The sequence below is a fragment of the Lemur catta genome, chromosome 26 (genome assembly GCF_020740605.2).
Source record: "Lemur catta isolate mLemCat1 chromosome 26, mLemCat1.pri, whole genome shotgun sequence".
Taxonomy (NCBI): domain Eukaryota; kingdom Metazoa; phylum Chordata; class Mammalia; order Primates; family Lemuridae; genus Lemur; species Lemur catta.
Window position 1 is genome coordinate 8554466 of NC_059153.1, and position 55236 is coordinate 8609701.

At 42.6% G+C, this 55236-nt stretch overlaps 1 long non-coding RNA gene and 1 pseudogene across 12 annotated transcripts; one reads left to right on the plus strand and one right to left on the minus strand.

Annotated features, from left to right (window-relative positions):
- Positions 1–2445: 2445 nt before the first annotated feature.
- On the minus strand, positions 2446–20361 carry LOC123627707. 12 transcript variants are annotated; one of them, XR_006731450.1, is made up of 8 exons: positions 17115–20360; positions 16848–17017; positions 14423–14489; positions 12978–13068; positions 11591–11970; positions 10262–10415; positions 8429–8670; positions 2446–2611 (listed from the first exon to the last, which is right to left on the minus strand). It is a non-coding gene; the product is annotated as an uncharacterized LOC123627707 (long non-coding RNA). The 12 variants fall into 12 exon arrangements; XR_006731451.1 differs by lacking the exon at positions 2446–2611 and adding an exon at positions 7242–7314; XR_006731456.1 differs by lacking the exon at positions 2446–2611 and having other exon boundaries at positions 8318–8670; positions 17115–17541; positions 19707–20361.
- LOC123627702 lies at positions 17487–51103 on the plus strand (annotated as a pseudogene).
- Positions 51104–55236: the final 4133 nt, after the last annotated feature.

Genomic DNA, 55236 nt, shown 5'->3' on the forward strand with positions numbered 1-55236 from the left:
TTAGTTGTTCATGTAATTTCTTTCTATTTTTAGTAGAGACGGGGTCTCGCTCTTGCTCAGGCTGGTCTCGAACCGCTGACCTCGAGCGATCCTCCCACCTCGGCCTCCCAGAGTACCAGGATTACAGGCGTGAGAAGGAAAACTATTATGATTCATTTTAGCCTGAAGTAGAGCTCATCTCAGAAGAGTAGGATGAATCCAGGTTCTCATGAAGTGCCCGTGTCGCCTGGCATGAAAGTCGCTCCTAATGGCAGTCGGTCACCTGCTCTTAAACACAGGCGAATGACATCACTCCCTCCTTGCCTTCTGCTAACAATATACCGGTTCTCACGGGCACATAAGGAGCTCCTGTGTCTTTCCTCCTATTCAAACAATTCAAATGTCTTTATGTAAACCACTGGCGTCCTTTAAGAAAACCAAACAATAGTTTTGTCTTTTTTCCCTCCGTGTGAACAGCACGCTGCCTCCCAGATGCAGCACTGAGCAGCCAGACAGCTGCTGGCTATTAAAAGTCCCATAAAGCTCCATTATTTTGCTCATAAAGGGAAGAGAAGTGCAGGGACGTTTATGGGGTGACAGGCAGATGTTTTGGTTGGACTACACAAGTGGTAAGCGAAAACTAAAATGATCTCTTTTGTGATATCATCAGCATTTTTACAATTCTTTTGGCCTCTTTATTTTTAACCCCCTTCTTACCTGCCCTAAAGTAAGCTATTCTGAAAATGCAGAATAAAGGACCATGGACACAGTTACTGTCCACCTTGCAGGGAAGTTAACGCTGTCTGCCGCTTTCTCATAAAGACAGGCATCCCTGAGTAAGGCTGGTGGCAGGCATCGTTCCTGGCGGGTCTGGTGGGCTTCTTCTTTTTCCACTGGGGAGGGGAGGGTGCCTGCCACCAGCCTTACAAGAACATCAAAGCCACCCTGGGTTTCTGTCCAACAGCTTAATTAAGTTTCTTCTCTTTCCACACTAAGAAAGTAGCTTCTCAACCATGTGTTTATATGTAATATATTAAACAAAATGAACTGTTATTGGATTGATGAATCCACAGAGATTTAAGACAAGGGACTTTGGGAAAACTTGTGCCTTCAGCCACACTCTCTAAAGCACCTTCTGGAAAAACCTCTTCTATGCAAACGACACCCACGCAATGGACTTTCTGTTCTCGGAGGCCTGGCTGGGACACAAGGCCCAAGAAGATCCCTAGAGTCCGTCTTCATATCTGTCTTTTTTTAATACTTTATGCTTACATAAGCTCTTGGATTCGAAGCAACAATCACTTCTAAAGCTGCAACCACGTGCTAAGAAGTATTTGGGAGATACCACTGGAAAAAAGACCAAATTAGAATTTTCCCAAGAATCAATTTATCATTTGTCTGGGAAGGATTGGTATTGTCTCCCAGCATGAAATTTGTATGTCTGGAGACTGGAAATTGGCCAGGTTTTTACCTCAATGGAAATGTCTTTGATTAAAACCTCAGAGAGGCCGGGCGCGGTGGCTAACGCCTACAATCCTAGCACTCTGGGAGGCCGAGGTGGGAGGATCGCTCGAGGTCAGGAGTTCAAGACCAGCCTGAGCAAGAGCCAGACCCCGTCTCTACTAAAAATAGAAAGAAATTATATGGACAACTAAAAATATATAGAAAAGAAAATGAGCTGGGCATGGTGGCGCATGCCTGTAGTCCCAGCTACTCGGGAGGCCGAGGTGGGAGGATCGCTTGAGGTCAGGAGTTTGAGACCAGCCTGAGCAAGAGCGAGACCCCACCTCTACTAAAAATAGAAAGAAATTAGCCAAACAACTAAAATATATACAAAAAAATTATCCGGGCATGGTGGCACATGCCTGTAGTCCCAACTACTCGGGAGGCTGAGGCAGAAGGATCGCTTGACCCCAGTAGTTTGAGGTTGCTGTGAGCGAGGCTGACGCCACGGCCCTCTAGCCCAGTCAATAGGGCGAGACTCTGTCAAAAAAAAAAAAAAAAGAATAACTATTGCCTTTTATTTTGGGGAGTTTGTTTGACTTTAAGGCACACAACATAATTCTTAGAAACTAATTTTAAATACATGAGACACAAAACGATGCCCCGTAACCAGATGTTCCACCGCAAGCCACGGGAGCCCGGCCGTCCTGCACGGAGCGCCTGTGGTTTCGTGGCCAGCCCTGCTGGGTCCCTCCAGGCACTAACTGAAGCCTGGGCACGGCCACCCCGCTGTGCCCTCTCACGGCACGTCTGATCATCAAGCTTCCTGACTTTCCTCACCCCTCAGAACCTGCTTTCTTGCCCCTCCCCATCCCTACTCATCGAAGCGTCCGGTGACACAGCGTGGAGTCCATCCACAAGCCACAGGAGTCACCGTAGCCACCAAATTTCCCCCCTGACCTTCAACTCCCACCCTCTTCCCCTGCACCGGGTTCCGCTTTTACTGAGACTCAGAGCGGCTTACCAAAAAGTGACCTTTACTTTCACTCTCACCCGGCAGATCCAGAAGCCAGTTTCACTTTGTGGCACCTCCCTCGGGCTCAGTTCCACCGTGACAGGTTAGTTTCCAGCACAGCCTTGTGAGCGGACGGAGGACTCGGATGGCCGGCTGGGCTGGAGCTCCAGGAATCTGCAAACAAAAGTTTCTCTGAGGCAGTTTACATAAAAATAAACAAACAAAAATGTCTGTTGAGGAAAGGCCAGCCAAGGTGCCTGACTGCCGGCAGGGACTCTCTGATCAGCGATCAATGGCTTCGGCAGGGAGTGTCGCCGCGGTTCTCTCTGAACCGGATCTTTCTAGCCTAGGAACAGACGGCAGCTGGTTGGTGGCCGGGCCGCGTGTGCTCGGGGGTCTCTTTATGACCCGCAGCCCGGCGGTGACAGCTGCCCACGGCCAAACCTCTGTGTCAACATGAGAAGCGGTGCTAAGAGGCGCGGAAAACCCCGCAGCCTCGCAAGTGCGACCGAGGGACAGATTTGAGAAATCGGGTCTAAATAAAGACGGCCGCGGGCCCCCCGCGGTTTTTGAGAAACCGTGGCCGACCGGTGACCTCTTCTTAATGTGAGACTATGCAAAAGGGAATTTGCAATTTTTGTAGGGTCTTCTGTGTAAAAACAACCCTTCTTCAGTTGTTCTGGTGAACCCGGCGCTCAGCAGTCCCGGGTGCGGCTGGTGTCACCTACCCGGGTGAGAACAAGAGCCAGAGGGACCGCCGGCAGCACACTGAGTCCATTCGGGGCGGTAAAGGACGCCAGCGACAGTGCTCACGACGCCCCGACGCACAAGCGAACGAAGTGCCAGATGCCATCCCGGTGTTGCCGGGTGACGGCCCTGCCTGTGACGGTGGCTTTTGGACAGGGACACTGTTCCCAGGTCGCCCCCAGCCTATACACAGGTTCGCCCTTGCCCAGCATGTGCCCCCCCCACGAGGGCCCTCTGGGCTTGGCCAGGTCCCAACCCTCCCCCAACACGGCAGCCCGCGTGGGACGCTCGGGTGGGTCCCCTGACAGTGACCGGCTCTCACGTCACCTGGCAAAGCTAAGTGTCCTTGGCCTCCCGTGTTCCCTGAGGAAACCAAAGGACGCTCCCTCTGAACGTTGTGACTCTCTCTCCTCAGAGCCATTGTTCCCTGGCTGCTGCAGTTGGTCACACACCGTCAGTTCCAGCTGAGTGGGGGGTTGGGGAGATAAAAATCAGTTCACAACGGGCGCAGTGGCTCACGCCTGTGATCCCGGCACTCTGGGAGGCCGAGGCGGGAGGATCGCTCGAGGTCAGGAGTTCGAGACCAGCCTGAGTAAGAGCAAAACCCTGTGTCCTACTAAAAATAGAAAGAAATGATCTGGACAGCTAAAAATACATAGAGAAAAAATTAGCCAGGCATGGTGGCGCATGCCTGTAGTCCCAGCTACTGGGGAGACTGAGGCAGGAGGATCGCTTGAGCCCAGGACTCTGAGGTTGCTGTGAGCTAGGCTGACACCATGACACTCACTCTAGCCCGGGCAACAGAGCGAGACTCTGTCTCAAAAAAAAAAAAAAAAATCAGTTCAGTGATAAGCCCAATCATGGGTTGAAATCTCTAATGAAAGTCGCCAGTTGCCGCGGCCGCCTCTCCCCGTCCATTGACCCCTCCTCTAACCGGGGCCTTTGGAGTCCTTGTTTTCCTGCCAGACGATGGCATTTCCAAGTAGAAGGACAGAAACATTCTTTTCTCACAGGCTCATGCCTGGCTTCATTTGCTCTTAAATGAAAACACGGTTCAGTCACAACCAGCCCTACAGGCACCTCTGCAAGCCGCAGCCCCTGCAGGTGTTACGTGCACATCCCTGGACGTCTCCTTGCTCCAACATGCGTCCCTCACCTGTTCCCTGAGCTGGTGCCACCCCCATTTCCATGGTGTTTCTCAGGTGTCCTTTTCTCTGGATTTTTCTCTCGATCTTCTATTTTTGTGTCTCATTTTTTCTGTTTTGTATTTTTTTCCTTTGAACTATCTGTCTCCTCTCTTAGCACTCAGCTGGACCCGCCATGCCCCATCTGGGTTTTCTCACGTTTTTTGTTTGCTTGGTTGGTTGGTTTTAGAATTTCGCTAAACTGCCTCTTAATTTTTTACAACTTTGTATCTCTGGCCATCCAAGAGGATCTGTACTCTTTCCAAAAGATCTCTTTAAAAGATTTACATGTTAAAGACGATCTCTTTCTCATTACCCTCCGTAATTCTTCACTTTTATTAAAAATATTTAAACACCTCAGAGCTGTATGTGTATTTTACGACCTAAAACAGTAGATGATCTCATGGGTCACAACTCAGGCCACAGCAGTCACCTTTGAGAGGAGGGGCTGTGCCCATACATGTTCCATGATTTTGTTAACCCTCTCTTTGAACCTTTTGATATTTTCCAAATAGATATACTAGTTTTTAACTCTATCTAGAGGCAATTAATCTTCCTGATACTTGAGTTGACTTTCACTAGATCTTCTAAGACATGTTTATTAAAGAACATGACTGCAAATTCACTATAGATTTGTTCAGAGGCAGAATAATGTTACAGTCTTTGTCATTTTTTTTTAATGGAAACTTTGACATGTAAGCTCCAAAAGATCAGGGATTTTTTTTCTGTTTTGTTCATTGACACAAGAATATGCCAACCACCAAGAAAAGTATGTGGCCCAAAACAGGTGTTCAATAATTATTTGCTGATTGAATGATAAAATCTAGTCATTTTAAAGTTTTGCCATGTAGCTCTGTAAGGGTAATTTCATAAGCAAATAATCTACAATGCCTTGTAACTCTCTTTGCAACTGAAAGTTTAGGCTGCAAATACCGAATCCATTTGTTCTGGTTTTTTTCTCTGAAGCAATTCTCTACAATGAAGCCATGTGCGACCTTTCAGCCTCTTCCCATAAACTTGTGCACTTCTCCTGCAGTTTCTTTCTTTTGCTTTAGCATTTTGGTTTGAAAAGCCTTAATAGTATCATTGTTTATCTTTCTAATAATTTATAAAAGAAAGAAGAATGAAAATTCTCCTAGCCCAAATCCCCAAGAAAAATCAAATATTTATACTCACCCAGAAATGTCTGTTATCTGTACCCTTTAATTCTTTTCTAGAATCTATTTTTTAAATGACATTTTCATATTTATTCAATTGTTTAAACTGCCTTTGCCTATAAGCTTAGTGATGGTTTCACATGTGTATTTATTCAGCAAGAAACTGTCCTTTCCACAGATTAGATGACTTTTATAGCAGTGAATCTGTATCGTGGCAGTCCGGTGCTCACTGATGCGGCATTTGCGTTTGTTCCAGGGCTCTCTTTATTAAACAAGAACAGTATCAGCAATCCTCATTTCTCCTTCATGGGGGCTAACATATTTTCAGCAAGGTTTCTAAATTTGCCCTCAAATTCCTTTTGGTGATTATGAGGAGTCCACAGGGAGGTGAAATGCCAGCCCTCGGAGCAAAGGTGAAGGCCTTTCAAGGTTTGGGGTTTTTGTTTGCATATTTTGTTTTCTCTTTAAGTATTATGGCAGGAATATTCACTTCATTTTCTGAAATCCTTGGGCTAGAACAGACCATCAAAGTAATTTGATTCACACAAATGCTCTTCTTCCACATCCTTTTGGAAAGACAAAACAAAACTAAACTCTAAATCATCTTAGTTGCTTTGGTTAGTACTAATTTCACAAATCCCAAGGAAGATTTATTGCCCTGAATCTTATTTCCTGATACATAATGAAATGCTATTAATAATTTCATTTTTATAAAGTGATTTCTACTTTGAGCATAATTCAAGGATCAAATCAGATCTCATTTTTTAAGCTTAGTATTTTAAGTACTTTCTCTTTCACTTTTAAAATACTTTCAAACTTACCAAAAATTTCTAAGAAGTGTACAAAAATATGTTTTCCTCAGCCATTTGAAAGCAAGTCATCACTGGGTGACTTAGTATGCATATCCTACAAACAAGGACGCTGTCCAATACAGCCACAAGATTGCCATCAGAATCAGAATGTGAATGTTGATTGATACAGTACTCTCATCTAATACTCAAACCCCATTCAGGTTCTGCCAATTATCCTGTCAATGTCCTCCACAGAAAAAGGAATCCAATCCGGGATCATACGTTGCATTAGTTTTCATCGTTTTTATTCTCTTGAAATCTGGGGCAGTTCCTCAGTCTTGGCCTGTATGTCCAGAACACTCCAGAAGACCATGGGCCTGATATTCTGTGGAATGTTTCTCAGTTTGTTTTGGGCAAACGCTTCCTTGTAGTTAATTTCAGGTTATGCATTTTTGGCAGGGACACCACAGATGGGGAGCTATGTGTCTTGTCATGCATATAGTCACAGTTTTGATTTTTCCCATTACAAGGGATTCTAACCTCGATCCTTTGATCAAGGTGGTATCTGCCAAGATTCTCCAACGTGAAGTTATTCTTAGTATTTCCTTTAGTTGTCTCTAAGTATTTGGGGGGGACTATGGAGTTATGTAAATATCCCATCTCTCATCAAATTTTCAGCCACCAGTTTTAACATCCATTGATATTTCTCATTTGAATTATTAATCATGGTTGTCAGATACTGATTTTCTAATACCATAATGCTCTCTACATTTATTGGTAAGGCATTTCAATGTAAAGAAAAGCTTTGTCTTATACCCATTTATGTGTATTGGAAGTTTTCTTCATCAATATAAATTAATGATTCCTATTTGATGAGTTACAATACATTCTCATCATTATATATTTTGATGTTGAAAGTGTCCTATATTTGATCAGTTCTCTGAGTATTTACTAATTTCTGTCACAAAAGAAATTCCAGGCTCATCAATTTCACATCCCTATGAACATCACAAAAGACAAGAGAGAACACGAATTATTGCAATTTTTTGTAAAACCGACTTACACATGACAGTGTCATGTCTGATCTCTGGGGGCCTGTTCCCTGTCTTTCCATCTGGGTGATAGGGTGCAAGCCACTTTTTGTCAGATTCCCCGCACTAGTTTTGCTAGAGGTGGTGCAAAATACCCAGAATCAAATCATGATCGGTTATTATCATGTGTGGGGTAACTCGATGTATTTATTAGAACTGTTTCTGAAAAACTTCTGCTTAAGCGGTTTGATGTAACTCTATTACATAAATGTCCAACACTATTGGCAACTCAAAAAAACTTTATTAAAAAAGAAGTAATTGTGCTCACTTCAGCAGCACAGACACTAACACTGGAACAAGACATGGAATACACAGGAGTTGGCATGCTCACTAGGATGAAGCGTGAATTTGTGAAGTGTTCCATATTTTAAACAAAAGAAAATAAAAGAAATAATTTTCATTAAGAGTTTCAAAATAAATAAAACAAATGAGCTATAATTATTACTCACATGGACACCACCTATTCTCTAGCCCCCGCCTTCCTAAACTCAAAATTCAAAATGAAAACCTTCAGAAAAAGGGGCCTTCAGGAACTTTCTATGGGAACTGAATGCAGAGCGCCCTCTAGAGGCAGCATTGAATTGATGCAATATTTCTAACAGCAAATGGACTATTTTTTTTTTCTTTTTTCTTTTTTTAAAAATTTTTATTTATCTATTTTTTTGAGACAGAGTCTCACTCTGTTCCCTGGGCTACAGTGCCGTGGCGTCAGCCTCACTCACAGCAACCTCCAACTCCTGGACTCAAGTGATCCTCCTGCCTCAGCCTCCCGAGTAGCTGGGACTACAGGCATGTGCCACCATGCCCGGCTAATTTTTTTCTATATATATTTTTAGTTGGCCAGATAATTTTCTTCTATTTTTTTAGTAGAGACGGGGTCTCGCTCTTGCTCAGGCTGGTCTCGAACTCCTGACTTCGAGTGATCCTCCCGCCTCGACCTCCCAGAGTGCTAGGATTACAGGTGTGAGCCACTGCGCTCAGCCAAGAATGTGATTTTTACAGAACTTTGTCCACGGCTCACCTCTCACTGGGTTCACACCAGCATCCGCAGCTGCACTTCATCTCTGCTTCGAGTTGGCTGCTCTGCCGGCACCGTCCACCTGGGCACAGACGCAGGAAGTTGGGCTCAGGTGTGCAGCATCAGTACAGCGACCCGGCACATCAACAAAGCAAAGAGGAAATACACAGGGATCCAGCCAAGAATGCACCTTGAGGGCAATGACAGAGTCCGTGTTTGTAAGAAATATTCCCCCATTCTCTGGGCTTTCATTTCAGACATGCAAAATACAATTTTGAGACATTTATTTAAATTATGAAACCACATACTTTTGGGTAAAACTTTAGAAATATTCATTCTTGCCCAAGGACAATGCTACTTTAAAAATTCTCTGAGCAAACTTTTTCTCTTCTACTACCTTTTTAAGCCACATCTGTCAATATTTGCAATTACTAAAATAATTCAGATACCTGAACTTAATCACTTAAAACCCACATACACAGAGTAATTTCTTTATCAAGTAATTTGTTTCTCCCCAAATAGCCAGGAGCAAACTTAAAGTACTAATTGAACACTTAAAGTACTTCTAAGTGTCCAAAGTGTTTAACATAACAGTTTGCAAAAAGTTGAAAACATGACCCTCATGCAAACATGAAATGAAGATATGTCTAAGATTTTATTGAACTCATTCATTAATGAGGTATCCAGAAAGATAAGAAGGCTCATTCAAGGAGCATTTGAAGAGCTGGGTGCTTAGGGGCAATTCAGTAAAGGAATGTCAGAATAAGATGGTTAGATTAGATACAAACCTGCCCTACACAGCAGTAAACCATAACCTTTGAGGTTATCTTTTCTCCCAGACAGCATTCTACAAGTTAACAATGCCTAGGCTCTAATCATCTAATAAAATTTAAATAAACAAACCCTGGATGAGCCTGATAAAGGCATTCAAAGACGCTGCATCCTTTAGGTAATTTTTTAGAGACTCCTGTAAGTACAGATGCTTTTGAACAAGTAATAAACATACGAGGGCTCCAAATATACCTGCAAATCATTCATGTGTCTTCCCCTGTCCTCTCTGCTTGCTCACTGGGGTGACAGGGCAGATTGTCACTTCCCAGAGTTAGTCTAGGGAAAAACAGCTCACAGTCATGGATCACGTAGGGAAACGTTTTTTTGAAAAAAATTTTCAGTGTCAAATTGGCTTAACCAACTACCCTGTTGGTAAAATATAATTCATATTAATATTGTTCATATTTACTTTCTGTGTTGATTTATTCTGTGAGTGAAGGGCAGGAAGGAGGGATTGCACCAAAGGAGGTTTGTGTCTATATAAGTTCAAAATAAGCCATGAATAAGCCACTTGCCAAACAGGGATTTACCGAATGTCACTCTCAGCTCGAGCTCTTAGCCCAATGGTATGGCTTCTATAATTCCCTGTTCACTTGCAATTTAGTAAGGAGGGCCCCTCAAATGAAGATTTTAGTAACTGTGTTTGGTTAAAAGATCTATTTCTGAATTTTTATAGTTCCTCCATGGAAAAAAGAAAGAGAAAGAGAGAAAAGAAAGGAAGAAAGAAAGAAAAAGAAAGAAAAGAAAAGGAAGAAAGAAAGGAAGAAAGAAAGATTAAAGTGTACTCTTACATCAAAAAAAAAGCCACAGTGAGATTGGATTTTAAAGGAGTCCTCATGACAGTAACTAAAGTTGGATCCGTGTGTTCCAACCTATAAGCAGGACAAGAACATGATAAAAACTATAGACCTTGTCCTCAGAAAGAGACAATAAGCACATAACATTTTTTATTTGGCTTCATTAGTGATGATTCACGGACCCCCTGAATCCTGGTCAAGAACTCACCACTTTAAAAACCGGGGAGTTCCAGAAAGGAGGGGCAAGAGTGGATTCCCGACCCTCATCTCTTCTCTCTCAAGCTTCTCCTAACATCGCCTTTACAAGCCGCCTACATTGCAGCTGGAGCCACCAACAGGTTGTTTTCTTTAAACAGAAAGGCCTGTCAAAATGGAAAATCTAAAATGAATTATTTGGAAGTGACACAGCCCTCCACGGTCCTGCTGAATTTATGGTTCCCAGCGTCACTGCGAGCCCAGGGACAGAGTGAAAAGTCTCGGGCTTCAGTGTGACCGTCACCCTGCCCATCACGAGTGACGGTGGAGCAGGCACTTAGCCCCACTGACCCCCAAGTCTCCTCGCTGAAAAATAAGGATGAGCTCAGGCCAGAGCCCAGAGCACAGGCCACTGCAGTCACAGTTCTCGCTGCATCAGCCGGGCAGATTCAGGGAACACATCCCAGGGCGAGGATGATGTTAGAACTAACGCAAGGATTATATAGGACTGGTTCTGTTTGTGTTTAAAAGTTTGGTAGGGTGTTTCTCTTTCTCTATTCCACTGCAAACCTCAGGTCTTAGTGCTATATTCAGAGTATATAAAAAAATGACACAATTAATGCATTTTTCTCGTGAGTTGTGTTTTTAATGAGAAAATTCCTCCGTCATGCCAACATGATAAAAAGGGAAAGAAAAATCTGATTGGAGGAGAAGATCTGGTTTAAATCTCGGTGTTACCAGTGAGCGGTTAAGTGACAGTGAGCAGTTCACTCTGGTTCTCAGCTACATGAAGCCACTGGGCTAGCTTCTCCTTAAGGTAGCTGCCAGATACTCTTCGGCTATAATATAATATTTCCATTTGGCAGCAAGTAATTGCTTAGGGATTTGGTCCCAGGTTAATTGAAGATACACAACAAAAATGGTTAACACGGGCTATAGAATTCTACAGATCTGAGTTTGATCTTGGCTTGCCAATATTTCACAGTTGACCTCACCTAAGTTAGTAAGTAAAATGCAGGGACAGTGACTACTTCAGTGGGTTGTTGTACCCATTGAATAACAAAAATGTATTAAAGTACCTGGCTCACTGTGGGTGCTCAGTTCTTGTCATTGTTATACTATGGAAATCTCTAAACTTGTCTGCGTCCTCCTTTCCCATTTTGCGTAAGTGTGCAAGTAAGGGAAAATCAAGCTCTAATACTCTTTCGAAGGGCTTTTATGTCACGAACTAATGAAAACAAAAGAAGGTCAGAGTCTGGGAGCTTCTAGAGAGGTATCCGACACAAATAACACCTCCGTGTCATTCATGAGCTCACTCCACCCTTGCATAATTTGTGATCACCTTTGTAAAATGTGACTTTCCCGTGTCCCCCTGGGCAGGTGTGAAAGCCTGGAACTGGACAGCCAGATTCGGGCTCTGATTGAGAGAAATGCTTCTGGTGCAAAGCGGGTCACCACGGAGGACGGGCCGAGTTGCAGAAGTTCCTGTTCTGCAAAGGTAAGAGAGAGAATGCCTTCCTTCCGCTGCGTCTCAATGTGCCCTTCCATAGTTTACTCACCGAGAAGAATCTGTGGGGACAGTCCCCAAATCATTTACAGTCAGTCTCGTACTTCCTTGTCACCTGAAGTGGAGCCGTATAAACCTTCTCTCCCCCAGTCACTTCCTGTCACTAAAGAGCTCCTTCAGCACTCGGCACCTTCCAGCTGAAAGTGCTCCGGCAGCTGTGACCACAAGAGAACGAGGAAGAGATCACGCTATTAGAAAGAATGTTGAACACAGTGACAACTCTTTCCTCGGGAGGAAGTAACCCAGTTTGAGTAAACCCATTCAAATCGGGTTACTAAAATCAGCCCAAACGCTGTTTTTGTGTAGTTGCTGTTTCTGTTTTGTTTTGTTTTGTTTTAAGAAAAGAAAACAGGTTGTACTGATTAAAGGAGTTGTTTGACTTTGAACTTCCTCTTGTTTGAGGAGCTGGATGTCTACGGTGCTTCAAAGAAGCAAATAAAATGCAAGGGTAAGCTCACACTAGGAATTTTGTGAACCACCTTCTAGAAATGCATCCTAAATTAACAACAGGAACTCAGACTCCATGGTCCTCCTGAGTAGAAACCATCTTTAGTGATTATTACAAAAAAATCTAATGAGTAGATTGACAGCGTGGCTGGCATAAAAAAATGAAATAATTTATACTTCTGTTTAAAAGTATCTTTAGTTCTTTCTAAAGTAATTCACGCCCATTGTAGGCAATGAATAAACAACAGAATGTTGCATGGGACATACGTCTACAAAAAAAAAATTGTTGTCTATAAGAAATTCAAATTTATCTAGATGTCCTGTACTTTTCTGGCAACTTCAGTGTGGAGGCGTCAGGGTTTCAATAACGTATCGTGTGACACTGCCATTGGCACAGATGTAATCTACCCTGGTGGTCTTTTTATCAGTCTCTCTCCTCGGTAGCAGCCACTTAAGCTTCCAGCACATCTCCTGACCTTGGGTCCGTGCTACTTTATGTTCAATTTGATGTCGAGCCTTCCTCAAATCCACTCAACCTCAGTTAGCCACTTCTGCATCCTTTCCCAGGAACACAGGAAATGTCTGGCTCTACTTCCACACCACTCTGGGGGGTGAGTTGTCGCAGGACCTCTCTACCTGGACGTGTCACTAGGCCCCATCACAGTTGTGCATCCCGCCGGTGAGGGGAAATTGGGAAATTCTCTGCAAGACGCACCTTTCCTGGACTTAACCCAGGGAGGAAGGCTGAAGCTGGCTCTGGTCTTTGAGATTCAATCTGGGCAGTTCGACAGGCGATGGATGAGTCCCTACAAGCAGGGGGGTAGGGCTTAGTCTCCTCATGAGGACTGAGCGACATTCAGGCAGTACTCTTCTCCCTTCACCCCACCTTTTTTTTTGTTTGTTTTTTAGACAGACTCTTGCTCAAAAGGAATTAACAAAAGGAATTAACTTTTAAATTTTTAAAAAAAAATTTTGAAAACACTAGTTCTTGCAATTCAAAGGTTTGGGCCGGGTTTTTTTTCCTTCTCTAATGAGCAGTTTTAGTGTTGATAAAGTGTCAATCTCCAGGAAATTTCTGCTTCCATCCCCTAAAGTCAGACCCTGTGTGAGCTGGAACTTTTACTTTTAGAACTCTGAATGAGCAATTTGATTCCCACCGTAGTTTTGAATACTGCCTTAAGGCCATGTCACTCCTTCTCGGCTCAAGTGTATCCCCAAAACAGACCAAGAAACCAGCAGGAAGTAAACACACAGGCACACTAGCCAAAAGTCTATAAATTGGGTGCCTGGGTATTCAGCTAGTCATCCATATGTTCATTCAGCAAAATGTGTTGAGCACCTGGTGTGGGCCAGGCAGCCTGTGGCCGAGGTTCTGTGGATGCCACGGTGAAGACAGGAACATAGAAACACAGAATTGTTTTTTTGTTTGTCTGTCTGTTTGTTTTTTGAGACAGAGTCTCTCTCTGTTGGCTGGGCTAGAGTGCTGTGGCGTCAGCCTAGCTCACAGCAACCTCAAACTCCTGACCTCAAACGATCCTCCTGCCTCAGCCTCCCGAGCAGCTGGGACTACAGGCATGTGCCACCATGCCCGGCTAATTTTTTCTATATATATTTTTAGTTGTCCTGCTAATTTCTTTCTATCTTTTTAGTAGAGATGGGGTCTCGCTCTTGCTCAGGCTGGTCTTGAACTCCTGAGCTCAAAGGATCCGCCCAACTCGGCCTCCCAGAGTGCTAGGATTACAGGCGTGAGCTACCATGCCCAGCCCAAAGAGAGTCTTAAACTTGAAAGCCAAGTTTAACCTTTCTGCCAATAAAGAAGATGAGATTAGCAAACAATGGCCTTTTTTTTCTGCAATAAATTATTTTCTCTTTTAGGTGCATAAGAACTGGTAGCACTTACAGAATTATGGATGACTCATTAAGTTCGACAAATCTAAACTCATATTTAGAAGGCATTGCCAGAAAACCTTGCGATTAGGGAAACAAGTAACCGAGCTGTCAAAAAGTCAACAGTTACCTAACTGCTCTGGGAAGCACAATGAATTTATAGCAGTTCGACTACTGAGGAAAGACTTGGATTGCCCAGGCTTTCTGCGGTGGTGAACTTCCTCCCTCCAGTGGGAGAAACTGCCAGTAAAGGAAGAATGATGATTTACATACCAGAGCAAGGCTGAACTGCCGCAGGTCTTAGTCAGAGCCTGCCCATTTGAGACATCCTGGGAAATCCCTATTTGGAAGAGAAGAAAAGTTAAAATCACAGCTACTGTGCTTATAATCTTATTTTGTGTAACTCATATCCAGAGTTACTTCTGTTTATTTTTAATGAAAACCTATTGCTGTTATCTTCTATCATGAGTTAACTGCGGAGCATGTTTTTTAAATTTTGTGTATTTGCTCTCACCCTAAAAGATACCATAAGAGACTTTTTTTCCCCTTTTTTTCCCACTGCTTTCCAAGATTCCAGGAAAAACGGCTTCCATGGCACATCTTGTACAGGAAACTTCTAGAATGAGTGCTGTGGAAAGTTCTATGGAGCATGCAGAGGTAAGAACACATTTCTAGGGGATGAATTGAGCACACCTGGCATCGGTAGCATTCCTCGCAGTTAATTGCGCATTGATTAATAGGAGTAGAAACAGCTAGTTTGCTTTTTTTTAGCTAAGATGTGCTCTATATTTTTAATCAATGTTATTTAACACAGAAAAAGTATCTGGGTAACTGGTGCATTGCCTTTACCCTCTCTGGGCTACGTTTCTTCTTTTACAAAATGAGAGGATTAAATTTGTCAAAATTACTTTTGGCCTCCCAACTCCATGGGTTCCATATTTTGCTCTTGATTTATAGGAATTTAGTTCAATATAAAATGTAAAAAGAATATTGGTCTGGTTAGAAATAGAACATATTATAGCAATAGAGTATCTACAGTAAAATTTTTACATATTTACAACTGATATCAGTATTCTTCTTCAGTTATTGCAATAGATACTTGCTAATAATGAAGGAAGTAAAGTGCTTTCTTAAAGTTTTTTTTTTTTTTTGAGATAATCAAGGTCTAATGGGAAACCAGGTGGAACTCTTTTGTTCATTTAGGTATTTAATGTAGTAGTGTCAGACCTTAAATATACTAGAAGTTGGTATGGCTGTTATGGTAGAGAAAGGAATGCCCAGCTACTTTGAACACAGATTATACTTCACAGGGAGTAATCATAGGGAATTATTTACAGGGAATAATTGCTCTGTAAGCAGATGCTTACTAGAACCAGTGACTAAAAATCTTTATTAGTTACCTTCATTAGCAACTGGAAAGCAAAGTAAATACAAATGAAAAGTGACCACAAACCTTTGTGTTTGATTTATTTCACTTCATTTTAATACACACCTGAGACATATGAACCAGAGTAAAATGTTGCTTAATCGCCAGTGAAACTCCTGGTGACACATTCACGGCTTACGGGCCATTCCGATTCACTGTGCCGTCTACCTTCCCTCCCTCCTTTCCTCTCCCGCTTATACCTGAGCGTACTTCTGAGTTTCAGAATTTAGTACTCCTACAGTTACAAATAGATTCTCTTGCAGATTTAGTAACTAGCTTTTCAGTAATTCTTGTTTATAAAATAAAAATCAAGGGTCAAACATTTTACACTTTTCTTCCAGAGAAAATTAGTTATGAAGGTTAAAAAAAACCAAAACAACAACAAGAAAAAAACACTGGCCAGGCGCGGTGGCTCACGCCTGTAATCCTGGCACTCTGAGAGGCCAAGGAGGGAGGATGGCTCGAGTTCAGGAGTTCGAGACCAGCCTGAGCAAGAGTGAGACCCCGTCTCTACTAAAAAAATAGAAAGAAATTAGCTGGACAACTAAAAATATATATAGAAAAAATTAGCCGGGCATGGTGGCGCATGCCTGTAGTCCCAGCTACTTGGGAGGCTGAGGCAGGAGGATCACTTGAGCCCAGGAGTTTGAGGGTGCTGTGAGCAAGGTTGCTGGTGGCAATTTAGGCAGATGGTGGTTTCCAGAGCTTTTGAGCTTTCTTTAAATGAATACTCCCCCTTCTGAAAAAAATACGTCTAAAAAGAAAGGTGGTTAACTTTTTCATTATGCCAATAATTTATTATCAATCTAAATTTGTAATCTAGTGGCTTTATTCAAGGAGCTGACTAAAGTTACATGGTACCAGATAATCTATGCCCACCTCTATAACATATTTGTGTCATGGTCATTAAAGTATTTTTGGTTTGGTTTGGTTTGGTTTTGGGTGCTTTTTTTCTTTTGTTTGTTTTGTTTTTGTTTTTTTAGAGACAGAGTCTCCCTCTGTCACCCAGGCTAGAGTGCAGTGGCCTAATCATAGTTCACTGTAACCTCGGACTCCCATGCTCAAGCAATGCTCCTGCCTTAGCCTTCAGAATAGCTGGGACTACAGGCATGTGCCACTATGCACTGCTATAGTTTTTAATTTTTTTTTTTTTTTTGAGACAGGGTCTCACGATGTTGCCCAGGCTAGTGCTAGGTTACAAGTGTGAACCACCACATTTGCAATCAAAGTAATTAACTTATTTAGTTCTGGAATCAACTTGCCACATTTTACCTGTATGTGTTCTTTATTCTTGATGGTTCTATCACTCCTCTGACTTTTGCTAAGGCTACTCTTCAGAATCTCACTCACATACATGTTCATGGGCACAACTATAAAAATGGCTTTTCAGGGCGGGACATGGACAATGTATATGACCTGAACTTATGTACCCCCATGATGAGCTGAAATAAAAAAAAGATAAAAATTAAAATTAAAAAAAAAATGACTTTTTAGAAATATATTCTATGTAAATGCCTAAAATGTACCCATGAAACTTACCTGATTTCTATAAGCCATCATACTCTGAATTGTCATTTTTTTGGGAAAAGATTGAAATCCAAATTCATGAAATTTTAAATTCTAATCTCTGGCTTGCCCATTACAGTATATAGATACACTTATAATTTATTAGAGAATTATTTGGGTAACTAATCCATATAAAGGAGTTTAAAATATAATATGAAGCTGATTCATCAACAAGTTACTATGAAGGACTTAGAGTGTGAGGATTTTTACTGCTAGAATCAGATATTTTTATAAATCACAACATGAGAGTTAGCCAAATGCATGAGGTTTGTGAAGGACAGTATTTCTTCTGCTTATTTTGTAGACTTTTGTTTCAATCTTCTTTTTTTCTTTGTCTTCAGTGTGCTCAATCATCAAGAGGAATGAACTTGACAAATTCTCTTGAACAAAAGATAAGGTGCTTGGAAAAACAGAGAAAAGAGGTAATTTAGAAATATTAGTTGAAACCACATGTGTCGTAGATTAACACTCAGAATAAAATAGTGTAGCACCTCGTGCTTTTTATTTTTATCAGGCCACAATATTTATCTCTAGGATACTAGTCTGCACATTTTGAAAGCAAGTGCCTTTTTCTTATTCACCCACATATCTTGTATTTGGTCTCTCAGTGTTTGTGCAATGATGAATGAGAAATAACAAAGACATAAATCTGGTAATTATAATACTAATTTTCTGAAAACTTAGATCTTTCTTTCACATGGACCACGTGAGCTTATCACCTGTACCGTTTATGCCTTGCAACTTGACACACCTTGAAACTCAAACTGTCAAAGGCTTCATAAGTACAGTTGACTTGTAATTTTGTAATTTCTTTTCTAACCCATTCTATGTATTATTTAATACATCTTTCATTTCTTCTATACTGCCTTCTATTCCTCTTTGATACTGCATTGAATATTGTGCCCATCTGGAAAATTACTGAACTATGGCAGAGTAATGTTACTATAGCATAGAAATGTGAATCCCTAAAATGCCAGCAGATCAGGTATATTTATATAGTAATATTAAATAGTCTTATGCTAAATAACCATATCTATTTACAGTGTAAGATGTATCTAGTAACTGCCACTCTGGATTAGGTATTTTGTCCTTTAATTAGGAGAAGGCCTTGATATTTTTTAGTCACGCGACTTATCTTCTCAGTGTCTGTTCCATATTGATAAGTGCTGGAATTTCTCTTAATGTAGGAAGCTGTGAGCTTCCCCTACAAAAATACTAAAACACAGATCAGTGTTCTTTCTACCTTCTAATTAGCAGATAGTTTTAAGATCCTTAAATTGTTTGCTGCCTAACATTTTTCTAAATATTTTCTTAGGATGAAACTGTTATTCCTTGAAATCTATACCTTCAAAAAGGTGATATCCATTTGAGCATATATCACAAATCATGTGTTAATCTTTTAAAGCACATTATTCCAAGCCAATGATTATCAGTTAATGGAGTCTAGGATTTGTTAATATAAATTTTGCTTTAAAAGAACTGGAGAAAATATTTCATTACAATGATCAGTGTAAACACATAGACCAATATGGAAAGGTTTGGAGGAAGACCCTTCATACATTAATAAATCTTACAGAAAGCTATCATTTCTTATAGATTTTTACCAGATTCTGATTGGATTAAACAAAGAAGACGAAAATTCAAATACCTAAGAAAAGTTAATAGTTGCTGATAAACTGTTCAACTGACTTGTCAGGATACATCTAAGACTTAATAGTTGTTCATACATGGATCAATTCCTAAAAGATGATTCTAACGAGAGTGAGAGTGTGTCCAATTAAATTATCCTCGCCCAATCAGAACTTGATGGAAGGAATCTCATCCTCACTCATGGTTTCCAAAAAAATCTCAGTAAGGTCACAAAGTGATTTCATTGTAGCCAAATTTCCAGATGGGCGGGCATTCTTTTTTTGATTCATCAAATTTTAATCATTTCAGCTCCTGGAAGTTAACCAGCAATGGGATCAGCAATTTAGAAGTATGAAAAAGTTGTATGAAAGAAAGGTAAGCGCCTCTGTTTGGTCTTTTCTTGAAACCAATCGCCCTGGTGGAGCCAAGAGCCTGAGGACTCACCAGCAGGAGCTGATGGCTGAAAAGCGAGGGAGGGGTGCTGAGTACGTTGTTGGCCTCTCGGTAGGTATTGAAGATTAACGATCAGCATCAGCGAATTATCTTGAGGGGGCTACAGAAATGTGCTAAAAATAGCCCCCAGCAGCATCTCGGGATTTTTACGCCCATTTATCGCCCATTTATCACGGTCCATCGAGAGTCCGGCCTCAGCTGTGCTGTCGATATCTGCAGCCATCAGCGCCCAAGTTACAGGTGCAGCGAGAGACGTTTAAAGTTCACACGGTTCTAGGCAAGTCTAGCTCTAATCAATCAATTAGAGAGCAAAAGCTGGTCTCCATGGAAACAAACGGTGGCGACAGCCAAAGTGGGAGGACAAACGGGGCCCCCCCTCTTCCCTCTAAAGCACATTTGCCGTCAAGGAGCTTTTGCTCTGGTGAGGAAGGAACTTTTTGGACAAAATCTCCTTTCATAGGTCAAAGGCAATTTATAACTTACAATCATTCTGTCCTCCAAAAGGGAAAGCGAGTTCCCCTATATAAAGGAAACTCGACCACACGTGAGGAAGAGCAGCATTTGTCCCTTTATTTCCCAGCACGATGCCCGCGAGTGCTCAATTGAAAGGTGCGGCGTCCGCGGGGCGGGAGTTCGCGCGCGTCCCGGGGGCGGCGCCGTCTGGGGGGCTCCGGACCCGTCGCTCCGTCCCGCGGGGCGTCGGATTAAAGGCCGTGCCCGTCTCTCTCCGTGCGGGCATGTTCCGCCGGCCGCGACGCCCGCTGCCTTTCCCAGACCGTGCCAGGCCGCCTCGAGCGCCGAGAGCAGCGTGACCAACCTGGGGACGCGGCCCCGGCGGTCGACCCCGCGGGCTGAGCCGGGGAGGCGGGAAGCGCGAGGCCGTGCGGGGACAGGGCGAGGCCGCGCCGCGGACCGTCTCCCTCAGGCGCCGAATCCCGCCTGTTGGGGACGGGGCGTGTCCGTCGCCGCGAGCGCGGGCTCGGCGGCGACCGTCTGTGAACGCCTCCCCAGGTCGCGGAGCTGAGGACGAAACTGGACGCCGCGGAAGGACGGCTCGGCGCACCGGACGGGGAGCGGCGGCGGCAGCAGCGCCCGAGAGACGGCGACGGGCCGCGCGGCCCCGCCCGGAACCCGCCGCGCGAGGAGGTGGGCGGGCGCCGGACGGTCGGAGCGGGGCTTCCTGTGGAAACCCCGTCAGGGCGACGCCGGCGCGCGCGCGGGGGGGCCGAGGGAGGGCGGGGGAGGCGCCGGGCTCGGCCCGCGTCGTGCGCAGGCGCGGTCGGCCGCGGGCCCGCCGGGAGGGCGCCGGACCCCGGGAGGCTTCGGGCTCCGCGAAAGTTACTTTTCCTTTTATTCATAGTTATTATTTTTATTACTGGCGTTAATAATAATATAGCAATGCCTCGTATTCGTACAGAACAGCTTACAGAGACTTTACAAACAGGTAATGCGTTTGTAATCATAAAAAACAACACTTTTAGAAGCACTTCGGCCTCATCGTCTCCTTTAGCGCTCTCAGCCCGCCTGGGAGGGAAATGTGACTTTTGCCGCAGGAACGACGAGGAGGCCGAGGCTGCGGAGGGTGACCCGCGCGGAGGGGGACTCGAACCCGGTGCCCGGATGCTGAGCCTCCGGCAGTCCCTGCCGCGACCTGGGTAGAGACGATTGAGACGGCAGTTTCTACTGAAATCCTTTTGTTTTTCCCCTGGTTTTACTTTCAATTACTGGACTTCCTGAATAGCGTAGAAACTGGGGAGGAGGAAGCCTTAAATTCTAGCGGCCTCCAAGTAAGAGAAAACGCAAGGGTGGCTGTTCCGCGGTGGCGTCCGGCCCCTGACGCTGCGAGGCGGTGGCGGTGGCCTAAGACCAGCGCGGCACGTGCCGGCCCAGGGGCTCCGGCCGGCGGGGACGTGTTTGCCGCAGCGAGGAGGGAAGACGGATGTTGGCGACTCCCTTTCAGCCAGGTAGCCGGCGTCTCCTTTTCCAATCACACCCTGACCGGGAATCTTTGTAATTAATTGTTTCCCTGTGCAGTTGGGACCGTTTTCTAGTTAGAATAATTTTCTCTTAAATTAGAAAATGATTGGTTCATTTTCTAAGTCTAGAGGCCCATGCTGTTTAATTAAAAGCAAATAAAAAATGTTTGCACTTTTAATGACAATGAATTACCTAAAGTGGATTTTCAAAATTTAATAGTTGCGTTGGGAAAGATCAATTACTAAAATAACGTACTTTAACACATGTATTAGCTATTTTCTTATCTCGAGTTGCCTAAATTCTGCAATATTTATTTTACCTGGTTAAAATCTCAATCTCCTTAAGAATCCAATTTGCTTGACAAAACATTTGCTATCTGGCATATAAAATTAAGAGATAGGGGACATTGTCTGAATCCAGAGCCTGTTAGTGTCTAAGCAGCTAACCTTCAGTCATTTAGTACACTAGACTTCTTGATAAAGATCTAAAAAATGGAACAGTGGTGGCAATTGAACTAGTTGATTTCTACTTTTAAAAATAATAATCACAACAATGCAGTGCTCTGAATAATTACCTATAGTGAAGGGTCTTGTTTGCCCAAAAATTATTGTCTTCTCCCACTCTCTAGTACAGAGTGTTGCAGGATTGAGCTTTCAGATAGAGTATTATTTTGTTGCAATGACAGTTTTTTTCTTTTTAGGAGTTTCAACTACTTTTCTGAATCACTTATCCATCACTTAGTATCTGGGAACTTGTTTATTCTGCAGACCCATTTATTTGACTATTGAAAGTAAGATTTGGGGATCTTGATTTTTTTCCTAGGGTCACAAAACTTCTAAGCTACTCCACTAAGTCTTGATAAAAGAAAGATTTCTTCAATCCTAACCTTGTCTTTCACCCAAAGGATATTGCTCAAATGGAATGTTAAGTGAAAATCTTGCAGGTTATGTTATTTTTATATCTCAGAAGGGTGACCCTCTCAATCTACCATAGCAGCTGATATATCGCTTTTTCTACAATATCGCATTTGACATTTACTGAGTTTGATTTTATTTTCTTGCTCTTTACCTCAGAAGGAAAAGGAAAGCCTAAATGAAGAATTGCATGAATTGAAGAAAGAAAATAAGCTTTTGAAGGAAAAAAATGCTCTTGCAAACAAGAAGAAGGAACATTTAGAATGTGAAATAAGACGCCTCAATAAGGTATCAGGCCAGCCCAAGCATGGGAGATCAGAATGAGAGGTCCCTGTGTAAGGACACTTTCCTACTGAGAGTCACAACAAAATCTAGCCTGCAACATGGGTCCCAGCCTTGGGGGCTTGCACAAGACATTATCTGTAATTTTAGAAATAACTCATGTCTACAGCTTTCAGCCATACATGGATAAGGAGGCTTTAGGGAATTTATGTCCCTGCAAAGAATCATCATGAAAAAGAGAAGTGAGGAGAAATTATAGACTATAAGAACTGTTTTTTTTAGTTTGAAGAACCACACAAAGCAAGTGGGTGTTTGCGAACAGTAACGTATCTCTTGGTCAACCACAAAAGCTTCCTGAGGAAACAAGCTGCTCTTTAAAATGATCACTAGAGCTGGGTGTGATGCCCACTATATGGAAGCATGCTAAATGCCAGACCCAAGGCTGAGATGGTGGCCCTCCCAAGTGCAAGCCTAAAACCCACTTTTATTGGGGGCAGGATGGGGGGGGGTCAGGAATAGTCAAGGCTTTTAGGAAAATGCAAGTGGTGCAATACCTTAACTCCAACGTAATTCTTCAAAGGGGCAGCCTGTGAATTGCTGCAAAAGGATAATGTGTGTGTGTGTGTGTGTGTGTGTGTGTGTGTGTGTGTGTGTGTGTGTGGTTTTATGGACTACTTATCAGGGGGAAAATAAAAATTCCTTTGCTCTTGACTTCCAAGCGCCAAGCCATGTGTGGAACATGGGAATGCTGTAGCACGTGGTTGAGTTGAGATACGCATCTCTCAACTAGCTATCTCATGAACAAAGCCATAGAAATTGTCTTTCTTCTGAAAGGAGAGTAGGTGTTTGGCCTTGAAAATGTGCTCAGACCCTGTGTTTTGGACTGAATGCCCATGGCTGTAGTTAACCAGAGTTCCCAGGTGTCATTTAGAGATCCTCGATGCTAAGCATGTGCCTGCATAGTTGATAGGATGCTTTGCAGATGTGACCCTGTATTAGATCTGTTTGTGGAACAAGTTATTCATCAGGAGAAAATGGCAAGGTGGAGATTGACTTCACAGGCAATGTACTTTATCCTCTAAAAAAGAAAAACAATGTTTAGACAGACAAATTTAGGGCAAATGTGTATCTTTTTCCTCCTATTCTCTGCTGGAAAATCTTCTGCAAGTGAATTAGAGGAACTAATTGAGATTATATTAAAAATCCCTCGCATTTTTGACACCATATTACAAGTTTTCTTATATTCTGTAGTTCGTGTCCCTAAATGTGGGCACAAAGATATAAATCTCGTAGATATCAGAATAGCCAAGAATGCTGTTTTTTTGCTTATGTCCATGTGCACACTTCATCTTTATTTATCTGTATTTATAGTTCATAATTTTTTGAAGTTAGAAAAATAATAATTTTATAATTCTGGTGATTATAATCATAAAATATCAATGAGAAAAATTGATTTACGTAAACGCAGATATTTATACAAATGTCACCTCCCAAAGATGACTTTTCTGGCTATCCTAATTAAAATTACATACTCCTCATACTTCCTGCTTTAATTTTTCCTTGGAATTTGTTACTACCTAATATATGTTTAATGTCTTATATTTATTATCTTATTTGTTTTCTGTCTCTCAATCTTGATTACAAGCTACATAAGGCTAGGATTTTTGTACAGCTGTCTTCATTAAGCACTGTAGACACAGTGTCTAGGGCCCACAATACGTTTAGGGGCCCATAAATGTTTACTGTCATTTAAAATCAAAAGAAAAAATAAACTTTTGTTGAATATATGTTTTCATATATATTTGCCTTTATAGCAAGGCAGTTGTAAAATATAATTTTAATACGTATTTTTATGGAGAAAGGGACTCATAAAGGCAACAGCACAATGTGGTCCTGACTTTTTTCTGTTTTGTGTACTGCCATATCTTGAGTGCCTAAACAGGGCCTTGCTTACAATAAGTTCTTAAATATTTGTTGAATGGGTAGATGAATGAATAGATGACTAAGCAAATTTAATTAGCTAGTATGTAATATGTTCAATAGCCAATTCTGGACCCAAGATTTATGCTTTAATGAGCATAATACATTACTTATGGGCAGTGAGAAAAATAAAAGGACACTTAAAGCCAGAAGAGATTTTGTCCCACATGTCTGTTTACACCTTGAACTGTCACTTGAAAACATACATATTAAGTGATAGTTATGAAAAGAGATTTTTTTTCTCATTTAGCACATGTGTTAGAAGATCATGACGTGTAAGATGTTATTGTTCTTCTATGTTACAATGAATATTTTTCTTTTCTTTTTTACCACTGTGATAGAAGTTACTCAAAATGTTGATTTCAGCAGCTGACTGCCTGCTGACCCATTCACTCAGCAAAAATCTGTAATACGTCAGCCTACTAATGAACTTGTGATTATTAGAAATTCACACAACTGTGTACTCAATCCAGTTTATTTGCTTTGAAGAAAATACCCAAGGGTTTTATTTTCATCCCTCTCTCCTGTTGGGGTTATGGTATGGTTGTATAGCAGAATATTACTCAAAACATCATTTGGGACATTTCTCAGCTTTTGAGAAACTCAAATTCTCAGACTGTACCCCCAGATCTGCTGATGCAGAATCTCAGACTGGCAGTGCCCAGGGATGGGCATGTTTGCTACCTCTCATGCTCCCTGAGGTTTGAGCATCATCTACAGAGTTAAATGTAATTAAACCAGAGAATCTAGAAAAAGGCGATAGATATGGTTTGCTTTCCTATTTGGCTAGGTAGAGGAGGGTCCAACATCAAAGCCCCCCTAGGTAATAATGGGGATTGAATAGCATAAGCATTATCATGGAGAAAAGACAGAGATTCTGGGGAAAAAAATACATATATGCAAAAAATCAAAAAGAAGAAAGTTATTCAGTCCTGTAAGCAACATTAAAGATGAAATTCTACCTTGTGGGTGCATTTGAAATGATTGTAACTGTTATGAATGGATTCATGTGATGTGGTAAATCTTAGATCACCCGTGTGCTTATCTGCTACCACAGGCTCTTCAGGATGCCCTGAGCATCGAGTGTTCTTTGTCTTCCGGGGATTGTTTGTGGAAGTCTGGAGAGCGCTGCCTTCAAGAGCTGAGGACAGAAATGGAAGTTCTCAAGCAGCAGGTGAGAAGCTGGAAGTGGCACGAGCACGAGGAGAAGACAGGGGTTTGTCACACTCCTTTGGACACTTGTCTTGCTGCTCAGAATATGTCAAAAGATTTTGCATTTATTTTAATTAGAATTATCTAATTTTACAGCTTGATAGGAAGAATATAGATCAATTAGTTCGTTCCCACACTGTATAAAAGAGGGAATGAGTGTCTGCTGGATTAAATGGCATGGCCAAGCTCACACAGTCGAAAGAGGGGGATGCTAATTAACCTTTGGGTGAGATTCTGTTAGCACTGGGTCTAGAGAGTTTCATGTAGAGATTATTTTTAAAATACTGTTTTGTTTTTTTTTTTGAAACAGAGTCTCGCTCTGTTGCCCGGGCTAGAGTGAGTGCTGTGGCATCAGCCTAGCTCACAGCAACCTCAAATTCCTGGGCTCAAGCGATCCTCCTGCCTCAGCCTCCCAAGTAGCTGAGACTGCAGGCATGCACCACCATGCCCGGCTAATTTTATCTATATATATTTTTTAGTTGGCCAGTAATTTTCTTTCTATTTTTAGTAGAGACGGGGTCTTGCTCTTGCTCAGGCCGGTCTTGAACTCCTGACCTTGAGCGATCCACCTGCCTCGGCCTACCAGAGTGTTAGGATTATAGGCGTGAGCCACCACGCCCGGCCTAAAAATGCTATTAATCCAAATTCTGGACCTTTTCAGAAAATGGTAGCAGCCAGATAGTGATTTCGTAGCTGCTGGCCTCCAGACTTTTGAACAGGAAGGGCAATTTTAAAGGGCATCCTTTGCACTGGGCCTAATCGCTGAAGAGCCAGGTCTGCTCAGCTGTTCCCACGTGTGGGTAGCACCACCTGGCAACTTACTGATGCCCATCAGCTCCCTCCTCCCCACTCACCCAGCTTCCCTCACTGTTGCCAGGTGGGCAGCAAGAGTAAGGATGCGCTTGCTACAGTTCGCGCACGTATCTGCTGGCAGCTTAGGGCTGTAGGGATGTAGCTGCCTACACTGTTTGTGTCTAACTGTAGTTCATTCAGCTGGTGTGCGCTTGGCTGAGGGCCTAACCATGCATAGCACATCTCTTTTCCTGTGAAAGGTTAAATAAACTAATGTAGGTAAAAGGCTGGAACAGTTCATGGCAGTGTCGATAAATACAGGACACATACAGGAATCTTAATGCCTGAAGCACATGTTGCCAGTAATGTATTAGCAGTGGGGAAGAGGGCGTCATAGAACAAAGGGATGGAAAGTGTCTTTTTCTGATGTCCCTGGGTTTGATTTGTTGACTGTTTTGCTCTGAGCAAGTGCCAATGACAACGATTTTTGATGCAGTACATGAAAAGATTGAGCACTTGTGTTATTGTTGTTATTTATTGTTATTATTTCATAGGAAGTAGCCTATCTTTAAGTAGATCTCAAAATGTCGTATCACTTGATGGTGAAGTTGAGTTTTCTCTTCTACCAAGTTCATTTGAATAATCGTGATCATATGCATGGCTTAGAAGTAAACCCATGAAGAGAATAGGGTAATATGCAGAGTGTCAAAGCTCTGTCAAATTCTCAACCCTTAAAACACTGTTGGTGCTAGCTAGGATTCCTTTGGAAAATAAAAAGAACACATTGCTTATGTTCAAACACTTGAATCCTCTTTGGTGCTGACGTATAATGTACATCATGTGTCACTCTTACACATGGAGTTTACAGTAATGGATTAGCTCATATTTGACAAAGACAGTGACAGGTATGATTTTTTTCATAATCCCCAGTGGGAGATCCATCTTCTTAGTTTTGGGGTGGCTCTGTTGGTAACTTTCTTCATAAGCATTTTAACTGCACATTTATAACTGGGCACCCACAATCACCATGTCACCAAGTGCCACGTGAAACACTAAAGGGTTTAAATACACAAAGAAATTGAATTAGAATCTTTGCCTCTACTTAGCTGAACTGATGACATTGCCAGGGTGTTCCACTCTAATCAGATGGCCTGGTCCCATGTAAAAGGCTTCTGGTAATTGTTTACAGAGCGTTAAACTGTCTCTGGAATTGAACCACAGTTCTCAACCAAAAAAATAAAAATAAAAATAAAAATGCCAGCTTGGCTGTTTATAGCTTCTTTGCAATGCTTCTGGTAAATAAAGCCTTAAAAATGGAATATGTACATCTGCATCTAGAGCTATCGAAAGTGTTTAATTTTTTGTCTTGCCTATTTTGTTCTATTATTGTTGACTTAAAATTGAAAAACCCTTAGTTAAAATTTGTTGCACTGTTGGTGATGAAGGTACAATGTGCATTAGTGTTTATAGACAAAAATCTAGCTACTGTGTTCCAATGTAAGTAATTTAAGTCATGGTCTAAGAGGAATTTTTTTGCCTCATTAGCTGAGTTTCCTTTGTTTTCATAACTTCACATGCTAGTCTACAAGCCACCGGTCAACACTATGCCCATTAAAAGCAACAACAATAATTAAATCTATTTTTCTTTTTAGATTGATCACCTTCTGGAATATTTGAAGTACCTCTCAAGAGGTGTTCCACTAAAATATTAGTTATAAAGGGCAAAATTTGTGAACGCCTTACTTTTCCACACACATCAGGCTTTCATTTCTATTTTGCACTCAACCTATACTTTATACTTGGGCGCTTTAGCATGTCAGTATTCTGTGGCTTCCCTTCACAGCTCTTGTCAGTAAACTGTCGTTTAGAACTTCAAGCAGTGTCATGCATCGGAGCCCTTGTGTTGCTGCCAGATGACTGGTCCAGAGGGTTCATCACCACGGTGGAGAGTGTGCAGCAGAGAGGAATTGTTTCAAAACATACATGTTGTTACTTTCCTTCTGAATTCCTGATGCAGGAATTGTTGAGAGTTGCCACTGTAAACAAAGCGAAAGATAAAATTAAATAGTCCCGTGTATTTCTCCCTCATACTGTGAAGAAATATTCATGAAGAGAGCATAGGAACATCTCAGATTGCAAAGGCCCAGATAACACCTTTTCTGAAATCTTTTAAATGGCTTAAGAGTAAAGAAAGCTTTTATAACCACAAGTTAATGTTTCTTAGGTGCAAATATATGAAGAAGACTTCAAAAAGGAACGATCGGATCGAGAAAGACTTAATCAAGAGAAAGAGGAGCTACAGCAGATTAATCAGACTTCCCAGTCCCAGCTGAACAGGCTCAATTCTCAGGTACAAATCAAAACAAAATACTCTTTCCAGGATATGTGTATTTTATTTTTTTTTCTTTTAAAAAAAAATGAAGACTTTTTGACTTCTGTTAGTTGACATTGGATTTTCTGGAGAGATTAGCACCTGCAGTGAAATCATTCTTAAACAATCTTGTGAGGAGATGAAAATGACTGGAAATTTTTTTAAACTAAAGTATAGTAAAGTATTACCCAAGAAATTGGATTCCAAAGTCTTTTATAAAATACAGTTCTTTTGATCTTTTTCTCATAATATTTATCTTGGTGGAAGGAGAGTTGAATGACCTAGTACTCAAATAGAGTGAAGCGGTTTCTAAATTCTTGTCATTTTCTTTGAAGAGCTATGTGAGAGTGCTCCTGTCTGCCAAAGACATACATATTTCTAAAGGCCATTTACATGTGAAACTGAGGATTTTGTTCAGTGGGTTCCCAGATTTAATGTAACTGGAGCACTTTCAAGGAAGCCAGATAATGGTTACCAGTTTATTAAAATAGAATATATTAAATGTAAGCACGCTAAAATTAAGTGTAATAGGATATATTAAAGTAGACTCAGGAAGTTGCCATGATGGGTAAATACTGATGTTAATGAAGGAAAATGTAGCTAACACAATTTGGCTTAAAAAAATAAAATGAAACACAACATTTTTTTTTTTTTTTTTTTTTTTTGAGACAGAGTCTCACTTTGTTGCCCGGGCTAGAGTGAGTGCTGTGGCGTCAGCCTAGCTCACAGCAACCTCAAATTCCTGGGCTTAAGCGATCCTCCTGCCTCAGCCTCCCAAGTAGCTGGGACTACAGGCATGTGCCACCATGCCCGGCTAATTTTTTCTATATATATTTTTAATTGTCCAGATAATTTCTTTCTATTTTTAGTAGAGACTGGGTCTCACTCAGGCTGGTCTTGCACTCCTGACCTCGAGCGATCCACCTGCCGCAGCCTCCCAGAGTGTAGGATTACAGGCGTGAGCCACCACGCCTGGCCAAAATGCAACATTTTTGATTTGCAAAATCATGCAATGTTTTTGAATAAATAAGAGATCGTAGTGGGACTTGCTGTGGCAGCTCTTAGCTTTAAGATTCTTAGTCTTACAAGACATTTTAAACTCTTAGTCATCCCCTTCCTCCTCCAAATAGAAAGTAGATTGTGAATCAAACTTAATTTCTTTTCTGATTTTTATTGAAGGATTAATTTGAAACTTCTAATTTTACGTGGAAAAAATTTTCAAGAGAACAATTTTCTCTCTAAGAAATTAGAGGAATAAAATAGTAGTAAAATATAATTAAATAATTTTCTGAAAATAATTTATGCAACCTAATACATAATTTATAAACAGTGGGTAAGAAAATATTCTGGTTACTCTAGGCAAAGAAATCTCTCTTTTAGCTTTATTTCTTACATGCAGAGCTTCCTTAATTTCTTTTAAGTTGTCACTGTATAAATAGTTTCACTTCCTACTATATTTGAGTTTTATCCATTCTACTATAATAAGTTCAGATTGGTGATGAATTGGTGTCTAAGACTGGCAATGTCTTTGCCATTACAGAACTTTTATCCAGCCAGGAACATCTGTTCATCCATGCCATGTTATATGCTATAATCCACAACTCATTTTCTGTGCCATCTGTAATTTTTGATAGTTATCAACAAAATAAATGTATTGTCTAAACACAGTATGGTATAATTGTGCTTATAAATTAAGGGACAATCTTAATGATATGTAAATGATATCTTAAAACTATTAAAATTTTCCTTTAAAATAATGATAGCCCAATCATTTATTTTTCAAAAGTGTCCTTCACTTTGGAAAAAGGATGTTAGAACTCACAAAAAAATATAGTAGATGGTTTGATGATCTTTGTTAAGTGTATTTACAGCAGGTTAAATGCTATGATAATCATAAAAAGGACTGGGGTTACCTTAGTTGAATAACATATTATTTATTGTCCGAGTGGACTTTTAAAGGAATGTTTAGGTCAAATCATTCTGGAACTAGTTGCTGACACACCAGAACAGATTCATTCTATCACCGGAGATGTTTTTAAGGCAGCAACAATGGTAAGATAGCAACGTGGGGAAGTGAGAGCTGCTTAAGTACTCAGGAGTCAGAGGAATTTGAGGGGAAAGACCTGGTGGTCCTGCCACTCTAGTGCTCAGCTGGTGTGACCTTGAGCAGGTTATTCAACCTGCATTGACTCCCTTTCTTCATCTGTCGGATGACAGAGTTGGACTAGATGAGCTCTAAAATGTTTCTTATAACTCTAAAACCTCTCTCTCTAAAAAATAAGTTACCTAACCTCTCTCAGTATCCTCATCTGTAAAATAGGGATAACGATACCTGCTTCATGACTTCACAGAGTTGTTCTCAGGGTTAAGTAGGGGAAAAAAGCCTTTATAAAAACATCGAGCTGAAGTCATGACTCAAAGGTATTTCATAAATTATTTTAGTCTGTTAGAAGGGTGCATGTTTAATAGTTTCATTTAGTTATATGAACATGCTACTTTCAGTTCCTTGTATTCTAATTCCAGTGCTTTTTTTCTGCAAAGCATTCTGCTTTATGCTGTAAAGGAATAAAATACCAGTTCTTGTTATTAAAGAACTCACGATATAATTAAAGAGACATACACAGTCTGTTTTTTTTTTTTTTTTTTTTTTTTTTTTTTGAGACAGAGTGTCACTTTGTTGCCCGGGCTAGAGTGAGTGCCGTGGCATCAGCCTAGCTCACAGCAACCTCAGACTCCTGGGCTTAAGCGATCCTACTGCCTCAGCCTCCCGAGTAGCTGGGACTACAGGCATGAGCCACCATGCCCGGCTAATTTTTTTGTATATATATTTTTTAGTTGGCCAGATAATTTCTTTCTATTTTTAGTAGAGACGGGGTCTCACTCTTGCTCAGGCTGGTCTCGAACTCCTGACCTCGAGCGATCCACCCGCCTTGGCCTCCCAGAGCTAGGATTACAGGCGTGAGCCACCGCGCCCGGCCTGACAGTCTGTTCTGAGTATCGCAGATTCCGTATATGTGAATTTGCCTGTGCCCTGACGTGTGTGTGTTCCCCAGATCAGCCCCTGCAGTGCTCTCCTGGTGCATTCGCACACCTGAGCAGGCAGATTCCGTATATGTGAATTTGCCTGCGCACTGACGTGTGTGTGTTGCCCCAGATCAGCCCCTGCAGCGCTCTCCTGGCACATTCGCACACCTGAGCAAGCAGTGGCAGAGTTGCCTGACGTGTACGTTCCTGGTGGAGGTTGAACACGGCGCTGCTGCCTTCCTGTTTCAGTTCTCACACTGTAGAAAGTTTCTTTCTCGTGATCCATTTAGTGCCATGTGTTTCACAGTTTTGTTGGTAATTTCATTGTTTACAAATGGCCACGAAACGTAGTGCCGAAGTACTCTCAGTGTTCCTAAGCACATGAAGGCTGTGACATGCCTTTACCGAGAACACGTGTGTTAGGTAAACTTCATGCAGGTGTAAGTTGTAGTGCAGTTGACCATGAGTTCCGTGTTAATGAATCAGCAATATATATTGAAGTGTCTTTAATCAGAAACACATAAAACAAGGTTATGTATCAATCAGTTGACAAAAATACTGTGACCAGAGGCCTGCAGGAACTGAAGCCTGCATTTCTTCTAGGAACAGTGGTTCAGAATTCACTAACTCAGTATTTGTTCTGACTTTATGGAACATAACTACTGCCAGGAGCAAGAATTGACTATACATAGCACATATTGGACAAAGCCTCATAGTAAACACACGACTCCACGTGGGAAGACCAAGGGAGGAGGGAATAATTCTGAAGAGTGCAACTTGGAAAGATATCACCCAGGAGGAGACATTTGGCCATGCCTTTTAGGGATGCAGAAAATGGGGTATAGGGATAAGGGTGGCATTAATAAACACTCGGAGAAAAAGGGGCTTCCTCTAGGTGTGTCAGATGTGGAGGGACCCCAGGGCAGGTGACTGTGCTAGATGTGGCTGGGAGAAGTCGGTCTGACTTTGAATAAGTTACTCAACATCTCATGTGTGGATGTCCTCGTCTCCAAAATGGAGATAATAATATTAAGTATCACCTGGGGGCATTAAGAGGATTCAATAAGTTATTGTACATGAAGGATTTAGATCAGTGTCTGGCCTGTGTTAAGTGCATGTGCAGCATCTAACATTTATTGTGGGGGCTTTTGAATGTCAGAATGACCAATTCCAGCTTCATTCAGTCAGCAGTGGAAGCTGTTTCTGTATCTATATCTACATAGATCAGCTTAAAACTCAGAATTACAATAGCCTCAAAAAGTTGGAATAGGATTTAAAGCTATCCAGCTTTCCAAACTTCATTTGGGAATTTCAAGATAGGATCAGTGTGTGATTGGAAAAACCAGAATGTGACTGTTTTTGTTGGCGTTCCTGCTGCCAGCGCCTCAGCGCTCAGGTCTCTGAGTCTGTCGCTGACAGCTGGGTCAAGAGTGCGTTTGGACCAATGACTTGAACTCTTCTTGATAAGCAAATGCCTTTGTTTTGTCCATAGATAAAAGCTTGTCAGATGGAGAAAGAAAAACTAGAAAAGCAATTAAAACAGGTATGTTGGTCCTTACCTAAGCCCTCTTGTCACGGTTGAGGTGGCAACTGCAAGTCACTCACACGTTTATTCCCATGTACAGCGTTTCTCGTGGTCCCGGTTAAAGGCGTGCGCTGCTGCAGGTGGCCCAGAGCAGCCTGTGCGTTTCATTACCGACTGAACCGTCAGTGGGTGGACCACGCTTGGGAACTACCAAAGACTTTCAGCCGTCACACTCGGGCAGAACACGCGCTTTCTGGAGCATGTTTCCAGCGGCACAAGCCTTAGTGTGTGTTCACTCAGATGGAGATTCTTTGTACACCCACAAACATCTGGGAAATATATTTCCTTGGTATTTCTTGCAGTTGCTCACATAATTTACAGTGGAAAACCATAGCAAAGATTTTGCCTCTTTCAAGAAAATGTCTTGATCACTGAAGCATTCTATCCTGTGGGTTCTCTAGTGGCCTTAAAGAATGAATATTGTTTCTCTTAATTCCTAATTTCCTTTCTGGACTCGAGTTGTCTCTGACTGCAATCTAAGAAAACTTACTTTATGCCTCAGTGGATGGTTTTTCTTCAGTGAGGACCCTCTATGACGATAACTCAGAAACAAAAAAGTTAACTCTGTATACTTTTCAAGTGTTTCTAATTTCTTCAAAATGAAGAAATGATTATAGTTTCACCTTAGATAAAATTTGGCCTTGGAGTCTCATCTGTATTGGTCCTGAATCGATACTGACATATTTAGTATTTTGAGTTAGAATTATTCCAGATTGGGCACCTCAAGATTGAAACCCAAGCTTGTTGTGTAGAGCACGTGTCAGTGTAACTCCCCAGTTTCACCCACTGCCCGTGAACCGACAGCCTTGTTCTCCCCCAGATGTGTTTGCCAACCTGTCACTGTGGCTTGGTTTTCCACCTGCGGGATCCCTGGGGACCGGAAGGTCCTGCGGCTGTGCAGAATCCACAGGAGCACCCAGTAAGTAAGAGCTTTCATTGTGGCAAATAAATGCTTAGTGTTCTCTTTAGGTAAAAATTATGTGCATCTCTGGAGTTTTGGCATGTAATACTATCTGTAGAAAGAGCTTCTATTTTCTCTCATCCCCTAATTTGTACTGTGCCCGTGGTCGGTGTACAGTATAATTATCTTTGAGACTCTGAATCCACAGGACACATAGATATGAATAAATTAACTGAAAGGTCTCAAACTGAGGTATGATTTCTTGAACAAACATGTAACATTTCATATGGGTCATTTTCAATTGGCATGCCCGACTCTACCCAAAAGACGTTTTTATGTGTAAAGAAAAGCAAAGTAAATATGGGCAAACAAAAAATGAGATGCTTCTTTTAGTTATAAACATAAATTGAACAACTATGGATATGGCTGCCTGTGTGCAAAATAGCTTTTGACGTTTTTCAATTGAAAGGATTTTCTTAAAGGATCCAAGAAAAAGTGACCCACTTAAACTGTTCTCCACGGCTGTGTCTGCCCAGGCAGAATGAAGCGAACAGTTGAGCAATTATTTGTGAGTGGAATTGATTTGGACAGTCAACCTGAATAAGTCAAACCCGAAGCGCCCTTCCTTTCCTTCTCAGTGGCAGTATCTGCCCCCTCCTCGCCCCCCAGTCTGAATTCTGTGTCTCCTCTCCATTTTGCCTACGTAGACAGAAACTTTGTCCAGGAAAAGAGTTACGCATTTTTCTAGATTTTGGATTTGCTCAGACGGTTCACCCCACATTCCTTAGTTTTTATTAATGGTGTTTCCAATGATGCAAAAAATTTGAGATTTTAACTGGGATTTTCCTGGCAAGGCACATACAGACAGCCTGATTCTCTTGGTTGCCTGAAACCTCTCATACTTTGGTACTTGAGTGTGACTCAAAGCCCGTGTCCCAAGGGAGGAGATGACGACTCTCTGGGTGGCATGAGCATGTCAGGATTTAATGAGCATCTCTGATTTGGCCCTGGTGTGACACAGCACACTGCCGAGAACTGGGTTTTCATGTTACCCGTTGCTAGTGCTGTTCCCTCTTCCTTTCTCATTTCCTCTTTTCTTTACCTGTTTGTTTACTTTTCAGTCTTTACTAGAAACATTTCTGGGAATCTTCAAACACAGCTATCATTCCTTAAAAACTTTTTTTTCCAAGAATGTAGGAGTAGACTAAGATTGTGGGAAACATAAAGAGAAATCTATTTAGGAGTTAGCTTCTACAGGTTGGGGAATTGGAGAGAGATTTTTATAAAAGGTTAGCAATAAAACCAGTAAGTCATTCAAGTTTAGGAGTAGAAATGGCATTTTTGTCAAATCTTCATTTACAGAAGGAAGAAAGGACTTCACCTTCTCATTAGACTTTCCTGTCACCTGGAAGGGGAGAGGCCATCAAGACCACACAAACTTAGCACCAACACAGACCCACGTTTGAAAACAGGACTCCAGGCCATGCATAATGGCCTATGGTTTCAAGCTGTATTCAGTTTTTTAAAAAGTCTTACACAACGGCAGAATTTACAGCAAAATCCTCAGAGTTAATTTCAAAAGAATATTCCATGTTTCTTGCTTATGGCTAAGCCTGAATTCAGTCACAGGCAATGAAGCTGGTGACATGACGGTATATTCACCTTTTGGTGACTCTTCTGAGCTATAAAACTGAGGCTCACATCACTTACCCTGTGTGTTACTGGAGATGTCTAAAAATAGACGAGAAGATAAAAACCAGAGGTGATCTCATTTCCCCTTTTAGCTTTTTCATGAGCCAAAGGAGCCAGGAGCCCAGGTGCCTGAGTGGGGCAGGGCGGGGTCAGACTGTTCCCACTCTGAGACAGGCGGCATTCCCAATGTCGTGTCAGGTCATCGAACTTTGTAGGCTACTGTTAGTGGCTGGGCAGCCCTATCAGTGCTCTCTAGTGGCTCATGTTAGAGAAATTTTCCTCAAGTTATTTTTAGGAGATAATTGAATAATGGCACAAAAGATGTATATTCTCTGTGTCTTGTGCGTAAGTAGGAGGCTGGGGTGGGCATTCGGAGCAGAAGGCAGGCCTACTTTGTGGCCAGGTAAAGCTGAGCTTGCTCCATTCCAAGGAGTTAAATACAAAGATGCTGGCCTTGGAGCTATTTTAATAGTTCAGGTCTGTAGCTTATTGTTTATTCAATGCAATTTGTTTGACATGCTCCCTGACATTCAATATCTAGCTGTTCTTAACTAGTATAAACCTAAGAGAAAATCCCACGAGAAAAACCTGGTCTTTCTAGACTAGCCTGGTGCAGCAATTTGGAGAGTAGGTTCTGCTGGAGAACCGTGCAGAGGGAAGGGTGAGCCCTGCGTCGCCATCCTGAACCTCTGCGTGCCCCGTCCCCAGCTAACAGCTTAGGTTTCTTCCTTGAAGAAAAGAGAAAACATATATTAAATTTGCATTTTTTTTTCCTGGCCTCCTCATTGCCTCCAGTGTGAGGGTTTTTAAAAAAGTATGTATCGATGGTAAGTTGCTTTGTTTTATGTATGGGCTATGGTCAGTTTTACGCAAGTGTTTATACTTCTGCAGATATCCAAAACAGATCTGTTTCAAAAAAAGAAAGAAAGAAAGAAAACATATCACAGCCGCAGAGTAGGAGAAATTCTGGCCAGAATGGATTTCAGAGGGGTGGGGAGAGATGGTGGCAGTGATGAGGGAGGTGAGCGGGATGAAGGAGCTTGGCAACAGGTTTGGGAAGAAATTACTTCTGTGTTGTCTGCTTAATAAAAGCCACATAGCATAATGACGCTTTGTGACTTGCTGCTGTGCTTTGTTTGAAGTCCATATTGCTATAATAATGTTTTATTGTTCCACGCAGCCAGACTGCCCATGGTACGCTCCGGACCGGCTTCCGCCAGACGCACAGCACAAGGCCAACGGTGAGAGCACAGCTGCACTGCTCAGTCTTTCATGTTGACTTTCTGGTGGGATGTTGACTCAACATGTATTCATTTGTGCTCGGGAAAGACTTACTATAAAGTCGTGTTGCCCACACAACTTTAATTTGATGTACCTGGGGTTAAATTAAACTCCTAAAAACAAAGAAAATGTGCAGCTGCAGAAATGCATGAATCTCCATTCTGGCTTCTGGTCCTGTTCCAGTCTCAGAGCCACAATTCCATCTGGGGCTAGAAATGAAAATTTTCCGCATATCTGTATGTAACAGCAGCAAAGCTCTGCGATTGTACTACAAAGGACAAGTGCTCATCTATTCCAGGTTTAAATGTCACTGGCAGACAGACAGAGGCAGCCGAAGGCTCAGAACTGTGTTCCCTTCTGACTAAATGTCAGACTCCACGGCAGAGCTGCTCATGTAGGCTGGGGTTGCCCACAACAGCCACCTCATAGTGTGCTGGGAAAAACCACAAGTCGCCTGTCAAGTACTCTTATCTAAGAGTACTTTGTAATCTTATTTTTCTTTAGTTTACCATTCTCCTTCTTTCTTATAGAATCTGCTATACTTTCTACCACTATACTTTCTATGGTCTCACATGGCCCCCTAGAAGGAAGCTGTATAAACTGAGATATAATCATAATCCCACTTTTATTCTCATCGCATATAATCCAAAGTCCTTAATGTCTGCTACATGTTTGAAATCTCATGACACACAACTGTGACTCTGACTTGTTAATTTCCAAAAATTTCAATCTATCTAAAGAAGCTGAAGATCTATTCTAATTTCAGGCCATTTAGTTCAGAGCTGAGATCATAGAATTCTAGTTTTTAATACAGGGAGTCCATTGTGGAGTGAAAGTAGGGAACCAGGGATACCACAGTTCGAGTTGTGAACTTCAGAGAGCTGCTGGGTTTGTCATGGTAGTCTATGTGAATGGACGCTCTCAGAGTTGTGCAGTATACAACCTGGACAGCTATACACAGCACTGGGAGTGTTAAAGGCCATAGCTTATGGTAACATCACAGAGAAGAAATATAAAATGTGAGAACTCTATAATAAAATGTCCAGGTAGGTATTTATCAGAAAACTATAGGACTTGCTGTTTTTCTTTGCTTTCTACCACAGATATAACTAGTGGTTTTAATGAAGTTCTTGGGCTCCAGCTGTAATGGAGAGCTTTCGTTAGAAAGGCATATTATTCCAGAATGGTTGTTGCATAACGTCTGTGCTTTTGAAATCCGTTGTTGTATAATAGCTGAGTTGCTACCCAATTATAATTTTCATTTTATATTGGTCTGGAATGAATATTAAAGATATTTTCTCCTTGAGTTGGAGTTTAATCACTAGAAAATACTCAATAGAGAATTACTCAGAAATTGCTCAGTAGAGAATTCAGTAATATCGTAAGTCCATTTATATATCACTATGCTAATAATTATGCAAAATAGAGATGAATTGTGGTGACATTCAGAAACTAAACAGAACATGCAAAAATGAAATTTTGCAGTTAGTGTATGAGACCTGCTGATTTTGTCTACTTAGGAAAAATATAATTCGCTTTGTGATGTATAAATATAGTGTGTCTACAGATGTAAAACTACAGTAAAGAATAAACCTCGGTGACGTACCCACCTAAGTATTTTTAAAATACTACTATTAATCTTCACAAGGATGCTATAAAATAGGTTTTATTTTAAACTGTTTTACACGTGAGGAAACTGAGGCTTGGAGAGTTTAAGTAATATATCTAAATCCCATGGTAAACGGTAGCACTGGGATTAGAATCTCTGATATGCAGGATTCTAAGACCTATGCTTTGAAGCAGACCCTGTAGTGCCTTTGAAAAGCTGCCCCTCCACTATGTTGAAATTTTCTAACATTACAAAGATGAGAATGGGGCTCTAATTTGGATAATAATATGACTAGTGTTTAACCCTCAATAATTTCACCTTGCTATGAACCACAGCATATATTACCTGTGCTGCTCATCTGACACGTAGAATCTCACAGGTAAAGGACGCAGTCCTGTGTGAGAGTAAGAGTGCAGTTAGTATGTTGTGAACTAATGTGTGCATGGGCAGGCCTGGTGGGACCTGACAGGGGCGTGTTGCCGTTGGAAACCTGTCCTTCTCCACGCCGGCACAGCTCGGCAGCTCGCGGAGGCTTGTCTGCACCAGGGAGAGGGCTGACCATGGCTGGGGGGCCACGAAAGGAATTCTTGGCTCGGAAATCTGCCTGTGTGGGTTTGCCATGGCTCCTTCTGGCTCCACAGCCAGTGGTGTATGTCACAGCTGAAGCCAGGTCACCTGACTCGGCAAGAGCTCTGAAATCACCCTTGTCACAAATGATTCACGTGCCAGCATATAATGTCAGTAGTGATTCTTCTTTTTTGGTTCATTTAATTGGAAAGCTCCTTTTGATTGTCAGTAGAAAAAAAGCCAAACTCTGTAAAATAATTTTAAAGAGATTTATTCTGAGCCAAATTTGAGGCTCAAAGCCAAGAAGCCTTGAGCAAGTGGACTCGCTGTGGCTGGGTTACAGTTTGGTTTTACACATTTCAGGGAGACGGGGGTTACAGGTAAAGTCATAAGTCAATACGTGGGAGGCTACATTGGAAGGGGTGGGGCTTACAGGTGGGTTTAAAAATTCTTTGACTTGTAATTGGCTAAAGACATGAAGCACTGTCTAAAGGCTTGGAGTGTTTTAAGATAAGGAGCTGTTAATCAGAGAGAAGCCACAGGGCATATGTTTGTTGTGTAAATTGAGGACCTGCAGGTCTGTCTTGCATCCCCTTAGGCCTGTTAGTAGGTTACAAAGGATGTCCCCAGGAAAGGAGGGGGCGTGATGAGGCCTGTCTGACCCCCCTCCTCCTGGCAGACAGTTTAGTTTTAGGATATTCCTTTGGCCATGAGGGGGTCCATTCAGTCAGCCCATGGGGGGTGAGCCTTAAGATTTGATTTTAGTTCACAGATCTGTAGGTTTAACTAAATTGCTCAGAATTATACAATAATTTTGTGGTATTGATCATTAGGGAATTATAGGTTTAAAAATCTTTTGATTGTACAGACATTTTTATTATGATAGAAGACATTGTTTTACTATATGACTGATATATTCAGGAATATACTAGTCAATATACCATATTTTGGGCTGAAAATATGCAAGTTCAAGTGATGGAAAGAAAAATGAGTAGAAAAATAAAACTATATCTCTGATAATCTATAAGCAAAAATTATTTCTTAAAATTCCTGTTTTATTCTTTTAGTAAATACTTATAATATTTTAGTCATATTTATAAGAAATGAACCTTTTAGAAATGAGGATATTTAATATTGACTAGTATATTGTGCGTTATAGATCATCCAGTTCTGTTTTGATTAATTTCCTGTAACTCCTGAAAAATTTACTTTTCTGACCCACAATAAATGTATCACATTACATTTTGATCCTAGTATCTTCCTCTTACAACAGCTCAACCTGAAGTAGTAGCTCTATTAAATGTTTACAGAGAAGTAGCTTCATTCGATTAATAAAAGGCATGGCAGGTGATTACATTTCAATAATACCACTAGATTCTCCTCTGACATTTCTGGGGCCTCGCACAAGAATAAATGGGGAGCTGTGTGCTATGTAGTGTTTTTATATATATGGAGTTACGCAAATTAATGAATCAATCTCAGAAAGTCGCATAGTCTATCGTCCTCCTACCCGAGTACAACTTAGAAAGCTCAGATTCAAAACCACCCAGGGCCGGCACATGGCTGGCCTGAGTGTTGGCCCTGAGTGTTGGCCGCCTGGGACCCACCACTTTCCGACTGTGAGGACCCTTGAGCGTGGACATGGGGACAGCCCAGCTGGCACATCCCAACTCTGTCCACTTGCCCCCCATTACCCTACAAATAGCACCCCTTAGTCAGCCTTCAGGCCTCCGAAGAGGACAGCCTGCGTCCTGGGAGTGGGCCCAGGGTCACTTGGGCAGTGACTTTGGGGGTCTGTGTTTGGGTGCCAGGAGCTTGTTCTGGAGGGACAGATAGTCTCTCTGTGAGGGGGGATGTGGCTGGGGGGGCCAGAGCAGATCCCCTAAAGCATGGGGATCAGTGAAGGCCCCCAGCCAGGGGCTGTAGGTGCTGAGTGCCACCCCAGTCTTCCCATCAGTGGATTTTCACCTTGCTCCATTACTGTCGGTGGTCATTGTAGAATGCTCTGGAGACACATTGAAAGTCAACTTTTCTTTCAAAAACTGAAGATTTTAAGTGAAGGTTTTCAAGTCATTTGAGACTTGGCTTTCTATCTTCATAGCATTAAATAATGATGTTTTTCATACATGGAAGTCCACAGATGTTAATGAGTTACAGTTTCTGTTTAGAAGCATTAACAAAAGAACATTTTGATCTTGTCTCATCTGTTATCAGAATAAGATGCAAAACGATTTCTATGCTTCCAGAACAATGATGGCATAGTAGAGTTAGTATAACCTTGAAAACATGTTGTTTGTTTCTTCCTTTCTCAAATGTCCGCAGGCTAAGTTTTCTGACTGCATTGCATGCCAGCCACTTCTGTCCATTCCAAATTTTTCATGTGGTGCAGAGTTGAACTTGGTCTAATGAGCTCGAGCTCGATTCTTGCATGGTTGGAAAGGCATGAAATGTAGGCTTGTGAGATTGTGCTGTGAGCAAACATAGTTCTTTCTTTACAATATAGAAGATCAAAGCCTAAATATTATAGCTGGCCTGTACTAATGTCTAATAATCACTAATTAACCAAATCCTGACTGAATTCATTTCCTAGGACAGCCGTAGCAAAGTACCACAAACCGGGTGGCTTAAAACAGCAGAAACTTTTTCTTCACAGCTTTGGAGGCCAGAAGTCCCAAGTCAAGGTGTGGGCTGGGTCGGGCTCCCTCTGGACCCCCAGGGGAGGGTCTTTCCTGGCCTCTCACAGCTTCAGGCAGCCCCTCCGAGTTGCGCCTCCTTCCTCCCAGGCCAGCTTCCCTCTGTGTCTGTGCCCCCATTTCCTCTTCCAGTTAGTGTCGTACAACAGTCCACCCTAATCCAACATGACCACTTTTTAACCCAATTACAGGATTACGTTGCAGTCATATTTCAAAGAAAGGTCATATTCACAAGTTCCAGGGTTGAGGACATAAATATATCTTTTTTTTTTTTTTTTTTACAATTTTTTTTTTTTTTTGAGACAGAGTCTCACTCTGTTGCCCTGGCTAGAGTGCCGTGGCGTCAGCCTCACTCACAGCAACCTCAAACTCCTGGGCTTAAGTGATCCTCCTGCCTCAGCCTCCCGAGTAGCTGGGACTACAGGCATGCACCACCATGCCCGGCTAATTTTTTCTATGTATATTTTTAGTTGGCCACATAATTTGTTTCTATTTTTAGTAGAGACGGGGTCTTGCTCTTGCTCAGGCTGGTCTCGAACTCCTGAGCTCAAACAATCCACCCACCTCAGCCTCCCAGAGTGCTAGGATTACAGGCATGAGCCACTGCGCCCAGCCCATAAATATGTCCTCTGAGGAGACAGAATTCAAGTCATGACACTAACTATATGCTAAGCCACCTTTGCTGTGGGTGATCTGGAGTCAGAAAGGAAACTTCCAGATCCAGAAGGGAGAGACAGAAGCATCCTCCCTCCCGATGCTCTTCCTTCCTTCGTCCCCTGCCAGGTGTCCCTCTTTCATCCATTCTATTTTAGCAGGTAGCTTCCATGCTGAAATTTCCTTCATTGGTCTTTGGGGATATTAATTTCTGTTGTTTGGTGCTGCACTGTGTAGCAGACACTTGGTTTTCTTCCTGAGAGCCCCTTTCCTCACTCTAGAACCCGTATTTGGTGTAGGTCTCAGGGAAGATGAGTCTTGTCCCACTGGCTGCCCCCAGCCGATCACAAGGCAGCGCAGCTGTTCCTTCCCAGTGTGGGATTGGGCTGGGAAGAAGCACCTGACCCGATTGATTCTAAGTTACAAGACGTGCCTGGACATCGATGCAGATGAGGTGTCCTTGAGGGAAAGATTCTAAGCTCTTAAAAAGAGGCATGAGAGAGAAAGCCCTTTTGCTTATTTATTTTGTCTCTGGACATCCGTGTGTGAGGCTGTAAGGTCTGGAGATAGAGTCATTTTGCAAACATGACAGGGCCTCACCAAGGCAAGGCAGGCAGGACACAAGGATGACGCCGGATACTTAATAGCGTCCTTGATGTGCTCAATTGACGAACCCTGCAGCCTCCCTACGTCTGTGTGGTAGTGAAGTTTCCATGTTGACCCAGCTGCTGAGAGGAAAAGTCGGAAGCCTGTCTCTCCAGCAGTCTGGGAGCAGCTAATCCGCCCATTTTCAGTCAGCTTGGGTTGTTCGCCGTAGTAATACATGTGTATTCCGTGCTTATTCTTGTCAGCCTCAGTCTGTGATTTCATTTTGAGCAATCATTTGGCATTTTTGAAATGGTTTGCCTATTGCTAGGCTGCATCTTAGTCCCTGTGCTTTCTGAAAAGACAAAGTGGAACACAAGAGGCATGTATGAGAAAAAAGTCATGAGATCTACAGCTCAAATAATAAATAGCCTCGTGTAAGGTCTTATTTCAAACTTACAACTTTGGCTTAAATTTTAGTATCCTTTATACGGAATGGATGCATTTCAGAGTGTTGGCTGTGTTACGAAGCTAACATCGGACATTTACCTGTTGTAGTATCCTTTATACGGAATGGATGCATTTCAGAGTGTTGGCTGTGTTACGAAGCTAACATCGGACATTTACCTGTTGTAATACATTATGAAATTAAAGGCATATTCCCCATCAAAAACACCACCAAGTAGAATTGAATTTTAAAACTTCCAGCAAAAGACATGATCAGGTTTGCAAGTTGCTTGCTGTTGTACTACTTGATGTCATTCACAGCTGTTTGAGAATTTGCAAAGATTTCTCAGATGGGAGATTTTTATTCTAGCATTGCTGTCAATTTTCAGGGTCATGGAACTTCTCACATTCCCAAAATTCTTTTGATCACATGTTTATGGTTCCCTAAATTTAACATTTTCTTCTTTTTTTTTTTACTGGTACATGATAGCTGTACACATTTTGGGGGTCCATGTGGTATTGTGATGCCTGTATATAATGTGTAATCATCAAATCACGGTGATGGTAATATCCATCACCTCCAACACTTGTCTTTCTCTCTGTGTTGGGAAACCTAAAATTCTCCCCTTCTAGCTATTTTGAAATATACTCTACAAATGACAATCCTCTGGTGAATTATGGGGGAAATAATGTAAAATGAAAGTTTGAAATTCTAGCTTCCCACACCTGTCTCTGTGCCCAGACCCACAGCTCGAACATCATCTCCTCGTCTTTCACACAAGGTGGTGAGCTGGACCCAGCATTTCTAAAAGTTGCACACTGGGAACCCTAAATGGCAAGACAATAATAAATGTGCTTGGAACATAGACTCTCTTGGAAGGTCTCCATCAGAGATGAAAAACTGAGGCCAATTTTGCAGTCTAAGTCATGACCTATATTTGTTTTCGTATCTGAATATTGAATAAATTGAGACGGCAAAAAATGTGCCATGCAAACTCCAAACACACTGTATTCCTTCAGTAATACACATTCAGTAGTTTTAAAACTTGACAGAACACTCTCTTCCTTTTCTAAATGTCAGGAATGTGTTTCTAATGATGTTAGACCACAATATCATACGTTGCAATAGGTGCCACCACTTAAAATCCTTTGCCAGGATGTGAAAATTCCTTAGTCCAACATTCATAAACTAATTAGTGTGTTTTAGTATAAAACTAGCTTCATAAATGTAGACAGTGCATAAAGTGATTTTATTTAAAATAGGAATACTTCCACGAGGAATCTAGAAAAAGTTAAGTTCTGTGGCTGAATGCTGTGAAGAGAGGCTATGTGAGATGTAGTGAAATCAGTGGGGAATGGATGCATCTCGTGGACAGGCATCGTTATTTTATTGGAGTTATTGGAGTTTGGAAAACCAAACTTGCTATTATGACAGATCATGCACCTATTCGACCCTTTAAAATAAAAAGCTTATTCACAACTATATTCTATGTTAAAACAATTCTCTCTTCTTAAAGAAAAAGAAATACTGTGAAGAGTTGTAGTAGAAAACACATGGGAATTGGAATTGAACAGACTCCAGTTTGATTTCAGTTCTTCCTCTTAATATTCGGACAATCTTAAGCAATTTTACTTCACCTTTTCTTTCCTTTTTTTCACAGCATTTTCGTAAGATTAATAATGTATGTAAATCATCGGGCACATAGTAAAGGCATGCAAAAATCAGCAGCTGCTGGTAATAGCCGTGTTTCAGCACAGTGTGGCATCAGCCCGGGTGACGCAGGGCCAGGCATCAGTGGCTGCACTGGTTTCCCAGGGTGGCTGTAATGCTCCTTCAAGAACTCTTTAAGGGTGTCTTCAGAAATGCTTTAAAAATGAATGGTTAACGGTGGCTCATGCCTGTCATCCTAGCACTCTGGGAGGCCGAGGCGGGTGGATCGCTCGAGCTCAGGAGTTCGAGACCAGCCTGAGCAAGAGCGAGACCCCGTCTCTACTAAAAATAGAAACAAATTATCTGGCCAACTAAAATATATATAGAAAAAATTAGTCGGGCATGGTGGCACATGCCTGTAGTCCCAGCTACTCGGGAGGCTGAGACAGGAGGATCGCTCGAGCCCAGGAGTTTGAGGTTGCTGTGAGCGAGGCTGATGCCACAGCACTCTAGCCAGGGTGACAGAGCGAGACTCTGTCTCAAATAAAAAAAAAAAATGAATAGTTAAGATCTCCATGCTTTAAGTGAGATTTTGAAGTATGAAAACAGAAGCCATATACGTCCTACTACAGGAATTTCGCTTGCAATAAGTTTTGTAAAGAGTTGGTTTTGGGGGGTTTTGTTTTTAATGATTTGTTTGCATTCTTTCCGAATCTTCTCATTGGAAGACTGTGTTTATTTTTAGTTTGGTACCCGGAAACCTCTCCATTCCCCAGCAGTGTTCTGGTGGTCCTGGCAGTGACGGCGGTGGTCTTCCCTTTCCAGGTGCTTGGGCCTGTCTAGAGCGTTATGAGCAATGACAGCTGAGTCCTGAGAAGCCGTCCACCTGGGCAGTGAATGACGTCATGACGGCTACAACTCCGTTTGTTTCTTTCACAAAACAGAATCATGCATAAAATTCCTAAGATTGACCAAGAAAAGGTTGAAGGCTGTTTAACAATTTACATAAGTAATCTTGACAATAAGTTTTTTGTTGAAATACAGTTCAAATGAAAGCAGAGGGGAAACCCTTTGGGTGGTTGGACACAAGCCAGCAAGACCAAGACCAAACCACTAGGCCTCGTAAATGACCTGGCTTCAGATCACCGACCTGCTGGCGCCGATGTAGGGTAAGGAGAAAAACTACTTTACAAACAACCAACACACGGCAAGAATTCTTGTTTGGAGAGTCAGAAAGCCAGTGTTAGTGTTGATGATAGAGATTTTTAAAAGTCAGCTGTCTTGCTTTGATGCAGTGAATAAGTCTCTTTGGAAACCTCTTCAGAGCAACAACATCATGACGTGACAAAGGTCAGCTTTGCAAATCCTACCACCGCTTGTGTCCCTTCTGCCCCCAGGACCCTTGTCCTGCAGCTTTCTCTCCAGGTCCTGTCCCATTGTTTCCACAGCACTTTCAAGACATCATTGGTTCTAGAAGGGAGAGTCACATCTATGTGTGATTTTCTTAAGCTTTCCTCATGAGAACAGCCCTGCAATAATGACTGTATGTTCTGAACATGCTGTTTGCCTTGGGCTGGTGTGCGATGAGCACACTTCCCGAAGGCCAACCAGTAGGGGACAAATACAGGGACCAGGTGACCCTCCATGTTTGGAAAGCCCCACGTACAAGCAGCAAGAACGAAAAGGTGCTGAGCTCAAAGTGGGTGCTGACGTGACGTGACCAAAGTGGACAAGAGCGAGTCTCTCCTGATGGGTCCGTCTGGGGTCTGTGCTTACCTGGTTCCACCCATGGGCAGGGTGCAGAATGGCACCACTGGCAGCTGGCAGCCTGGGGAGAGGGCTCATGGCGGTTCCTCTGTGTACACGGCTAATGCTCTGCATTAGTCTCAGACTTTTGCACTTACATGGGCACAGTCAAGATAATAACCATGCCACAAAAGCACAGCGTATGACTAGAAGGGGACAGATGGCTTTCCCTGGCATGACAGAGCCATAATCGAAGGGCGAGGCTATGTGACGCTGATGTCAGCTCGTCTTTATTTTACCATCTGGCTCCTTGTCTAGGGCTCCCTCAAAAGGGATGTCCCCGCTACCCTGCGCTGGGGCCTCCTCTCCCACACGGCAGTCCGTGCGGAAACACAAAGGAGGTGGATGGTGCTGGTGTTCTGCGTAAGCCCCATGCCAGGCTTGTTAGCAGAAGCCTCTTCCTTCACCCCGGCTGGCTTCCCCTTCACAGCCAGGAGTCTCCACTTAAGTCCTTTTTATTTTTTTTATTTATTTTTTTTTTATTTCAGCTCATCATGGGGGTACATAAGTTCAGGTCATATACATTGTCCATGTCCCGCCCATCCCCCCGAGTCAGAGTCCCAAGCGCGTCCATTCTCATTCTCCAGACAGTGCGCCTGGCACTCCTCATGTAGTCATACCTCCATCCCCTCCCCCCCCACCTCCCTGGGTCTGCACCTTCAAGCATGACCATTCCCCAGAGGGTGTGGAACGCACTCGTCATGTAGGTATACACCCATCCCCTCCCCCCACCCCCCGTCTCAGTCTGATATCCAATTGGTACCCTTCCCTGATGTACATTTAGGTGATGATCAGGGAAACCAGTTTTCTGGTGAGTACATGTGATGCTTGTTTTTCCATTCTTTGGATACTTCACTTAGTATTTTTTAATGAGTGGAGCTCAGCGCTCACTCAATGGTCCCCACCTTCCTCGTAAAGGAACTGAGCTCCACCCCCCCAGCAGCCACTTCCGACAGCATCCCTAATAGGAGCCTGACACCTTCCTGCGACGCCTATTCAGTGCCTGCACTTCTCGTCTTCAGAACCAACAGTGCTGTTTTTCAGAACAACAGCGTTGTGTTAAACTCACCCCATTGGAAATCCGACCCCATCACCCCCTGCTCTCCCGAGTCAGCTTGCAGACTGAGGGTTATGTGTTCACGTACCGGCCCATACGGATAATCCAGACTAATGACAGGCCTGGTCGCTCACATATGAATATCGAAAACTTCACCAGTTTGAGCTTATTCCACTGGAGCTCTGCCTCGACGATCATGTCGTTGGGTGAAGACTATTCACGGAAGAGAGGTGTTCAGTGCTCAGAGAAGAAAGGGCAGAGTACAAGAGGTGCTTCTGTTTCCAGTTACTTGAGTGATTTTTCAGGGGCTAAATAAGCCACTTTATCTAGAAGTGCTTAAACAATTGCTTAAATAATGCATGGGTGAGGGGAGGCTTTCTGAATCCCAGTGGTGCTTTTGATTTGAGAAAGATTCGTTACAGGTTCCCAGACCTGCTTGTGGACATCACCAGGACATCGTTCTACTATTCTCTTTGTCCTTGTTTCCAACTGGTGGCATTCTTCAAACACAGAGCGGCATGTTAAAAAATATTTGCAGCACAAATTTCATTCTGATTCATGATTAGAGCAAATATCTGCCCTGAAATTTACCTTTAGAGAATTTTTTAAATCATTTAATAGAAAATTTAAAACAAACATTCTATTTTTTTCCACATCCTTCATTTATTTGGCATGACCCAAACAGCCTTGCCTCACATTGCGATCAACTCTCTTCCACAGAGGTAGAATTTCTGAAACGCTGCTGTATTTCACCTGTCATTTGCGTGTGGAATCTTTGGCAAGTGGTCTGGGCAGAGCTGGTGACATCTCTCAGAGCAGAGTGAGACGTGCACACAGCCGCTCAAGTGTTGCTCGTACCTTGGCAGCCTTGGCACAACTCTCGGTGAACTGTCCAAAATGTGTGACTTTTTCCATTTAGACACTGATTTCCTCATTCTAAGAAATGACATCATTCATCTTTAGAAACAGTGGTTCTCAAATTGCAGTACCCAGGCCAGGAGCATCAACATCAGCCAGGAACTTGCTAGAAATGCACACTCCCAGGCCACACTACGAGATTTGAACCAGAAACTGGAGGAGTGGGGGCCACCAGCCCGGTTTAACAATCCCTCCTGGGGCTTTATTGCACACCGAGAGCCACTTAGCAGAAGAGCAGACTTTACCTGCTGTGAATTGGGTGACACAGAGTGGCAGTTCTCTTGTGCTGCTGAAAGTCTGACAGAGCAGGTAGCACTCACTGAACCATCTCCCCCTTGCTGTGCGATGTTGTAATCACAACTTAAAAATGTGATCAATAAGATACAGAAGACCTTAAATAACCTTTTAAGCCCCTGGCCTTTACGACAGACATGCTGAAATTTCAGTATTTTCTTGTTCTCACCCAAATCCATTTTAACACATTAATCGTAGTCTTTTAAACAGGAAGCCAGTTGGAAAGGGGGCGGTGAGCAGTCACAGGGCAGGACGGCAGCAGAAACACTGATGTGTGCAGAAAGTATCGTGCCCGGGAAATAACCCTCAGGCTATGCCTGTTCTAAAAATTTTCAAAATAAGTCTCTTCATCTGTAGGATCTTCCCTTTCTTCATTAGTGAAGCTAAATCTCGGGTTCAGAACGTTGTCATCTTGCCCGAGAACTCCGTGACCTTCTCCTAATCAGCTTTCTTCTCGAGCAAATTTCTTTTTTGTCTGCTCAGATCAGCTCTAAATATAGCCACGCAAATACTGTTTTCTGTTGCTGCGTATTGACTTGGCACACTGGTAATTTCCTTTAGTCTTTTTCCATGACTCTCCCAGCGTGCATCTCGAGCACGCATGGCTTTTGTCATCTTCACCAGGCTTCTTGTCCCTACATGGTCTTCTCTGTGTATTTACTCGTGAACTTCTACCCATACCGTTATTTCCTTTAACCTGGACTTTGAGTCTTTTATCTTTGCCTTTTTCCACTGTCTACTTAGTATGGGACAACATCCCCTGGCTTATGAACAGGTGAGCTGAGGAGCTGGCCATGGTGGCAGGGTGAGCTAAGGACAGTCCCCTCCCTTGTGAGTGAAACAGCTTAACACACAATCTCTCTGCAGAGAAGAATGAAGGTTCCTGAGTGCAAGAGACGACAGACAGTCATCCCGGTTGGCCACGCGGAGTCCTCGTGTCTTTACCATCGCCTGCTCGTTCTGGACATCTTGCGCCATCTCCGATTCCATGGCAACCCTGTTTCCATGTCTCTTCCAGCCTCCAGCATACCCCATGCCTTTGTGCAGATTACAAAACAGTGGTCTCTCTAGGCACATCAATGATAAAAAGACACACCCAGAGGCAGACAATTTTACAGGACCCCTTGGTTGGACAAAACACAGACAGGTGGCCCTTCCGTTAGGTGGGTGTTGCCCTCAGGGCTTGGCAGGTCCAGCCTGGGCTGGATTCCATTCCCACCCCACTGCCTCTCCCGGTGCCTTTGCTTTGTGCAGAACTGCACAGTCTGATCCGCGGCGCTGCTGTCTCTGCCCCCTTTCCCACTGCTGTGTCTAGAGCAGCCGTTCTCCAAGCACAATTCTTGGACCGGTGGCACTGTCACCTAGAGACACGCTGGAAACACAAGCTCTCAGTCCCCACTGCAGAGTTCCTGGCTCAGCAAACAGCAATCTGTGTTTAATCAAACCCTCCAGATGATTCTGATGCACACCACAAAAGCACCTGGCACACAGTAGGTCTGCAGTAAATGCTTGTTTGTTGAATGAATAAATGAATTTCTCCTTCACAGTGAAGCTCAAGCATCCTCTCCTTGAGACAGCTCCTTCCCCAGCCTCCCGCTTGCTCGGCTCTGTCCTCTCCGTGCTTGCACAGTGCTCCCTGCCGCCGTGCGCTGGGCCACAGTGCTCTGCGAGAAGCTCTCTCCAGGCCCTGCCCTGGCTCTCCACGAGCACAGAGATGGTGGTGCCCGAGCTGCACCCCTGTCGTCCCCAGCACAATGCTTGGGCCACGCTGGAGACCCAGTTCACGTGGGCGGAAGACACAGCAAACAGCAAACAATAAAGTCATCACCGGGCCTGGCGTTTGTACCTGCCCAAAGACCATGGGATTCCAATCAATTCAAAAACCCATGCTAAGAAAAACTATTTTGTCATTGTGCCTCAAATGTGCCATTTCCTCTTGTTTAGTTGTTGTGCAAACTCACAGTTTAGTAATAAAATTAGTTTATTAAAATATTTAAGCCACTTGTGATTTGTCCAGGGCAGTGTTTGTCTCCGTTTCTAGGCCTACGTGTAAATGAGGTCGGGGGCTGGACCTAACCGGACCCTCGAGATGCTGATCCAGTCACCGGCAGGAGGACAGGAGGCTGAGAAGGTGACTTCTGTGGGTGACGCTCCTGGAAAGGGAATTTATCGTGACAGGAAAAGTTGGTCCATGTCTTCCTTTCTAGGCACCTGCTGCTCACGTTACCTCAAAGGACATTTTTATCAGGGTTTTCCCCTTCCACTTCCCCACTGGTGTCCTCCTTCAGCACAGCATATGAAGGGTTAGATGTTAAATCTATAAAACTGCTTTACCGTAGAACAGGAGTATCTGAATAAACTAGTTTCACGTGGCGTTTCAGTGTTCTAAGACGGCCGTAACAGAATAACCTGAGACTGAGTGGCTTAGAGAACAGAAATCAGTTTTCTCACAGTTCTGGGCACCACAAGTCTAGTATTAAGGTATCAGCAGATTTAGTTTCTTCTAGCAACTTTCTCCTGGACTTGCTGGTGGCTGCGTTCTCGCTGTGTCTCCACCTGGTCTCTCCTCTGTGCTCATCCCTGGTATCTGTCCGAATTTCCTCCTCTCACCAGTCAGCTGGACGAGGCCACCCTGACAGTCTCATTTAGTCACCTCTTGAAAGGCCTTCTCGCCAAATGCAGTCACATTCTGAGGTGCTGGGGGTTAGGGCCTCCACATCTGACTTGGAGGTACTGGAAACTCAGTTCAACCCTTACATACGGGGAAGCAAAGTAACGGGTCTCCCGTTCTTGAGTAGAGTTGGGAACAGGTTCAGCCACTAATCAGGATTAACTTGCAGACGTTCTTTGCCAGGTAGGCAGATGCGCTGTTTGCTGCCCCCTTCTACCTTGGTTATCTGCACCCAGACTTGTCTGAATCGCTGGATCCCAGCCCCGTCACAGAGATGTCCAGCATCTGTCCTCTTACTTTTCTGGACATGCAAGCCCACAGTTCGCTTCACTTCACTGTTCCTGATTTTATCCAAAAATCTTTGAATTGTTCCTTCAATCTCTCTCATCTTCAGCAAAGCATTTTTTTTATTATTGTTGTAGTAAAATATACATAACATAAAATTTATGATTTTAACCATTTTAAGTGTACAATTCAGTGTCATTAATTACATCCGCAATGGTGTGTAACCATCATCATTATTCCCAGAATTTTTCATTATCTAAAACAGAAACATTGTAGACACTAAACAATAACTCCCCTTTTCCGCCCCCCACTCTCACCCCCGCAACTTCTAGCCTTCTAGTTCCAGTATCTATGCATTTGCCCAATATCCTTGTGTGTCTGGCTTATTTCACTTAATGTAATGTTGTTAATGTTCACCCCTGTTGTAGCACATGTCAGAACTTCACTCTTGGTCAGCAAGATGGGGGAACAGGAGGTTTCTGTTTTGTGTCCCCGACACAAACAATGATCCGGCAGCCGTACACAGACACAAGTGCTTTTGTGGGAGCTTTGGGATCCAGGAGGGAGGCTGTGGAACTCCCGTGAAGCCCAAGACCAAGGAGCGCCATTTTGAGGAGGTCGTCCCACACCACAGTGACAGGCGTTCCAGACATGGTCCCGGCCAAGGACAGAAAGTGGCTTCATCCCAGTGAACTTGGCTCCTTCTCCTCTGGCCGTGGTCCTGCACCCAACCCCCACTGGCAAGGGACCGGGAGGAGCCCCGTCTGCCTACGTCCCTTGTAACAGGCCCACCAGCCTTGGGTCTCTGACCACGGACCCTGCAGCAGCTCCGTGTCCTGGTTCCAGCCCTACGTACCGTTCCTGTGTACACTGGTGAGTGAGCCTTTACTGACCTCAGTCTGGTATGTAAGCAGATAAGAAATGATTTCAGAAATAAAGCAAAAAAAAAAAAAAAAGAACCTCGCTCGTTTCGAAGGCTGAATAATAATATCTCATTATATGATTATATTTATACACTTTGTCCATTGATGGAACCTTGGGTCATTTCCACCTTTTGGCTATTGTCAGTAATAATAATAATAATAATGATGACCAGTACAGCCTTTTCTGCATGGCGTAATTCAACGCTTTCAAACTGCTTTCCATGAAGCATTTTTTCGCCTGATTTAGGTATCAGCATTTCATTTAAGGCTTAAAAATTAGTTTTGCTGGTGAAATAGAACAAGTCCGGAGTTTGAAGTCAGACGGCAAATGCCGTTTCTGCCTTCTGTTTGCTGTGTGAATTTGGGGCAAGCGATGTAACTCCTCTGCCTTCAGCCTCTTCCTCTCTGACGTGGATCTGGCGATTTCTGCAGCGCACGTCGTGGGAATGAATGAGAGACAGTAAAGCACCTAGAGTGTGCATGGCGTCCGACACCCAGCGGGAGCGCAGCAGACGCCGGCCGTCAGCGCTGTTTCCAGATAGCCGCGTGTGGCAGCCACCAGGCTTTTAAAGACACTGCGTTTCAATCAAGCTGCTTTCTTCATCCCATCATCACACGTCAACGCTTGGCTCCTACTCTTTCCTCTAATAGCCGTGAAGTTCTGTTTCAATCACTTACATAGATCACACCACCGTTCCAGGTTTGTCAACCTGTTTCACATTTCATTCTCAAAAGGTCTGTTCTACCAGATTTACCTTTAGATCTATGTTATAACTTCTACTATGTTATAACTTCTACATTTAAAAGGTGAAAAATTTATTCATTTTTGAAGAGAAACCAGAGTATATATATTTTATAATTTAAATAGAAAATGATCCTTTAGTATATTTTCTACTGTTGCCTTTGGTGTAAGACATAGTATTTATATTATATTTAAGGTCAAATGTGTATGCTAAATTGTCCAGTATTTAATGGTTTTTTTTTCATAAATTGAAACTGATGTATCACTCACAGCTTTAAAGATACTTTTTATCAAGGATCTGAACAATAGCTTGATGTTCCCAGGATACATTCTTTCTATTCCACCAGAACAATAGAAATGACTATCATTAATTATTTTGTGCATCCATGAAGTTCAATAATAGATGAGAAAGGATTTCTGTGACAACATGAAACTTTGTTACTCTTTTATCAAACTACCATTTTAAAAGTTTTTAAAAATATTTATTACTAATTTTATCCAGAAAACACTACTGAGACGGGTCTTTGTTTGTACTGTATTTTTTTCAAACAAGGGAATGTTATTCCATAAGCACATTTTGATTAGTGAACTAAATAGGCATTTCTTTTTATTTGCATTTATTTTGGAATGAGCTGGATTTATGTTAGTGGAATGAAGGTAGCTGACTCGTTGGTTCCTTTCCTTTTATTTCTTTTAGGTTTCCTTCAAGTGTGAAGAAGGGAAGGGAGGTTTTTCTGGCTGGCCGAGGGGCAATACCATAAAGGCTCTATTATTTTGCAAGGTCTGCGGTAGCGAGTACACCAAACTCAGTGACTTCAGCAACAGAAACGTATTGTCCCACAGTGCTGGGGGCTAGAAGTCCACTATGGATCCAGGAGTCAGTGGGCCAAGCTCCTTTTGAAGGCACTAGGGAGGGATCTGTCCCCGGGCTTTCTCCTAGCTTCTGGCAGTTTGTGAGACTGTGGCTTCAGCATTCACGTGCAGTTCTCTCTGTGCTCTGTGTGTCTTTTTTTTTTTTTTTTTTGAGACAAAGTCTCACTCTGTCACCCGGGCTAGAGTGCTGTGGCATCAGCCTCGCTCACAGCAACCTCCAACTCCTG